This window comes from Brienomyrus brachyistius, chromosome 9 (assembly GCF_023856365.1).
Source record: "Brienomyrus brachyistius isolate T26 chromosome 9, BBRACH_0.4, whole genome shotgun sequence".
NCBI classification, from domain to species: Eukaryota; Metazoa; Chordata; class Actinopteri; order Osteoglossiformes; family Mormyridae; genus Brienomyrus; species Brienomyrus brachyistius.
In genome coordinates, this window is record NC_064541.1 from 28,706,801 (window position 1) to 28,778,889 (window position 72,089).

The following is a 72,089-nucleotide window of genomic DNA, read 5'->3' on the forward strand; positions in this document are numbered from 1 at the left end:
TGTGCAGTCATTGTATGAAAATTGAAGAGCACATTAAATCACAATATTGGCAGCATTCACGTTAATTATGCAGAGGTTTAGCTGATCTCAATTGGCTGCCAAGGTGTGATGGCTTTTGGATAGAGCATTGGTTCAAGCTCCATAGACTGTGATTCTTCACCTCCTCATATTGTGACACTGCAAACAGGCTTATTAGGCAAGGGGCAAAAGCAATTGAACGCCATGGGCAACACTGGCATTGAGCACCACTCTGACTCATACAAATCAATACTTCTCATTGATAATCAAAAGCCATTATAAACCCCAGTGGGCATCATGGGAAATCACTGGGGCTAAAGAGAGAGCATTTTACAAACACGGACACTGTGGCTCATTAAGTGATTTAGTTCAACCCATCCGTTTATTCTGAAATAAATGTTGACAGCTCTGCAGACAAAAGAGGAACGACTGGGTGGCGGAACAACCAATGAAGGGACGTTTGTGTAAACTCTGTGTGTGTTTGTGTGTGCAAAGCGCTGGATATTTCATAATTTATGGCTATGAAAGATGTTCCTCTGCCACAGACCTCAATGTAAAAAAAAGAAAAGCAAAGCTTCCTTAATGGGATTGCTTTCATTGGCCCTGCAATAGACCAGCATGTGTCAAGGACCAAGGCAGGCCATGTAAGGCTTAAGTGATTTGTATAATAGAAAGTACATTTTTGCACTGATGAAGAACTGCTTCATCAGCATGTATGCATTCTGAATGTACATTCATTGAATTAATACACATCCTAGTGTTCACGTTTGGTTGTCTAACTTCACATGACTGCCACCAAGAGTTGAGGGTTCTTAGCTGCCCTATTTTCACCGTGAGTATGATGTTGTTAGGAAGACTTAATGAAAGCCGTCGGTGATTGGTGGAGAGATGTAGGGGGGTAGGGGGAAGCGCACTCTATTCCCAGTCAGTTGTTCATCACACTCCCGAGATCGATCTTGCAGCCACAGCAACACATTATTACCTCACTGATCCTTGGATCCCATGAAACATTTGATCTGTGTCCACATGTAGCTTCTGTTAATACAATCTCTGTAAAGCACCAGTGCATGGGAAAGCTTGCTGGTTCAGTTGGGTCTGACTAACGCTCATCGTCCCCATTCGTGAAGAATGTCTTATGTTTCTTGGACAAGCTAAAATCACTCTGTCAGCCTTTTTTAAGTGAAATTATTGTATCTCCTATATACAATGCATGCATTCATATGGCTAAAATTCATGAATTGAAAACATCGATCCCTTTAATTTTAAAGGGAATTTTAAAGTCCCAAACTTTAATGAAAAAAAAATGAAGGTTCCAAAATTTCAATAACGACCACTATAAATACAATTAGTTCTTATATTAACCAACAATTCACTTTTCATTTATCACAGCAACATACTATGAACATTTATCTTTAATGACTAAACCTAACTATGTCTGTCTGCTTGTTTTCCTCTTTGATAACTGTACCTTCCCACAGTAACGTTACCATATTATACTCAGTTTAATCAGTTTGTAAATTTGATGCAAAAGGAAAACACATAAATGCAAAAGAAATAAATGAAAACAGCCTCATTGTTTCAGTCAGAACTTTCCTGTGATCCCACTGACCATGAGAAAATAGCAATTGCCACCATGGTCGCTAACCAAAAGCATGCTGTCGTACATAATAAATGTTTCTGTATTTCTTTCCTCTTACTGCTTAAATGTCTGTGAAACTTGTGGAAAATTCAAATAGGTTTCATTATTGAGTGGAGCCCATTATTGATTGGAAAATCGAAATGGCAGCACTAAATGAAACTTCGTTATACCAAGTGATGAGAGATCAATCATTTGTAAAGGAGACATGACTATACAGTATATATTTTAACTGGCAAATTTAAGGAAATCACCAACTAAATTGATTAGCTAGATTACCGATATAATGTATAACTGACAGTGAATGAGCCTGAAACTTTGTGTGGAGTGTTTCACGAAAATAAAAGTGCTAAAATTTACACGGGGCTGGTGTTTTACATCCTACTAAACAGACTGTTGCAGATAAATTAACTTTAGTGATTGAACCAGAAAAGCTGCTACTTAAAGAGACAATCAAGCTCACACCTGAGGTGGTCCTGTATCTCAGGAAGCACTAATGTCACGTCAAATTACTGATCCGTTTCAGTCCCGAGGTATCCAGGACTTTTTAAATACATCCTTTTTATCAACCCAAATTTAACTTATAATTGTTAAAAAAGCCAGATAGTTCATGCATTAGTCTTTCATAAAACAGATGGACTTATAATTTCTTATATATATTTCTTGTTTTTTAATATATATTTTATATATTATATATTTTAAGTATAGTGATGATTATATTTCTATTATATTCCATAAAATAAGGCTTGAATAAATGAAAGTTACATTTATATAGTGCTTTTTCAAACGCCCAAAGCCACTTCAACCACCACTACTGTGTAGCACCCATCTGGATGATGTGATGGCAGCCATTCTGCCACATAGTATCTAAGGTAGGGAAGGGATAGGAGATAATTTGTCAATTACTATAGATATAGGGGATGATTAGGAGGCTAAATTGACAGCACCACAGTGGGCAGTTTTGTCCAGGACATCAGAATACCACCTGTACTCTTTCAGAAGACACCCAGATAAACGAGGGTCGGGACCTCAGTCTTATGCTTCATCCAAAGGACGGCATCGTTTTTACAGCACAGTGCCCACATCACTGCACTGCGATCCACACTGAACACAGGTTGGGCTAAAATGTTGGCCACACCAGTGCCTCTTCCAGCAGCAACCCAGCTTTCCTAGATGGTCTCATATCCAAGTACTGGCCAGGCCCAAACCTACTTAGCTTCAGGTGGATTACCTAGTCTGAACTGCAGGTGGCCTTTTTCAAAAGGTAACAGTCTAAGTAAGAGCCAAACTAGTGGATGGTAGCATTTCAGCAGCATTCCTCAATGCATATGAGTTACCTCTTGGCTTTTTGAGTTTGTATATTCTTCTTGAGTTTCCATGGTCCTTCTAGTCTGTTGGTGTCTTCCCATGGTCCAAAGACAAGACATTAAGATGGACCGATGTTCAGACTGGGAGAGCAAACAGCTGGTCTGCAATTTGGGGTTGCAGTATCAGGTGCGTAGCCAGGGTGGCCAGACTAAACCCAATGATTTTACTGGAGTGGCAACAGGGTAATCTGGGGCCCCCAGGTATATATTTTTTGCCAATCAAGGGTGGGGGGTTAGTACCCATTTGTCATCTCACAATCGAGTTGGAGACATATCACAATCGATAGATGGGTTGGTCAGCTCAAGGTTGCAGAGTTAAATGCTCTGTTTTCTGTTTTTGTTGAGGGACGGCAACTGGGGTAGCCACGTATTTACTTACCACATTGGCCTCTCTTTAGATCTGCTATATTCATACTTGAAGGACACATTTTAATTTTTTGAAGGGCTTACTGCTTTATTCATATGTCGAAACACTTAAAATCTTAGAAACCCATTACCTCCTTGATGTATGATCCTGAATGTAGAGTTTGTATGATCCTAAATTGCACAATGAAACAGGCAATTTGCAGCATGTGCAGTGCCCATGTTTCACAGGCATGTAGATCATAAGGTGAAGCTGAAGAAGAGGCATTTTAAACAGTTAAAGCCCCCATAGACTGCCCAGCTCCCCACCTCTTCTCAGCTTCTCCTCATTGTACTTCTTGAATGACATCATATTTATTCCACTTTGTTCTATCTCCTGCTTAAGTTCTTTGAAGACATTCCCTCCATAGGGCTGCTTGTTGCTTGACAGAGCGCTACATAATTCTGTGCTTGTCTTTCTTGGTAGGTGATAACCACACCACATATGCTTTCTCTCTGCCGTATCACCTGCATGTTAGTCCTGCAGGCTTTTCAGTGTCATAGCAAAAAAGGGTTTTTGGCACTTTGATTGATTCACTCACTGTCAAATAACAAGATGGAAATCTTAATTAGGCAAAGTTCGTTGAGACCCTTGAGCTTCTGCCCTAGTTAGGCTGTATAATAAACGGTGCCAGATAGTATGGTAAATTTACATTCTGATGTGAAATTGGGAGCAATGTTAAAAAGGTCTTTTAATGTGAATGCTTCTTACCAGCTAGGGACACATCACACCATCTAAGCCATGTATTCTCTTCCATGCCCTTTGCTGATTGCTGTCTACATTAGTGGACCACAAGGGGAGGAAGCTTCGTTAGCTTTGGAGATTGCATCTCTCACTCTCTCTTTCCCCTCCGCTCTTTCTCCTTGCTACTTGAGTAGATTATGATGGCAAATGGTTCTAGTTTTGTCAGGCCAGATATGGTTTTGTAATTTTGGGCTAAAACCAGCCAGGTGATGGTCAATAACTGACTTTCTAAATATAAACAATTCCAAAATATTTTCAATATAATTGTTGTCCAAAAGTACACCAACATAGCTCCGGAAAATATGTCTCATTCTGTCTGTGACAGAGAGATTTGCCTTGTTCAGTGTATGACAAGTAAATGTAAAAAGTATGATATATGACTATAAACAGGGCTGTTCATTTCAACATTTTATTAAGTTCACAAAAATGTATCTAAGGGGCTTCATTGTAACTGTATGCATGCATGCAAACATAAGAATCATATTGTCATGCCCGGCTCGTACAATCCTTGTGTTTGCCACGCCCCCCTGATTATCCACATGTGCTTCCCTGATCGTACCCAGCTGTACCCTGTTGTCTTGCCTATTTATGTCCATGTCTTGCCTTAGTCCTTTGTCCGTCATTGATGTTGGTCGATGTCAGTGCCATTGTTCCGTTCCGTTTTACCCGGTCCCATAATAAATCCCCAGTTTTCCCCGTACCTTGCCTGCTTCCTGCCTGCTTGCCTGCCCGAGCACATTACCTGCTCACCAGCGAGCCTGACACATATGCACCCTTCATGTAATAAATTCATATGGTCCACAGACTGTTTTATGCATTGCAGCTAAACGGGTACCGATAGCCTCTTCGAAATCGGGAACTGCTTCGTAATGAGTATAAACTTGAGTATTAATAAGGTCTGACATGGGAATATATGCAAACCGAAATTAATGTTATGCAATGTAGCTTGAGGACAGCGATTTCAGGAGTAGCTTCCCTTTGTCTAAAATCACAGACATTAAACTGAAGGGATATTTAATGAAGATGTACTTCAGCAGTCCTGTCAGCATGAGGCACATGTGCTACTCTCCGTCTCATGTTCAATGCAGAGTCGTGACAGAAAGTTAAGAGATCAGAATGGTGACTTCACTTCTCAAAACCTGACAATGGTTACAGTTGCTGCTACAAATGTAAGTCCTTACCAGTAACTGAAGAAATAAGTAATTTGTCCAAAAACCTGTCAATAGGTGTAAAATTACATGTTTAACTATCTGAGTTTGACTGCTTTACTGTACTTGCACCCTGACTCACATTTAAAAGTCTGCAATGGCAAGTTCAGTAGATAGAGTTCTATCGAATTATTAAAACTGTATTACATGAAAGCAAGTTGTTTGCAAAAAAATATTATTGTAGCCTACAATTAGAGAAGGGCAATATGCCTTTGATGTTATAAATGATATTACAATGTTTTCAGAGATTTTTGCAATATCAATATTCATCGCAATAGTCTAAAACTCACATACGATGAGAATGATTATTCAATAAATAACATGAGATATTCAAACACTTTATTATAAAAGAGGCTTTATGTTAATGAACATGCAGCACCACCGTGCTGCCCTCCTCTCGCAGTGTTAACATCGACATGGCATCTCATGGACATGCAATTGTCACATCACAAGGACCACAATAGTCTGCTGAGGTCAAACCAAACACAAGCTGCGCTAAAACATTCTTACTCAGAGAACATAAAACTTAGGAAACTTTGCCATTTTGATTGTTTCTTTTCAACATTATTCGATATAAAAATCAGTCTAAAATTTACTGCCGCTGCTTCTGCATGAGCTCTGCAGACGCTCTCCAACGCAATCATAATCGTTCTCGTCCTTGCCGGTGGACTCACTCATAGATCTTGTGGCGCGTTTGGGAGAATTATTATTAATATCTTATTGTTACTCCCCCGGTCTCCGTTCTTCTCAACACTGTTTTTTTCCATGTTTTTTAGCCCATCACCACCAAACTTTGCAGACTAGGTCCAGATTCAGAACCAAAATCGGAATTCACTTTATGGGCCAGTCACATACTGTGGACATGTTGCGGCAGCATTGGTGCATGCTGTACATTCACAGACAACACAGAGCATGAGAGCATGAGTAGAAATAAGATGCAAACAATGCAAAGCTGTACAATTACTATGAATAAACATAAGACTAAAGGGAAAGGAGATATACTGACTACAGAAATATGACAATCTATGATGCCCAGTAGGATAGACTGATGAAATGGATCCATTCTGCCACTCCTCCATTTCACCCCTCGTTTAATACGGTACCTAGACATTGCATAAAACATATAATTACATATAAATACCTAGTAAAAATAGATACAACAAAATACAAAAAGACCAGTTATATTTTTTAATGCTCTGATCTGTCATATTAGGACAATATTAATAACGTGCTGCCCTGATTGTGTAATCTTTCACCCAGATTAACTTGTTTGCCATTGGTGATATGCCATCTACAATATATTTTTCTTTTTGCCAAATCTGGTCTACATATGAGATTCCAGATGTGAGCCAGAATTGTTTTCCATGTTAGGAAACCTTTGGTGATGTGACATCAGGCAAAAAGACTCCTGTCTGAAAATGGCCCATATAAGGAATGCCAGAATTCTAAGCCCGGTTAGGAGCAGATATGGCCTAAAGTGTTTTTACATGGCCGGAACGCAGCCAGATGTGCTGCATCTCAGCCAGACTTGGCCCAGACTTGTGCTTGCTCTGTGGGGTGTTTTGTCATTACATACATGCACAGCATATCCACTGCCAATCATCCAACACGTTGCTCTCACACTGATTACCGACAGACCGTGCACATCTCGTGTGTTGTTTTTAACCCTTAGTACTGTGACACTTGTCCCAAGGTCCACTTTTTGCAGCCTTCAACCGGGTAATGAGAGACTGTAACACACTGCTGGCTAAAACAGTGGCTTTGCAGGGATGACCACATGTTATCAGAACCAGTCAGAACCAGTTTAAAAAGAGCAATTAAAAACAGACTGAGCAAAACATGTATAATCTTAATATTACATCCATACAACACTAATCTCAATGGTAACACAACAAGTGGCAAGATGCTATTTTCTATTTATTTTTCTTTTAATGGCGTAAATTAGTGCAAGTCCTAAAAACTAGAAATACTGATCAATATTCATTTTCTGTAATTTACAGGGAACCCTGACTATATAGAGTGCATTCTTACCATACTGCCTTGGGTTATAATCAGTTTCCTTTGGCAGTTCTTTCTATATTACAGAATTTCAATGTGATTCATAATTTAAAGATTTATATATTCCATCTCAGAGTTCCATCAGACTCGGGCTGTAATATAACATGGTCCCGTAAATGGTCTTTTAATGTTTAGCTTGTCGCCTGTGCCAAGATCCGGGAGTTTATTTGTCATCTACGCGGTAAACAGTCAGTACCACGGTGAAATGAAAGTCTTACTTCGCATGTCCACAACACACAAACTAACACAAAACTCGGATTCGAAGTAAGAAAGCAGCACCATTAATATTAAACCCATATTTATCATTTAAATGCTCATGAAATTCTTTCTCGGAATTTGCGTTAAATTTCTAATTGCCATGGTCTTTTAAAAATGCATTTTAGCATAATAATCCAATATAACAATCGTGATCAAATCCACCAATCAAATGCAGGTAGAATCTGCGTTAGAGTGCCCTGATTGGTACGTGGTGCTATGAAATTCCTGTAAAAGTTTTGCGTGGCATTACACAAACGTTCGGGACACTTAATATATATACTGTATATGACATGTATTTACATTGCAATTTATTATATGTAGTGTTATTTGACTGTCTGTAATATGTAGCTTGAAAATTACATATGAAAACGTGCAGGCATGTGCAGTGCCTTGAATATTTAACTAGGCAGATACACTCATTTCTCCATTTCCTTTTCTTCTAGAAATATTTTGTGTAATTTATCGGGAATTATGCTGATTAAAATTTTAGCTACTCATGAAGTCCATGAATCATGAAGTTTTTTTTTTTTTTTAATCTTTTAATTAAGATGTGCACGGTAAATAATTAAAAAAAAAGAAAATTCTGTAAGTTCTGCCCCATAAATGTTCTACTTTTACTCTGATTTCTCAGACTCTAATTTCATTGTATTTTTCTCTGAGAATGAGGTTGGATCTTAATTTTTGGGGGGGTGGGGTAATCATTGCTTGATGAATTTTGTATGCTACCCTGGTGAGCAAAGGCTTGGTCATGCTGTCCTGCACGGCAGCTACACCCTTGATCAAAGAGGAGGCACGCAGCAGTGCTTCATCTTTAACGCTGTGCTTCGACGCCGCAGGATGAGGATGCCTTCGCGGTGACCTCAGCTGACCTCTTGCGGGAGCCCATAGCATCGGAATGGGAGCCCAGGGCAGTGCAGGCAGTCGTCCAGCCCGCCCATGTCCCTGTGAGTGCACAGTATATTTTTTCATTTTAGTTGTGTTTGATTGAGGTGAAGTACAGTTGCTGACCTAGCTGGCACTGACCTACAGTTCAGTAGTGACTTTATTTCTGCAGCATACAGGTTAAAAAAACACTAGATGCTCTCATACTTTGCCCAGTGCGATGCATTAAAGCATGCATTCCCAACCTGGTCCTTGCGAACCCCAAAAACAGTTCATACAGGCTGTCTGGCAGGGAGCTGAGAGGGAGCAAAAAAGTGGACTGTCTGGGGGATCCCCGAGGACCAGATTGGGACACACTGCATTAAAATATCACAACAGGCATTCGATAGACTATGATAATTCTGTACTATTAGGCTGCATGCTAAACTTATTTAAGTTAATCTAGGCCAGATAATGTAATCATAAATCTAAACTTTCAATTGTGCTTCATTTTCCCATTGCTGGAGCAATAATTAAATCTAATTTTATTTTTCTATTCAATTCTATCAGCATTTTATCTACTCTAATAAGACTATTCTATTCTCTTTTACCTTCTAGTTAGTCAAGTGTTTTGTCAGTATGTGGGAATTGTAATACTGTATGAATGCTAATAAAGAGTCTTGCCTGCCCTCTCTTGATTTTAATGAGTCATTAAATTCATCATGGGAAATGTTACATTGGTTTCTGGCTCAAAGTTGCGGTATTGTGGTCAGCTACTTGTTTGCAGCCGTACCAGCAGTCGCCCGGCCATAATTCTGTCTGCTGATTCTTCCTGAAGTTGGTCTTTCTGCTCCTTGCCACCATGAGGATTCAATATGAAGTTTAGCCACATGATCAGCTTGTGTGCTTTTTTGCAGTTTAATGCATTGCACTAAAATGATTAACCAAAAAACTACAATAAAACGTATATGCATTGAGGCCAGACGATGATGCGTACACCGTAGCTTAATAAAGGCCAGTTTCCTCTAGCAGGGGAGGTGTGAACTCGATTGGGAGGCTGTTGGACGTGACGGATCGGGGGGCTACATGGCAGTATATATTATACTTCATATAGCCCTGACACTGCACTGAATAAGTGCTATGCAAGATGTATAGCTATGACATACAACATAAAATATTACATATTATATAGGAAGGAAATATCTGTATAGTACTTGAACTTGTGTGCAAGTATATAAACCTCCATGTCACTTGCCGTCTGTATTTTGTGCTGTGGTTAGGTGGGAACATTATTTTGTGGCATTGTATTGCATGTGCACTGTATAGCATACATCCATCCATCCATCCATTTTCCAAACCGCTTATCCTATCGGGTCGCGGGGGGTCCGGAGCCTATCCCGGAAGCAATGGGCACGAGGCTGGGAACAACCCAGGATGGGGGGCCAGCCCATCGCAGGGCACACTCACACACCATTCACTCTCACATGCATTCCTACGGGCAATTTAGCAAGTCCAATTAGCCTCAACATGTTTTTGGACTGTGGGGGGAAACCGGAGTACCCGGAGGAAACCCCACAACGACATGGGGAGAACATGCAAACTCCACACACATGTGACCCAGGCGGAGATTCGAACCCGGGTCCCAGAGGTGTGAGGCAACAGTGCTAACCACTGCACCACCATGCCGCCCCCTGTATAGCATACATCTTTTTTTAATTTAAAAAAGTACAATTTTAAAGCATTAAGTGGCAAATAATGGAATCTTTCATAGCAGAAAACTTTGGGTGCAGCTAAACAGTTTAGTGGAGGTTACTAAGTTCTATACTAACAATTTCCTAGTGAAGGTTTCATTTTTCAATACCGTTGCCATTTTGCCTCTTCCAGCTCCTTGCATGATTGCCCTTACGCACAAAAAGTGCATTAATAGTATATTGAACAAGAAACCTGAAATTACTCTTCAACAGCAATTTCTTGCGTATGTTCCTGTGTAAGATGTTGCATTATTTTCTCCATTATATTGAAAATGTCTATCCATTCCAGCTACCTCTTTCCCCGAACTGCTTATTGAATGCAGGGTCACAGTGGCAGGAGGTGGGAACTGTCCTGGCTGAGAAGGGTATTAGAAAGCTATTGATAATCCATCCATGTTCCATGTTTATCCAGGATCTTATCTCAGGAAACACAGGGGGCAAGGCAGGGGACACCCTGGACAAACTGCAGATCCATCACAGGGCACAAGGCAGGGGTCAGACTAGACTAAGTGCATATCTATCAGGGACATAAGCAGGGGACAGCCTTCGCAGAACGCAGGTCCATCACAGGACACGAGGTAGGGTGCAGCCCGAATGGGATGCCGGTCCACCACAGGCCATAAGGCCGGGGACACCCTGGATGATATTTAAGTCCATCAAAGGACACACACTCACATATAATACACAATTTAGGGTCATCCATTATTGATAACAGCTTTTCAATTTTTTAATTCTGCTCATAAAAGTAATTAATTTCCACCGGATTCACAGTCTCAGATGTCATTTAAAACAAGTGTTTTAAATTAAAGCACATGAAAAATCTGTATTGTTTGTATGGAATAGGTATGGCCATTTTAAGCCTCCCCCTATTTTAACAATCTCTGCCTCTTTGCTGTCTCTCTCTCTCTTTCACTCTCTCATCATACAATGTTGTGATTCCATTCATCTGACATCTGTGTTATATCTTCTTTGCTTGTTATCTGAATCATACCAGCTTCCTTCAGAGTGATTTCATCTATATGGACAAAGGTTTTGCAGATCTGGAAATAATCACGTTTAGGTCAAGAGAAGCAGAAAAAGTACAGGCATTTTTAAAGTACTGTGAAACACTAATCCGAGAAAATGGCTGGGCTAATGTTTAAGTGTCCGTTGTAATAATTCTGAGAAAAATGCTTTTCTCAGGCTCAAATATAATATTATCAGATACCGACCTTGTGGTGTTTAAAATGGCAACACAGGGGCAGCATAGCTTGGTGTAATAATAATGGAGTTAACAGAATCGATTTATCACTTACATTGGCAAATATGATTTGTGGACATTCCTGTAAGAGATCTAGCCTTTTTTTCTCTAAGGTGCAAAGCAATTCATCAAGCAGAATATCGTTGCTGCCCAAGTAAAACACATATATCCAAAAATCTGTTATTTATCTGCATGAACAAGAGCATTTTCTCAGAAAATACTTCACGAAATAAGCCTAAAACAACATAATGAGACACCTTCAGCGCCACTGATATACATAAATTGTTGTCATCAAGGAAAATATGACAGTATCAACAAGATACAAACTCCCGCCATTATATTCACAATTAATTATAATGTTCGTTAGCTAGCTGTCTAGCTATCAATATCAAGTTGGTAAATTTAGCAAGATAAAGAAATCCACAGAAACATCCCGCATTAATACAAATGTGAACTAGTAAAAAAATAAATACTAGTGAAGTAGAGGCCTTCATAATTTTTTTCATTGCTGAATTAGATGTCAGACAGGTGGGCGTATTTAATATAAAGTAAGTAATCACAGCCGTCGAAAAGGGAGCTGGGAGGGAGCAAAATAATAGTCTGACTGTGGGTCCCTGAAGACCAGGATCATAAAAATTGCTTTAGGCTCTTAAAATTAAGAGAATTTTATTGAAAAGGTGGAGACATGGATAGTGCTCAGATCAAACTCCATCATTTCAATATCACCTTTAATCATTTTTAGGGAGTAATACTGGGGGATTGAATTACCAAAAAAAATTTATAGTTAATGAAGGATTAATTTGGGATTTTTCATGGTGAAAATGGCATTATGTACATGATGCATGATGGTGTCATCAATTCAGGTATAACCAGATCTTTGGAGCAGGTTTTCTGGAGCATCTTCATAAAAACTGTTATTCAGTTCTCTACCTAATCTGCGACAACTGGACTCTGGCAGCTTATCCAATTGTACTTTATATTGATATTATTACTATACTTATCTTAGAGGGCTCCAAAAATGCTTCTAATCTCAGTTTATCACTTTTTGGTAAGCTCTGGCAATTGCCCTTGCCGCAATCTTGCCGTTCTCTACTCTGAGGTGGTTTTAGTAATGTTCGTGTCTTTTATGTTGTATTATGTGTCATGCATGGGCAAGGAAGGAGGTGAAGATGAGCGTAGAGGGGAACAAAGATGGCTTTTTTGGGGAAAACAAAAGTCGGGGTCGAAACGGAAAGATGTGAATTCGGTAGGGCCGAAATTTCGGGAAACGAGAGGTTAGGCAAAAGAAGCGACAGGTTCTCGTTGGATATAAAATGATGAAAGCTACCAGATTCATTAGAGCTTAAACTCAGGCACTCGTTGTACCTGTAAAAAAGAAAGTTATCAGTCCAGTTCCATATTCACTGCAGTTGGATCTTAGGGTGTTCCTCAATACGAAGATTCTACCTGTGCTCTTGCTAAGAGATAACCTGGGATACAATGAATCATGAGATTGTTCTCATTTAACGAGCATTCAACCGATGTACCCCTGCTAATTGGTGCAGGGCAGGAACAACATTCGAGGATTTTTACCGTCCTCTGTACTTCTGTTCATAGTATTGGCACTGATCTTTGGCAATGGAAGATGACGTAAAAGGCGAGAAGACAAGTACGGTGAAGTATTGCATGCTGAGGAACACTGTTGGTTTGTAGTTAACGTGGCACCTACTGCACGACCACCTGTAACATTATAGATATCTGCTGCAAATTTTACAGTTGGGGTAGGAAGTGCAAAGCTTTTGTAGTTCTTCCTTCTACATACATTCCTTTTTGCACATTGAAGATGAGATGACACTAGTAGGAAAGAAGCAGCAAACCTGTGGTAGTGACTAGCTGCACCACATTTGCTCACTTCTATTGAATTGGAGCAGGTGACTGACAGCAGACAGTAAATTCCTCCACGATGGGTTCAGAGGTTCAATACTCCCATCGCCGCCATAACATGTAGGTGATTCAGTTGTCGTCTAGTTCTGCAGTTGATGGAAACTGTAACGATGTCATTGTAACAGCTTTGATCATCCAGGCAAGACTTCATGCAGGTTTTCAGTAGAGAATATGAGCCAGTCTGATAAAAAATTACTAAGAGTGTCGCCTCAAAACGAATTCACTCGCCCCTCATTTCATAACCCAGGCCATCACTGACCCTATCAGTGTTTGTCGGGACACTTTTGTGTAGATGTGCCTCTTTGAGGCAGAACATCATTATTTATCACAATTATGTATCAACCCAATTTCAGGGTCATCCTACGAAGTCTATTCTTTGGTACATTATATAGTGCCAGTAGTACTTTAATTCTATGGCGTAGTCAAATACAATCATGAAATATAGAAAAGGGATAATAAATAATAGATCAGTACATTGAAATTCTATGATATTCGAACTGAAAGCACAGAATTGGAAATAACAGCCCAGTTATAATGGGGCTGTTGATTTATCACAGATAATTACATAGTATACTGCAAGACATAGTTCATAAATATACCTTTGTTAATTATACAATGTACGGAGTCTGCACATGTTTACATTTAGAGCTCGTTCTGATTGATGGGAGTAATTTTCTGCAGTTCACTCTAGAGAGCCCCGTGCAGTAAGCTGAAGCAGGAAGCTGAAGCCGCGCTCTTTATGGATAGCAGTGACGGCTCACTGCCATTTTCATAATGCTGTTTGTAAATTCTGAGACTGGAAGGACTCTTCAAAAAGGACAAAAGCATGTGATTAACATAAATTGTTTCTTTTGGCTTTTTAAAATACGGCATCCATTTTTGATTCTTATTTTCTTTCCACGGAATGCATGTTGCATGTTTAGACACAGCATTATCCGCCTTATGCATTCTGATCTCATTCTGGACTCATCTAAGGTCTGTGGGGTCCAACATTATAAAGAGCTCTTTTTCAGCATCTGATGTCAATCCATTACAGGGCAAACATTCACGCAAACACAATTACATATTTTTCAGCTTCTCCTAAAATGAACAATTGTTTTTCCCAGCATGGATTGTTTTATTTTATCACCAGTGAGGTTCAGGCTTGACCTTACAGAATTGCGAGCTCTGATGGATATGGGCACGTGTCTGGTTCAGCTAAGCAGCCAATGAGCGTTGCCAGCAGAGACATGTGGGCGAGGATTTTCGGCGATGGTGTCGCAGACAGAGTGGCCTGCGATCACATGTGGTTCAGGGTGCGAGGGAGGCGGCTTGGCTCAGCCGCCATCGCTGCCATAAAGAGCAGACGGCCGTAACGAACAGCAGGCCGGCTGCAAATCCAGAGTCTGTCTGCTCCATATGCTTATAATTAGCAGAGAGGCCGTCCTGTGCCACCTCGGGCCGGCTTGTTCCCGGACCGCTCTCCGGGCGGCTAAATCTCCGAGCCGTGATCTGATTTTTCGGCTGGGCTTGTGAGCACCACCCACGCTCCCAGTGCTGGGGGCTACTCCCCCTTTCTGAGCGGGCAATGCGGCTACACTTTCTCACTAGCCAGGCTTCATCAGAACAAACAATGAAAACAGCCTTGGATCATGAGACCTTTGTGATGCAGCTCCTGCAGATACTGTATGCGGAGACAGATTAAGAAACCGCCCGTCCTGCTGCGAAACGTGCCGGTTACTGATTAGCTACAGATTAGTGCCAGTTATTTTGAGGAAAACAAATGTGCTGTGAGTCCTGAATGGCCATCCTGCCGGCCCCTGGTGGAGCCGCCTAACGAGCGGGCCTCTGCCATCTCCACTGCCTCCATTCCAGCCGATTTAGCAGAACCAGTGTGACCGACTGGATGCTCTGCCAGTTCGGAGCAGATTCGCACAAAGACCCGCAGGTGCACAGACATCACGGTCGAATTGAGAGGTGGAGGTGGGGGGTGGAGGTAAAGCAGACGATTCCTATCAGGATATAACGCTGCCATGGAAATCCAGCCAGACCTGCTTCACCCATCAGCCAGTGAGAAGGTCAGGGTTTACCCTGTTGGTACAAAACGCAGCAACACAGTCCTTCGTGCTTCAAGGTGTGCCCCAGCCGACAGCTCTGCTATTAACTTATCCTGGGAAGGATCCCCTGAGTAATTTTGTCTAACACATTGGAGGTCATAGCTGGCAGCATTCTCGGATCAGGGGCAGGTAGCAGCCTGTCACATCCATTACTTTACACAAGTCTCATCTATTAGCTTCACAATTAGACAAGGCGGTAAGACTATTTTCAGGGTAAAGTGATAGGCCAGAAAAAAGCCCACCAAGGCCCAGCAATGTGATTTACTGGCACGAACCTACATGAAAAGCTGCTGTTTATGAGAACCTCCTGTTTCAAAGGTTGCCTCCTTCCATTCTTGCCAGCTGCCGTTCAGCAGTTGTCATTTAAGCTCAAGGTTAATATATCTGACACAGCTGCTGAGTCACATATAAAACATGTTAAACCAGCCCCAATAATGACATTATCAGGCATGTGAAATGGAGAGCTGACGCTGGCACTAGAGATGAAACGCTCACCGGTTTCGCGGTAATATTCCCGATGATATGGGCATTTCAAATTTAGATTTTCATTAAAACCGTGGTTGATTGCCAGACTTTGGAAAAACTCATGTTAAATACTGTCCAGCATCAACCAAAGTTAACAACAATCTCCCAAACGCAGGTATACAGGCACAAAACTAGACGACAACTGAATCACCTACATGTTATGACGGCGATGGGAGTATTGAACCTCTGAACCCATCGTGGAGGAATTTACTGTCTGCTGTCAGTCACCTGCTCCAATTCAATAGAAGTAAGCAAATGTGGTGCAGCTAGTCACTACCACAGATTTGCTGGAAACATCTCATCTTCAATGTGCAAAAAGGAATGTATGTAGAAGGAAGAACTACAAAAGCTTTGCACTTCCTACCCAAACTCTAAAATTTGCAGCAGATATCTATAATGTTACAGGGGGGTCAGTGAAAACTTGGATGGAAAGCAGTGACAGAACTCCAGAGATTTTTAATGCACATTTGATATGGTTTACATGTGTTTACATAAATTATTGGCTTATCTAACCACTATTTTATTTATGTTTTCAATATAAAACATGGTGAAATTATTTAAATTTGTGCATCAGTATTTTTTGAAAATGATCAGCATGTTTGAATAATACCCCGATAATGCTGATAACCGTGATAATTTTGGTCACTATAATCGTGATATTAAATTTTCATATTATTCCATCTTTATTTGGAACAATAGAAGAAATATGCAATTATTGACGATTCATAATCGGAATAATCACAGGTGCTGTATTTGTAGTTATATATTGGGAGAGAATAGTACTGTAAAAATGCCCTATGATTGCGATGGACTGATATCCCATCCAGGGTGTCCCCTGTTTTGTGACCTGTGATGGACTGGCATCCTGTCCAGGGTGTCCCCTGCCTTGTTCCCTGTGATGGACAGGCATTCCAAACACGGTGTCCCCTGTTTTCTGACCTGTGATGGACTGGCATCCGGTCCAGAGTGTCTCCTGCCTGGTGCCCTGTGATGGACTGGCATCCCGTCCAGAGTGTCCCCTGTTTTGTGACCTGTGATGGACTGGCATCCCGTCCAGGGTGTCTGACCACCCATGACATTATTTTAAAGAAGTGCTTCGAAGATGGATGGATTTATACACAGGAGGTAAAAACCATTCTCTGAAGCCTTTTAGCAGGATACATCCTCCTAATACAAAATCAGCTTATTAAGTCCTCAGCAAACAAAGTTAAATGTGATTTACAGAGTGCAATTTATTCAATCAACAGCTCAATTAAGTCAAATTAACAGAGATCTTGATGGGAACAGAATCCAGTACAGCACTGAAGCTGTGAGCCGCCAGCACTGAAGCTGGTTTGTAAGCAGGACGTCTGCAGCACTGGGCACGGAGCCTTTACCTTCACTGTGTGCTGCCTAGAAAACTGCCCTTCTGTCTCCCACAAAACATTTTTAAAGTAGTGTTTTATCCTCAGTTATATCCATTTATGCTACAGCTGCTCATTCTGGGTCGTGGGGTATTAAAAAAATATCTCATTCATTTCTGATCTGGATTGGATGTTTTTTTTTTTTTTGATGTTTTATGACAATTATTTAAAAATCAGACATCAGCAAGGGCATCAGCAAAAGCTTCATGTTTGTGAGCCAGGAAGCAGCTCATCCTAGCAAACCATGCGGAGAATAGAGTCAGTCTTCTGTGATATCACACAGTTGTGTGGATGCTTTGTTCTGGTGCCAGTCCATTTCCACACGCATCCAGCCAGACGAACAGGCTGTAGAGCTGCGATGCCTGTAGCGCAGTGACTATCGAACAAAGAGCTGTCCTTGCAGTGCCCGTCTTCATTAAGCACGCAGGGGAAAGACGCTTTCCCCTGTCCTCTTTGCGCTATCTGCCATCTGTGTGAAAAAGAGTTTGTTTCGGCTCTGATATTTTATTTTTTTCCATCGGGCAAGATATCAATAAAGTGGTGAACTGTTTTGATTAAAAGAATTCGAGTCTTAAAGGTACTGAAACTGGCCGAGTTTGTGAATCACTTGGAGATTAGGTCACAAGATAAAAAGCTCATACAACATGGTGTCTGACATTAAAAATAAAGAAATAAATAAATAAAATAAAATTAAATAAAATAATGGTTGCCTGCTGAAGGAAACTGGGAACAGATGCTGGTTTATGAATCTTGCTAAAAATGTGTCTTTAATATTTTGCTTATAACTTGTATTTAGTAGTCAAGGCAGGAGGAAAGGGTTAAATGACAGTACATTACTGATCTACCAGCTGTTCATTTGTCTATTTCTGTCACTGACCTGGAATATGGGTATTTTATGGGTAATATATTTTACTCAGGCCGGTGCAAGTGACATATGCTACAGTTGACTGATGAAATCATTGCATGAAAGTATCTGCATTTAAATATACGGTTTATGCAATGCTGTTTTAAATATACTGGAAGTTCAATTATGACAAACGAGAAGCTCGTGCGCAAGTGGAGATTGGAAGCTTGGTTTTCCCTGAAGAAACTCGGAGATGCAGTTTGACACGAAAGCCTCCGCGATGCACCATTCTGCACTGAAAGTGAAGCCAGCTCCTAGCCCCAGAAAAAAACTTAAAACAGAGACATATTTTGTGGTGATATAAGGAAGCCTAAGATAAAAAAGGAGCTCTGCTGCCGTCGGGTCTGTTGGAGAAGAACCCTACAGATAGAGATGCCGGCAGTCATTCAACTGCACATGGAAAACGCCCATCCGGGTTTCATGATGGAGCGCACTGCACTCTGCTGTCCTGCCAGGCATCCAGGGAGCTGCACTAAGGCACGGATACTGTTTGTTATTGTCTTGCCGATGGCGTATCGCACAGGGAAAAAAAAAATACATTTCAATTAATTTGACAAGTCATTATGTGTGACTGAATGGTGCGTGACTGTGTCCTGCGATGGGGTGGCCCCCCATCCTGGGTTGTCCCCTGCCTTGTGCCCGTAGCCTCCGGGATAGGCTCCAGTCCACCCACAACCCTGAATATGACATGCAGTCACAGAAAATGGATGGATGGCTGTTGATTAAAGATTATTTATTCAAAATCACAAGAAATAAGAATGATTCCCAGAATGTGCTCATATACAGAATAAACCTTAAATGTGTACAATGAATTACATATGCCTGTATATTTTTATAACCCACCTCTGTTCATTACTGGGGTCACGCTGGCTTCTATACGTAGCTTTGCTTAAAGTTTCCTGAAAGAAGGGCGAAGTCATCTCAGAACTGTGAGCAGAGGAGATCATCGAATATTTATGACAGGAAGGAATGAAAGCTGGCCAGGGTCCTGCATTGTGAAGCCTTGACTGAAACACGACTGGACAGCTGGAACTGAGGTCCATGCACTGCACGAATGATCAGAGGTTCATCTGCTCAAATCCTCAACAGTTTAAGTCATAATCTCTTCGAGGAATGTGCTTCACAACGCATCTGTGGGTATGATGAATCACGAAAATTCATGGCAGGGCACACGCTGAGGAACATTCTAATGATAGAACCCAGAAAGGGAGTGTGCAAAAACTAAAATTTTATTATTATTATTATTATTATTCAATTATGTGTTCAGTGGGCAATATCTAATTTTAAATTCCATTTCATGCCTTTTTGGACCAAATAGTTATGAAATTAAATGAAGCTCAGACCATTAAAGGCATTTTGTGAATAAAAGCATGACTGTACCTGTCACGTCCAGAACAGGAAAACGGGCGACGGGAGCCCTGGAGACGAATAAACGGTGGCTAACACACTCCAAAACACACAATAACATCAGTAACATCAATGACCGGACTGGGAAAACATACTTAAAACGCGGACTTAAATACATTGGACTAATGACAGCAACAAGAAACAGCTGGTAAACATGGGGAATCCACACGGGGTGGATGAGGGGGCGTGGCACACAGGAGGATCGGAAGAGTGGGGCATGACAGTACCTTCATACAACATGCTTATAGCAACTGATTACATTTCTCTAATATCTCTGGAGCACAACAGGGGAGCAGAATGAGGAGAAGACTTCACAGTGAGGCAACTTTAAAGGGGTCTTGTTCTGAACCCAAGCATATCTTTCAACTTAACTTTTAAATATTTAACTGAGTTTAAATCCCCCAAGATATTTTAAAAGTAGATATTACATTATGGCAATAACCAAAGAGAATAATTTCAGGTATCAGTCATTTGTTACCCAGGAAACTGCTACATAATTATACCTTGTGCTTGGAGGTGCGGAGGTGCAGTGAGCTTTGGCATCTCACTGGAAAACAAACATGTGATGATAACAGCATAACTAATAGTCTCAGTAAATTTACATAGATTACATAAGGACAGGTGGGAGAAAAAATCTGTTGGATAGCAAGGAAACTCGGAATGTAGTGTCGCTACCAGGCTATGATGGAGATAATCTATGTACTGTAAATCAGGTGCCAGCTGTGCCTATTTACTGAACATACTGTATACACTATATGGACAAGAGTATTGGGACATACCTCTTAATTCAATCCAGGTTTTCCATTCAGACATATTGCCACAGGTGTGTAAGATCAAGCACCTAGGCATGCAGTCAGGTTTACAAACGTGTGAAAGAATGGGTTGTTCTGAAGAGCTGAATTCAAGCATGGCACTGTCACCTTTGCAATAAGTCAGTATGTGAAATTTCATCCCGGCTAGATATCGCACAGTCAACTATATGTGGTATTATTGTAAAGTGGAAACATTTAGGAACGAAAGAAACTCAGCCGCCAAGTGGCAGATCACATAAAGCAACAGAGCTGGGTCACCAAGTGCTGAGGTACATATCATGGTGCATGAAAGTTGCCAACGCTCTGCTGACTCAGTAACTGCAGTGTCAAACTTCCTCTGGCATTAATCCCAGCACAAAACTGTATGCTGGGAGCTTCATGGAGTGGGCTTCCATGGTCGAACTGTGGTATGCAAGCCTCACGTCACGAAGCACAATGCCAGTGGTTGGACGGAGCGATGTAAAGAATGCCGCTACTGGACTCTGGAGCAGTGGAAATATGTTCTGTAGAGTGGCGATTCGCACTTCTCGGAGGATGCCACAGAAAGTTACCTCTCTGACTGTATTGTTCCCATTTGTAAAGTTTGGTGGAGGACGGATAATGGTATGGGATTGTTTTTTAGGAGTTGGGCTAGAACCCCTTAGTTCCAGTCAAGGGAACTCATCATACTTCAGCAAACTAGGACATTCTGGACAATTCTATGTTCCAACTTTGTGGGAACCATTTGGGGAAGGCCCTTTTCTGTTCCAGTGCACAAAAGAAAGTTCATGAAAGATATGGTTGGGTGAGTTTGGTGTGTAAGAACTTGACTGGCCCACACAGAGCCCTGACCTCCATCCCATCAAACAACTTTGGCATGAACTAGGTTAGAGATTGTGAGCCAGGCCTTCATGTCCAACATCTGTGCCTGACTACCCAAATGTTCTTTCAGATGAATGGACAAAAATTCCCACAGACACACTCCAAAATCTTGTGCAAAGCCTTTCCAGAAGAGTGGCAGCTGTTTTAGCTACAAAGGGGGAACCAACTCCATATTAATACCTATGGATATAGAATAGGATGTCATAAAAGTTCCTGTAGAAGTAATAGCCAAGTGTCCCCATACTTATATCCATTAAGTGTAGCACCTTTAGAATATGGCTAACTTGACCGTCAGGAAAATCCATAAATGTACTACAATTATCACCAATGCATAACTCCCCAGATTATTCCCTTTGTGAAAGTAGCTCTCGCTGTATGTAAGGTTACAGAGTTGTGATTTACTGGCAAGATGTCAGCAACAGTGTCAACGCACAAGGCAGTGATACTACAGGAATTCCTTGGTTCTGTAGTGTTGACAGTGGAGTTCCAGTGGCAGTACAGGTCAAGGCACTCAGCTCATAAAGAGAGAAGAAAACATGAATGTAATATACATTTTAAGACATTGGCTGGTGTACTGTCAGAATTCCAAATCAGTCCACACCAGGATCTGGGATCCAGTCTGGGTCATCGGCAGGACCTGCAACTCTTCTCCGGTAGTCTTCATCAGTTTATTAAAACAGTCCCTTGTTCTCTTTAGGTGCTTGTCAAGTATTTTATTGACGTCAGGCTGTTCTGAGCGTTTATCCATTTTCTTTTGATTGTCAGTTTACCTTCTGTTCACTGACCCACTGCCTGTTTCTCAACTCTGTGATTTTAGATTCAGATTCTGCTGTTATTCTGCTCTGTCCTGGATTTTTGGATGATTATCCAATGATGATTTAAGTTTTTGAGTTATGGTTTGACTATGATTAATAGATAGCCATAGAATGCTCCACACTTGGACGCCCACCTACTCCGTTACATGTACAGCCCGCACCTATTGTGTCTGGAAGCTAAAAGACTAGAGGGCAGGCATCAGGAAAAGAGAAAGGGGCTTTATTAAATAATACAAAAGCAGGGAAACAAAGCAGGACAGTGAGGGGTCAAAAATGGGAAGGTTCAGCACAGCGGAGTAGATGCTCCTCTACTTACGAACTTTCAACTTGCGAACTTTCAGACATAGGAACGAAGAGGACTGTAAGTCCAAATTGGGTTCATTTGGGCTCCCGTTTCCTGTCTGCAAGATCATTTTTTTTTCTGCGCGCCAATTTCACCTAGTACAACTTCTGGCCACTACTCCCGCCATGCAGCAGCGTAGCGTGCGTACTCCCAGCATCCTAGTTCTTAGTATTTGCGTATACCCTTAAAATGATGTTGAATGACAACTTACGAACATTTCGAACATTTCGGGCTTTTATGAACAAGTTACGAACGGCCTTTTGGAACGTATCTCATCCATAAGTAGAGGAGCCTCTGTATTTACATTTATAGCCTTGTGTACAAATGCTTGTTTTTTGTTTTAGTGGAAAAATCCAGATCCGAATATGATTCTGGAAACCTTTTGATTTCCATGGAGTGGGACAGTGATGAGGTCACTATATTTTTGGATATGTGGTTCTGCCAAAGCAGCGTTCTTTTACTGGGATTGTGTGACTTTAGTGATTAGGACTCTGTGCATGTGATCAGAAGGTCGCTGGTTCGTATCCCATGGCCAGCAGAGTGAGGGCCCTAATAGGACCTTGAGTATGGTCCTTCACGCCAGTTGTTGTAGGGATACTGGAAGTTGGCCAGTCCTGCGCTGTGACCCTGAAAAACTTGCTGTCACTTGTATAAATGTCTATTTGTTTCAGGAAGAGCAAGACAGCCATACTGAACCAGCTTCTGCTGGTAGCTGGTCTTAGATGGTCATGTCCCACCTCTTGCTGCTCTTTGATGGTTTTACTGGGCGGGTGTGACCATCTAAACCCTCAAAGCACCATGTGAAAATAAACTTTAAGCTGTTAAACTATCATAAATTGCTCAACCAGCAAAACTAGTTGTTTTTTTTCCAGTGTATTTCGGGGTGGATGAAAAGACAATTCCCTCATGTGGACGAATAAAGCATATCTATTCCATTCATTTTTTTTTGCTAGAATCTGCAGGAGATTAATTGCCATGGTGAAAATACATTTAATATTTTCGCTCCTGAAGAAGCATGTCTTCAGTAATTCAAAGTCTGTAAGACAGCTAGTGAGTAATCATTTGGTTACATGTGTCACTTATTCCTCTTATCTTTTTTCTTGTTATTTAGTTGTCACTCAATTATTAGGTACATACTGTAGGGACGCTGATTGCATATGTCACGTGACAGTGTTGCATCTAGTTTACTGCTTTCTTCCGTTTGTCGCATATAACTGAAACGTCATGGCATTCCTCAAAGAGATCTTCAAATAAACTCACTCTATTGTAATGTTACAAAAGTTTTGTAATTATTAATGGCTCGAACTCCCCTTTCATTAAGTTACTGCATTTCGCATTTCGGAATTAGATAATATAATCGGTACCCATAGCAGTGTCTAATCCGTATGTGTGGGAACATATCATTTATTTCTGCTCCGTCAATATTTTTGCGACCAAAGTGATACATCAAGCTGGCAACATTTAATGACTAAAATTATTCATTTTAATTTATGCAAAAAGTTATACTTTAATACACAAAACACTAGAGGGCGTGATGAAGACAAACCGGAACGCCAAAGAGGTGCGACGGAACGCGCCGTTTAACACCAGATTGCTTATCAGCTGCGTTGCATTTCCCCACTTGCCATTTTGCTTAAAGCGGTTCTGATGATAATCTGGTAGTGCCTGAAGAAGATTTTGATTCATATTACAATTGTCTTCAAATCCTGATTTGTTTTCAAACCACTGGACGCTTTCGGTGCCCTTTTGCGTAGCCTGTATATCGCCTGCGTACCATTTATCACTGATTTTATTGGTATTGCCTGAAGCTCTTTCTCTCCTGAAGTAGAAGCGAAATAAACACAAAAACAGAGAGAAAACTCATTTTAAATGAGAAAACTACTAGATGAACAATGCATACATTACTCTTACTCTGCACATCATTTAAAAATATTATTATTAATAACCTATGCATAGGCCTATATAACATTATGCTATCTCGATATTGTCTATAGAGAAACGTTAAAAACATAAACAGAAATAGATATATGATCCGCTAATAAACACTGATTTTATGTAAAATAAATAATCCTCATCATCATCATCATCAGTATTATTATTATTATTATTATTATTGTTGTTGTTTTTAAAATCGACGATGTAAAGAACACATTTGTGAAGATTAGTTGAATTCATAATTTCTTATGACTTGGGTTATCTGCATGGCAGTTCATCGTGCCAGAACTTAGATAATTTCGCGGAACACGACTGACATTAATATTTTGATATTCAGCCAACTGCGTGGCTTTGACGTCGATAGAGCTGCCGGGTTTTTATAAGAAATCAAAGGAGACGGAGAGCGGCAAAGCCTTTCTGCTCGGGCGGACGGTGGGCTTTACTGCGCACCAGTCGCACCACTACCTTCCTACATATCGGAGTATTTTACACGGATTCCCTGCTACAGCTGCGCCTTACGCTCGCAACACTAGATACATTTTGAGAAGGTTTGACTCAATTCCTCCTCCCTCCATTCAGGACTGGGAAAAAACACCCGGGACGATTTCATTTCAGCATGACTACTAGATGAGATCGGGCTTTTACCAGCGGACCGCTACTTAGAACAATCGGAACAGCCTCACTGTGAAGTTAGGAGATCGGGACTGCGCAGCGTTTGCTGGCCACTGCTCACTTTGGCTTAAAGTTACGGAGGAGAGGAGCGATGGAGCTCTCCACCGTGCCCGGTTCTGAATTCGCCGACCTTTACTCGGTGATCCCGTTCAACGTCACATTTCAGGAAGACCCGATGGGGTTCATGCCTAACGGGAGCAACTACACGGAGCAAAGCCCAGTAAAAAGCGCCACGAGTATAATAATCGCCATATCAATAACGGCTCTGTACTCCGTGATCTGTGTGGTGGGACTGCTCGGAAACATTCTGGTGATGTACGGAGTGGTGAGGTAAGAGATGCGGTATTTAACGTCTCCCTTTTTCCGACCCTAGGCTCCTCTGTCCGAATGGCGTTTAAGACGCCCACCCCCCCTCCCATTCTTTCAAATCTCACTCACCCGAAGTGTGATAGATTAAGGACAGGCTTACGTTAATACAATATAATTTATGGTGGCGGAATTTTATTTGCGGTAGGGGGAAATGTCATTTGCATCTGCACTTCAAGCAACTGCTCTGCACTTACAAACAGCAGAAACTTTTGTAAAGGGGTTTGCCTTTCCTTGGGCATAGTAGAATTAGATTTTTTTTCTTATTACAAAGATTAGCAAATATGATATAATGTTATAGTCGGTGATTTGTGATTCGAAACCTCGTTAAATATTGATAAGTGAAAATGACTCTCAGGGGACTTAGCAGGCGCAGAATCGGCTACATGCGGAATATTAATATTGGAGGCGGCTATAGTCCATAGGGGCTGTGGAGTGCTGCCGCCTATATCATTCAGATTAAATTATGAAACAATAACTACTCGTTACTAAAAATGTATCGTCGTAAAAAAATCACATATTCATTCTTCTTTGGAAAAATTAACCAATGGTTTGTAATTATTTATGTGAAAGACACTCCTAGCTGGCCGTAAAGCACGCAGAATCCACACAAGAGTCGTTTTCCCAAAAGATTTGACATTTTCTAGCTTGATTGTAAGCAGCACATGGCCATTTGTCCAGTGAATAAGCAAGAGAGGAATGTAAACGTCTGTATACGTGCTTCTCTTTTTGTTATTTTATGCATCGGAATTGGAGTCATGCAAAATTCTGAAAAGATAGTTGCAGCTTTCATAGCTGCTAGATGAAGCTTTCCTTTACATTGTATCAACTGAAAGTGACGTATTTATTTACCATCACTAAATATTCAGCTCTGCTGGCTGCCAGTGGGGTGCGTTCTCACAAGGTCTGGTATATACTATGAACGTTATTGATCGCACAAAAACATTGCTTAAATTCTCCTGGCTATTAATACTCCACTGGTTACATTTGACTTGATTCCATCACTTCGCTTACACTGAGCTCCCTTTCCTGGTATTCCGGTAATTCAGCGTGTGTGGCTGTCTGTTCCAGTGCTGAGAGGTCTGCATGTTCCCTGTTCTTGATGAGAGCACATCAAACTTTTAGTGATGTAAGTACAAATAGCAAACTGTCAGGACTGGCCTGACCGTTTACTCACCATTAACGTTCTCAGTTCAACACCAACAGTTAGTCTTCTTGTAATTTTTTCACTCATCAATTCAACTGAGTTGGAAAAAGAATAGTACGACTAGCAGCTGGTGGAGATTTAATAGTAGAATGTGACACCTCCTTTTACTGACATAACAGCAAAAATGAAACTGAGAAGAAAGCAATCAATGCCTCACTACCCTGTATAATTCCAAATTGATTGGAAAACTTAAAGATTCAATTGCAGACTGAAAGACACAATGCTGAGGGAATTGTCAGGCTGGCGTGAAGAATGAACTCCGTCGGGGGAACTTTGTCAGCATATTGACAACGGCAATAGGAACCAGCGTCTGACTCGCGTTTAATTAGACATCTGTGGTTAAAAGCTCAGAGGAAGTGACAGAGAGATGCCATATGCCAGCAAGCACCATTTCCCGCGCATCCATGAAAGCAGAAGCTGTGGAATTATCATGCAGATCTTGTCACCAGGAGCTGTCCCCGTGTCCCTGGCTTTATGGGGGGAGTGGTGATGAAGAGGGATTTGTGGCTGGGATAATTGCTCTGCTGGTCAAGGGGGTGTACATTTCCAAGCAGGAGTGCGGCTCTGCTTTGACTTAGCTCTGTGCACGTCTCCGTGTTGCGTCTCTCTCACTTTTGTCGCAGCCGGAGTCAGTCAGGTGGGAATTAGGGGAACGGAATTGCATTTCTGTCGCAGTTACATCCAGTACAATGTCACTCATATACCAAGAAGGAATGATATTTGTTTGGTTTTCAATTCAAAAACCCGAACATTTCCATTCACCTCCTTTATTTGTGATATTTTAACTTGAATGTCATTCAACTTTTCTAGTGTTAAGCCCCAGTGTCGAAGGTTGCTTAACTTGATTTAGTCATTTGCAGTGATCTTTAATACTTTGCAGTAATGTATCATGCTTATTGAGCTGTAAGTGGTTGTGAAAGCGAGCATTGGCAGATAACCTACCCATGCTATCTGTCAGTAGTGGCAGCCACCCACCGAGAACAAAGTCACAAACAAACCACATCTGAGCTAATTGGCTTTAAGAGAAAACACTGGAATCAGCCACAGTTATTTTTCTTACATCCATTAATGGATCCATTAAAGGCTTTGCTTTATTGTACAGGATGACATCATTCTGAAATTGATCAATCTTTTTTGTCCCAAAACCATTAATAAGGATATTTCCAAATACCGCATTATTCCATTATTACCACCAGAAAAACACTGATGCAAATAACCTGGGTGTATGATTAACCCTAGGAACCATTAAAGAATGTTTCATATTCCTCTAGCTAAAAGACCATTGAAAAATAAATGCCAAGTGACCACATAAAAGACGGATGCACTGGGCCCTGTTCAATAATCAGAGCAATGGGTTCATTATTCAACATTAATTACCTTGTTGGATTACCGAAAACGCATGTAACACAAACCAAAAGACTGCCCCATTGTTTTGTTTTTCATTCTCTCGTATAGAATAAAGAAGCAAATCATGTAAAGGAAATGGAAAATCAGCTTATAGGAAATGAACCTTTTTGAAAAACCAGCTGAAAAACAAACGCAGTGGAGGTGATGTGGGAAGGTAATAGAAGTGCGTTTGTTTTTCCTATTCGAGCGCAAAGGCACAGCCAGGTCAGATTAGCTGAGGTCCCTGGATAGTCTGTAGACATGTTAGACTAGACTAATAAAGTAATTCTCATATCAGCAAGGAGTAACCCCCCCCCAACACACACACACTCACACACTTTTGGAATGGCCTTTAAATTTAGGCTCATAGGCTGTTTATTTATGCTTTTCATCGTAACACTACTCACCAGGGAAATATACTCAATTTAGTTGCTAATATAAGGTATATTCCAATTGTAACATCTCTGTACAGAGCATAAGATCCCAAATCTGACCAAAACAACAAAGCAGTAACACAGATGAAACTGTAAAACACCCGTGTTACCTAGCAGGCAGGCACATTAGGGGAGCGTCCCTATGTTCTCGCCCTCTCATTTTCAAGAAGCGGAGGAAATCGATTGAAAGAACAAGTTCTAGAAAACTGAGGAAATATTGTAGAGGTGCGTGTAAACTGTGCCAGCCTACTTTGACTAATTTCTCCATGAGAGAACATAAACAACATATTTTAATTGAAGAATCACATAAAACCTTGTGAAATGAAGCTCAGACCAATTGTGAGATCATCCCTAATGCTTTTACCCACAAACGGGAAACCAGCCACATAAGCATCATTAAAAGTTTCTTATTGAACGTTTTCACTTGGCATCACTTTGATTCCATTTCACCCTGTTTGTTGTTACATTTGAAAAATGATTACATTTAGGATTGGGCTGTCATGCTATGAAGCTGCAAAGATCACAGCTAATCATTGCTACCAGATTGCAGCTTCTCTTTATACCACTGTAAAGGTTGTTTATAGCAATATACAGTAGCAAATCATAACAAGGAGGTGAGACACTGATACAGATAGATGTGTTTATGTGAATTGCCTAATTTAAGTTTCATTATTTTTCTATTGGGGAGAAAAAGTCATTTTGGTGTAATAAAGCATGTGTGCAGATTTGCGTTAAAAGGACAATGAAATTTGAACTTTATGGAGTTCCCAGTCGTGCTATTGCACTCCAGGAGATGGAGTGAAGCGTAGGATAATTATGGTGCTCTGTCTCTTGGGACAAATGCCAAACATTTTATCACAGAAGGACATGGAAGCAGTTTGCTGCCCGCTGCTGGTGTAGATCAGGGGGTGGATGATGCTCTCCTCGGAAGCCAGCCTCTCACAAAAGATCAACTCTACACCTTCATGGAGTAAAGCTTGGAGATGAAATATTTGGAGTAAAACTTGGTCTCAGTGTGCTGAGCAGACAGTGTCTATGTTCTGCAGCAGTCCAGGGCAACTCCACAGTGGAAGAAATGCTGTTATTATTATAATGCCAAAGAGTAACACAAGAGTGTCGCATCACCACCCTAGGTTATGTTAAACTTAAATTTAATTTTCAGGATGGTCTAAATGCCAGTTAATGAGTTTATATTAAGATATAAGATTCTTATGCATCTTATGATATTTTGTACATTAACCCCTTTCTTGATCCCTTGAAACCTAGAGGCAGTCAATCCCTATATGGTGGGATCCTGCCTTTAAACGCATGTGTAGGGCACTTGAAAGAAATTTGTTGACAAATTAGTACAAACACAAGTGCTTAACAATCCGACCTCAGATGTTTAAGGCCTTCTTAGCCCATAGATAAATAATGTTCTTTTGGAAAGTCCCTCTCATTTGTCTGGAGCTAAAAACAAAGTGATCGCTGGCCAGATGCTTTTCTATGCCTTTAACTGCATGGGTCTGACGTTCTGAGTGCTGCTTACGCTCCTTGCTCTTCAGAATACTGCCCTGAACTGTCATTTGAAACAATTAAAAGGTGGAGAGGGTGCAGGTGCTCCTAAGACTGAAGCAACGTTACATTACTGGTGGCAGTGTGTTTCTGGTGCCAGTCCGATCCTGTCATACCTTAATGGTGTGTAATGGTAACAGTGGGTTTGCACCACTACTGATTTACATACCTCAGTAGAATTCCTTAATATTGAAAAATATTACAAACCAGTACTCAAAGCTAGACTTAGCTATAATCCAGATATAAAAGAATATGAGGAAAGATGTCTATAATATACCTATGAGTATGAATATGAATTACTATAATGACATAATCATAACCAGAGGACTTTTAGAGAAACGTAGATCCTTTGAACCTTCCACTCTCCATCAAAGTTCAGCCATTAGCTACAATACTGAGTTTTCATGAACCAGAAGAATATGCAGTTCGCCCCTCGAGGTATTATGCAGCAATAATATGTCTTGGGTATAAAAGTCGTGCTCTGTTTTCACGGAGTACCATTGGGGGAAAGAAACTAGTAATACTTAAAACGAAGACCGAAAGGCTGAGGAAATTCCAAAATACGAAGATGAGCTCTTCACTACGAAGTAACAACACACTTTAAAAAAACATCAAAACAAAAAATATAATGCGGTCTGTGTAGACCTTCCTGATTAACAAAGAATATGACAGTTGTCACAAACTAAAATGGATCCAGTAAATGAATAAATGAAGGATTGTTATATTATCATCAGAGGCTGAATGCATGGATTTTTTCAGTATTAATTGCTTCACTCAGACCATTGTTTATGAGAATGTCTCGCCTCTGATTGGAGAAAAGCTCAAGGTTACCCAACCATGGCCATGCTTAGCCATTGATGGTAGGCATGGCGAGTTTAATACCTGTAATACCTGTACCATGGTCAGTTTGAATACCTTTAAAATTTACTTAATAATTTCAGCCACGGGTGAAATAGCAGGACAGATTCATTATGTGACTGAAATATCCATTATGACTTACAGACACAATTGAGTGGGACTGCAAAACCAAGTATAATAAAACCATAATCCAACACAAATACTTATCAGATAGATTCCAGCATGAAGTTACAATTCAAAGCTTTCTCAAGATAAGTCAACAAAGCTACATGAGTTGGAACAATTTGTGTGGTAAAACTCAAAACAACTTATTTTTATTCTACGGAGACCCTAAAGTCCAGTTGTCTAGAGAATAGCAGTATCTTTTATGTACTTATACATGCATTTACCACACTTGCAAAAGCCTTCTTTTAAGAATCTGTTTCTAGTGAACAGGCTCTATTTCCATGGTCCAACATGCTTCGACACGTACCGCGGTACACACATTATGATGAAGGCAGCTTCTAGCTTCATGCATGGTCTGACTCACTTCTCAGACCACAGAGAGCGAAGGATTTTGTGAGCAAACCCCTGTAAACAAACCCAGAATGTGCTTCTCCCTATACCAGACTGTGAAACATTAGCATTTTACAGCTCAAAGGATAAAGATTCACTTTGCAAACAGCGGAATTGCTCACAGCATGGAGATATCCTGATGATACACAGAGATCACAGAGAAGAACTTCAGGCAACAAAACCTGATATGAAAATACACATAGCTTCAATTGTGAGGGTTTGTAGGTTATGCAAGTCTAAAATTAATGGACTGCATTGCTATATACACTATATTAGGTACCCCTATATTCTACAACATAAAACCACTTAAGCGGTTAACAAGTTGTGTGCTCCAAGGTGCCTTTCTGGATGCTTTAACAAATCTGGCCATTCTCCTCTGACCTCCCTCATTAACAAGGGAGCATGATTGCCCTTGACCAGATATTTTTGTTCATTACACCGTTCTCTAGACACTTTGGTACATGAAAATCCCAAGCGGTGTCTGAGATGGTGGAAGCACCATGCGTGACACCAACAATCACAGCATGTTTAAAATCGCGTCCATCACACGACTCAGCCGTTATAATACTGAGCCTCATCGTAACTGAACGTCTTGACCCGCCTGCTTGTTTTACATATTCAGCTACAGCTGCATGATGCTGTATAGAGGAACAGGCTGTTTGCATTAATGGACAGATGTAATTAATAAAACGTCCACTGTGTGTGGCTTCCGTAGCTAATCAAAATAAAAACAGTTGTTTAAATTATTTACAATACTGATCAACATTATTGACACTCTACTGAAAATAGCGCACAGTGAAACAGCTTTGGCCTGTATACTCATTTGTTTGATACACAGCAGTGTAGGATCAAATAATAAGAATTACATAAAAAGTACTGTGGAAAAAAGCTTAGGCAGTCAAAGAAAATGATGGTTAAAATGATCTTCATAATAAGCGGTTTGGAAAATGGATAGATGGATGATCTTCATATTGATGCAAAACTATGATAATGTGTTTGTCAAAGAGTTTCAGCTTAGATATTTCAAAACCTCTCCTATCTACACACATGCGGACATTGTGACGGTCCTTTAGCAAGAAACACAAACAATCAAACTGTTTGCAGTGCAAATACACTCATTTACAGTCCAATAAGACTCACCTGTGATAGGTGAACTAACCAATGATTGGTGGCAAATTTGCCAGTTTTTTTTTTTCTAAATCCATTTTTAATAATTGTGCTGTGCAAAACAATCAGGAAAAATACTGTAATGACAAAATAAAAATTCTACACATTTTAGATTTTTCTAAATGCTGCATGGGTATCTCCTGAGACCTTGTGCTTTTACAGTTCTTAATAATATCATTAATCAAGTCTGCTGCTTATGGAACTATGAGGAGGTTTCCGGAATGTGGGGGAAAGAGAGAAAGGGAGCCTGTGCTGGAGGCTCTGTAATATGAGACTGCTTTGGTACTGGGGGTCCTGAATTTATTAAGGGGATCATAAAATGGGAGGGAGGGCAGTGAAGAATGAAATATGGTACCAGAACCAGGACACTCGGTGTGAATTGAAGGTCCTTTAGCAAGAAACACAAACAAAAGGATCAACAAGAAACCGACCAGCAACGAGTCCAGATCTCAAATGAAAACCTTTGGAGAGACCTGAACTTTGCTATTGGTGCTAGGAGTCCTGAAAAAAGAGTTGCAACACATTTCAGTTTAAGACTGAGAGATACTAGCAGAGGAAAAGTGTCAGTAGCATTTAGAAATGTCTGGAGACTGTCATCAAGGGCCGTGCAACCGAGTATTACAGGAGGGTAACTTTGATCCTGCCCGGGCATATTTTATTTTTCTTATGAAAGAAAAACATGTGATTTGAAACAGACTTCTTTTTAATGTAAATTTGGACATCCATTATAGCTCTTTTGATTAAAAGTTTGTGAATATGCAATAATGTCGGTGGACATTGTGCGTGACGTGCATAATGCATAATATGCGGCATACCGATGATAATCTCCTGCACTGTACAGTAAAACAAATTCAGCTTCCTAAATCAATTTGGCAAAACAAAGCTTTTAGCAAAATTACATTTCAGTCATGTTAAGCATTTGATATTTTTAATGTGCTCAAAGTAATCTCTTAGCTGCATTGTCGTGGATTCAATGGTTATGTAGCTACTACAGAAAATCCTTTCTTTACATGATTGCAGAATCAAATAAACAAACATTCGATGTATTATGTAAATACAAATGATCAGTATAGATCCAAATAAACACATTATCATATCTATTTCCAGTTAATGCTCTTGCTAATATAAGGTATACTTTTTAATTTACCTCTTAAATTATCAATTGTTATATCAGACCTGCTATGACCAGTCTCCCTAATAGGCTGTACAAAATACAAAATTATATATAGACTTATAATAGCCAGTAATGCAGTTTGCACACACATGAATTTTACACAGATGGTACTGGGAGACACATTCTAGTAAGAAAAGGTGATAGGAAACAGTCCGTAAAGGTGGCACTGTGCCAGTCAGCACATGCCTACCTAATATTTTTTTTAAATGTGACTTATAAATGAAGTATTCAGTCCAGTAATAACGTGCTTACATTGATTGTGAATAACACATGGTTAAACTTGCAGTTAGGGTAATCTGGCCAATGAGAGAGCTTCCCCTGTCAATTCACATCTCTTACTGTAATCCCATCCCCAATCCCTCATCATTCCCAGGGTAATCTGGCCAATGAGAGGGCTTCCTCCGTCAGTTCACATCTCTTACTGTAATCCCATCCCCCATCCCTCATCATTCCCAGGGTAATCTGGCCAATGATTGGGCTTCCTCTGTCAGATCACATCTCTTAATCCCATCCCCCATCCCAACTTCTACTGACAACCCTCACATCATCAACAAGTTGTCATGTCGTGACATTAACAACTCACATCTCACAGCAGTAAATAAGGTTTACTAGACATTTTTGACGGCGGCATGGTACAGTGGTTAGCACTGTTGCCTCACGCCTCTGGGACCCGGGTTCGAGTCTCTGCCTGGGTTACATGTGTGTGGAGTTTGCATGTTCTCCCCATGTCGTCATGGGGTTTCCTCCGGGTACTCCGGTTTCCCCCCACAGTCCAAAAACATGCTGAGGCTAATTGGACTTGCTAAATTGCCCGTAGGTGTGCATGTGTGAGTGAATGGTGTGTGAGTGTGCTCTGCGATGGGCTGGCCCCCCATCCTGGGTTGTTTCCTGCCTCCTGCCCATTGCTTCCGGGATAGGCTCCGGACCCCCCGCGACCCAGTAGGATAAGCGGTTTGGAAAATGGATGGATGGACATGTTTGAATGTGTAATAGTTACATAAAGTTTCAAGTGCATTAGTTTGTGTGTGTGCATGTGTATTTTGTCTGTTTTGAGTGTGGTTTTGAAATAGTGCCTAACCACAAAATTGCTTTGCGCAGCGCCCCGGGTCTTAACACAGGCTTCAGAAAGGCCGACTGTAATGGGCAATATTGGCCGTACTTCTGCAGATCAAAACAGGCCTGTCATTTGTTCCTTCTCAAAGCGCATTGATTTTTCTGCCAGTACTAGTTTAATTTTAATATTGATTTCCATGACAGTCATTACATTGCAATTCTTTTTGTTCCTCATGATATAATAAATTAGTAAATGAAAGTAATCATTTTATGACTTTTAGGATTTATCATTGGTCAGTCCGGTGTTTTAAATACCATTACAACATATTTATTTTAATCGATGGCTATTTATATACATTTTATTTAAGAAAAACTTTTCTGCAGTGCATTAATTACAGGTATTATCAGCATATTCTAATAGTGATTCCAAGCGGCTCCATGCAAGCAAAATAAAATGCTAAAATAATAATGATAAAAATATAACAAGCTTTAACAGGCCTGGCCAAAGCCATGATGTGTAAATGGAGGTCCGTGTGTAACACTGTCCTGTGGATGTCGTCACTTTAGGTCATGATGGATGTCAGTCATGCCCACACAGATGCAGTACACCTGCTGACCTTTTCATCCAGTGGCAGCTTGCTATCCTTACATGTACAGTCAGGAACTGGGAGAATGTTTCATTTACATTAGTCCAATGCATCTTTGAATTATTGTCTTTTCTGTGTAACATGGCTGCAACGGGCACCCCCATTGTAATGGGTTCCCAGTGATTTCAGTCAATGAACATGGATCGCAGTTTTTCCAAATGTATGTATGTGAAATAACTAATTTTTGGTGGTTCCCAGAACTGTGTCAATGTATACGCAAAATCACAGCCATAACTGTTGTGTGATTTTTGAAAATATGGTGATGTGCACTTAATGGAAAAAAACCAGTGACAACCTAAATTTTTTCTCATCATAACCCCACCCACTTACTGTTGCCCCACCCTCGAGCCCCTCCCAACAAAATAATCTGGAACCGCCACTGTTTTGTAATTTTTTTTGTAATTTCATGCAGTGAAATGCTTCATACGACATTCTGTCTGTGCATCTGGTCGTCTGATTCGTGGGAGTAGCTCGAGATTCATTTGGCAAAGATAGAATGACCTGCAACGGTGTGGAGATAATCGAGGGTGTACATTCTGTCCAGACCGGAGAAAGGGGGGAGACACAACCCTCCCCACCTCTGGCATCACCGCACGGCCGTTGGGGACACTCAGCGGAGGTCGGCTCTTTCTGTTTTTGCTCCATCGTTCCTGGTTCCTGAAAGGCAAAGCACGGATCCCTACCAGGTACAATCTGTACACCAGCCTGGTAGCACCTGGAAAAGAGCCACCTCTCTGTGTGGCATAAAAATGACATTGTATCCTGTTTGTGTAATAAATAGTCCAAAACAGGATATATATGGATCTTACTGTACGAAATGGCCATTTAGGAAATTAATGATAAATACTATATATAAATATATAAGGATTATTATATACACTTCAGTTGACCCCCTCAAATAGGATGACCAGTAACACTGTACTACACGGGGCACAGATACTTAGTAATTCATTTGCTGCTGAAGTACAAATTATGAACAAATCATGAACAAAAAGTTGCTACTTGATGAATCACCATTCGTTAATGATGAACAAACATGAGATCAGTCTTTCACTTGTTGTTCATTACTTGTTCCTTCAGTAGTTCCTTCAGTAGTTCACAAAGGTTTACACGATTAACAGACATAGTAACAAACACAGTAACTACTTGAGATAAAATGTCACGTTTCATTAATGATGAATTAACATGAGATCCCTACGTAACTAAGACTTAGTTTGTGGTTAATTAATGCAGAAGTAATTGTATACTATATTATCAGCTCCGTCAAGTGAAGTGTTACCGGATGGCATTTTTTCAGGGCAGTGACCTTCATGTGAGCTGTGTCACAGGACCGTGATTCTACATTAAGGGATTTTCACTATGAGTCTGTACTTTTGGTGATGAAAGGCGCTCCGCCAGCACGTGTGACACTGTCAGAAGCTGAGTGAGGCGAGCCGGAGAGCCTCTTCCAGAATATGAGCAGGGGTGGGGGCTGATCCTGAGATATATGGAGGGAGTCTGGGAGCTGAAGGCGTGGTCTGTTTTTAGTCCCCTTACCAAAATGTAAAACTGTGCTTCTAGCTACTTGGAATAACCCAGCATGGCACGATAATGAAAAGCCAATGTGAACCACCAACCAGCTAGTGAAGTTCCAGACGTCCTTTCAGCTCTTGACTTTCAGAGTTTAAATGTATCTCGAATATTCCATTGTAATAAATTGTTACTGTTTCAACTGCAAAAATATTCCCATGCAGGCTGTACCCCAGCCTCGTGTGCCCTGTGCCAGGCCCCTCCTCAACCCTGAGCAGGATCAGTGTGAGCATACACCCCTCCCAACGAAAGATCCAAAGGTATCCTTTCTGTGACAGTCCACCTAGCAGGAACTTGCTGCTCCTTGCTGGAACTGGTTCCATTAGAGACGGTGGTAACATGGAACATTTGCCCAATCAGAAACATAGCTCTACATGGGCAGCATTGGAATGCCTGGCTGCTTGAAAGCCATCATTTTACACATAAACATTTGGGTTACTGGTCAGATTTAGAATCTGTCTGTCCAGGTCAATCACAAATTCCCACTGCCGCCATGCTGATGTGCTATTAGAAAAAGCTGATGTTATCCATATTTCCTTAATCCCCAGAAAGTCCTACTGCTGGTCTTCTACCTTGACCATCTATATTTCAAAGTATTTTAGGGTTAATCCCAGTTCATTCAGCATGATTTTTCCTTTTATTGAATTCCTGAATAATTCATAAACCCATTTGTGCTCAATGCAGGAAAGATCTCAGCATTCTGCTTCTGGTCACACCAAGGACAGAGGTATAATGATAGGTTTAACCTCAAGCTAGTTCAAAATGATAAAGCCCTTCTCCAATTTGCATATCAAAACAAAATGATACACTGGCACAGAGTTACTGGACTGCACCCCCCCCCTTCCCGCCCTACATGTACAGTATAAGCAAAAGTATCTTTCCTCCAGAAAGAATTCACACAGAATGCATAAATAATAGAGGAATATAATTTCATCACCATCTTACGAGAGAATAGAGGCATGGATCAGTCACATGAAAATGAGCCAAAGCTAGACGGATGTCGTGGGCAGGTTTTCATCAATGATGCAGAACGGTGGAAATGTACTGCCGTGGCCGTTCCCATGCAGGCTCCTCTCGTTGCAGAAGTCACGCGCGCTGCCATCCACCTACTGCAAATTGTAGTGAACGTAAACTTAGTTATTCTGCTTGTTTATGAGCTTCAGTGACCCTCAAAGACATGGCGTCGTGTGATGAGTCACTACCCAAGGGTTGCAGCCAACTCATTAAAGGTGTTTCAGTCTTCATCTTAAGAGTCCTTTACCTGTCATCTTTTTGTCGAATATATGATGGCCTAGCCTATTACATTTTGATGAACAGCAAGGGAATCAGAATAATTTAACATCCACAGTGTAGCACTTGGTATAAAGTCTAGAGACAGTGATTGTACCTGGGACGAACAAATTAGGGACATACGGACAGTATATATTGTAATCGTGCATGGTTTTGTGAAGATAACACTTGTAATGGAGCCAGTGTATAAGGTTTTGTTTGGGGCTAACAGAATTATTAAGGAGGATTACTCAGAAATGTAGGTAGATCCTTCTAATGTCATTACATGTGATAGACAAGTAAAGTATTCATTTAAAGATCCGATTCTTTATTGTCATTGTACACAACAGTACAACAGTACTAGGCTAGCAACGCCCCAAGTAGTGAAAACAAGACACAAAACAAACTATGTGTTATAAATATACAAAATAGCTGATTATTATTGTCTGGGGTGCAACACCAATGCATGTAAACTGTTCAGAAGGCAGAACAAGTGATTTATGATATATCCCAATACCAAACACATCCATTGTGGTGGTTACTTCTATTTTATTGGTAAGTGAACAGTATTGAAACGGGGCAGCAAAATCAATATTTGAAATGTTTGAAACGCAGATCTGTACAACATCAATGCATTGAAAGAGGAAAAGCTCTGGAGGTGATGCAGTGGACAGTAGTTAACACAGGACCATTACCGTACTATTAAAGAACCTACAAAGTCATTTGTCAATAAAAACATTCATAAAATGTATATTAAAATATTCACCCAGCTGAAAAACTGTATCTCTGCAGGGGTGTTTGCTGGGTTGTGATTTTTCCTTACTGGGGTTTTGTGTTCTTTTAATAAGCCGCTAATATTCGTCTCTTTCATGGACTTCACTTGATCCCGTGGGTCACCGTCTTGCACCCTTTTATTGCTATGAATGCCCTTGATAATTAGCCAGCTTCACTGCAAAAGTGTTTGCCTTGGTAAAACAAAAAGTTCTCTCATGACTTCCACATATTACTTGAAGTGAAGGCAAATTTTATTGCTTAAGTGTTCTGTTTGGAGCGGGGTTATCCACACTATGGAGAGCCACTGAATTCAGGGTAGGTGTTGACATAGCCGTAAGACCACAGGAAGCACTCTGCACTAAGCAGATTGCGCTCCATGCAATTAATTACTCCTCAGGTTGTCTAATCTACTATGAAACGTTTGGCGCTTAAAGTTCAAGAATACATGCTGTTGCGTTTTAAGCGATCAGCCTCTCCTTTCAGGATAATCGATATCATACTGAGCTTTTGACCTCATGACCCTTTTGAGCTTTTTGACCTTTGACCTCTGCCACTCCTCCTGTGTTTCACAACGACCTAAAGCACTCTTTCGCATTACAGACACGTTTGTTCTTTTAGTGGTTTAATTTAAAATGTTTATGATGTTAACTGGACTTTTTGACACCCTGAAATTACCTTGAAATTAAAATGTTAACTGAACTTTCCTTGCACTTGCACTACCACTGGGTCCACTGGAAAATTCTGTACTCCGGAATGATTAGTATTCTTAGTACCTTACTGATCATCGTCATTATTATTATACTTAAAAATGTCTGTTTTGTCAGTCATCATACTTTATTATTCCGGTTTTTCTTTTGCATTGTGGTGTTTTATATATGTAAGCTATTGGATGCTTAAATTTGGGATCAAAAAATATCTATCTATCTATCTATCTATCCAAACTTTTCAGAGCAGTAATTGTGTTCGTTATTAATAACAAGCGTAGAGATTTATGTATATTTGCCCTGATTAATATGACTATCATGAGGTAAGAGTTAATGAAATATTCATACTCCTGTAGTGACAATAGTAAGGACATAAAATGAAACTTACATGGAATAGCCAATAACAATCGAAACCTTGTAAATTTTTCTGATAGAAATCTATCTTGTAGATTGAACAAGCAATCAGTAAATTTTTCAGATACTGTAAATAAGGAATCCTATCACTGTTATCTCAACCTAAACAGGTACACAAAAATGAAAACTGCCACCAACATCTACATCTTCAACTTGGCCCTGGCAGATGCCTTGGCCACCAGTACGCTGCCCTTCCAGAGTGCCAAGTACCTGATGAACACCTGGCCCTTTGGAAAGTTCCTCTGCAAGGTGGTCATCGCCATCGACTACTATAACATGTTCACCAGCATCTTCACTCTAACCATGATGAGCGTGGATCGCTACATCGCTGTCTGCCACCCCGTGAGGGCTCTCGACTTCCGCACACCCATCAAGGCAAAGATCATCAACGTCTGTGTCTGGATACTGTCCTCTGCCGTTGGCGTCCCCGTTATGATAATGGCAGTCACCAAAGTAACTGACAAAGGTATGTCCAGACATGATTCAGAACAGCTGTCACAGCTGCAGAAATTTGGAATCTTTAAATACCTCAGTTGTCTCATTTCCATAGATTTAGTAAAGTGAGATTGCACAAGAGGGATCTTGCTGTTGATCTGTTTGAAACCAGAAATATCCTGCCACACGTGATAAATTTCTGCATGCTTCTTTTTCAGGTAAAACTGTCTGTATGTTGAAGTTCCCATATCCAGACTGGTACTGGGACACGGTGACCAAGATTTGTGTGTTCATCTTCGCCTTCTTGGTGCCTGTGCTAGTCATCACCATCTGCTACGGGCTGATGATCCTGCGTTTGAAAAGTGTGCGACTGCTCTCGGGGTCTAAGGAGAAGGACAAGAACCTACGTCGCATTACCCGCATGGTGCTGGTGGTCGTGGCTGCCTTCATTATTTGCTGGACACCCATCCACATTTTCATCATTGTCAAGACCCTAGTGGAGATCGACTCGAAGAACCCCTTCGTGGTCGCCAGCTGGCACCTCTGCATTGCCTTGGGCTACACTAACAGTAGCCTCAACCCAGTTCTATATGCCTTCCTGGATGAGAACTTCAAGAGGTGCTTCCGGGACTTCTGTCTGCCCTTCCGCTCCCGCATTGAGCAGAACAGCTTCTCCAGGGCCCGGAACACCACCCGCGAACCTGTTTCCGTCTGCGCCCCGTCGGAGGCTGGGAAGAAGCCAGTATGACTAGACATGGACCAGATGCCCCATGGTTCCCGCTCTAGGAGGGTTCAGCAAGACCTGCAGTCTGAGATTACCCAGATCTCAACCACAGAGTTCTGATTCTCCTTAATGGAGTGTCAAAGCACTTGACAGGACTTTGCTGAAAGATGATTTACCCCCACCTTCTGCCTGTGACTCTCATCTCTGCCTTTGACAACAGGGCAGGTTGCAAAGTACAGTAGCATGTAGCATTTCCGCAAGTGTGAGAAAACAATGAGAAGCACACCGCACAAAGAATATGCTAAATAAGCCTGCTTTGAGATCAACATTCTTTGCAGACATGGTGGTGGGGGTTGGAGCGGGATATCAGAGGTAAATGGTCCAAGCATAAATGGACAGTTGCGACGCTAATATGGGTACCTTGCAGGAAATGTGCCCATACATACAGATTTCACTCCAAGATAAGTAAGAGCTAGACTGACATTCGGTAATAACTCGCTAAGGTTAACAGGGTATAAATGAATTCAGATATAGCTATAAACAAGCAAGAGTATACACATTATGATAGCACACCATATATCCACAATATTTATGTCTGGAAAAAAACATTATTTGTGGTTTTAATAATTAGCTCCGATCCTTTTTCATTGGCTCAATAATTGCTTATAGCTTTTTTACTTCAGATTTTAATTAGCGTCAAAGAGAGTCTTGACCCGATGCAAGACACTCCCAAGGCTGAGTGTTGCATCGTCTGTGTTTCTTAGGCTTAGTATTTGGTATGAATGTAAAACTCTTTCCAAGACTTTAAGACCAACATGTTTAAAAGTGTTGCTGTACCATTTGGATGATGTATGTGAAGTGACATGAAGGTCATGAAGAAGCCAGACTAGCCCTAGACACCAGCCACTGCCAGTTTAACGCTGCAGTAATTTGGCATGGGATTCTTCATCAGGATTTCTAGAACGTACTTAATTTCTGAATGACACTACATGACAGTGCGAACACTTTTACTCAACAACCAGATCAACAGCAAAGAATTAAAGAAGACCTTTTATGTGGAACTATGGAAGCTAAAAAGTAAACCATGATGTCCAGAAGGTCTGAAACACGCATGACTGAGGACTTAAGATCTTACATGACAAGTTAACTTGCTTCAAGAAGCATCATCTGATCTGATACAATCCGAAGTACATCTTTACTTCATCTTCAAGATAAATTTCTGGCAGTCAGACATAGATTGCTTTCCTTTCGAAGCCGATGGTGAGGGAATGTGCGCTGTCCAGGGCAGGAGAAGACAATCCAATCTTACCGTAGTGGATATTGGAGCCCTATTTTACATTTGCAAGATGTGCGTTTTTAAATGCGCCGGAGATTTTTCAACTGCTTTTCTTATTGGTGTTTTTGCAAGCTGAATAATGCCATGCACTGTGAACATTACCCAGTTCTGTTGTCAAGCAGAACAAAATGCCTCAAAGACCTCATGCTCAGATCATGCTGTTTATAGGATACAACAAAGCATGCTATTACTGTCTTATTTCAAGGGAGTGGTTGGACCATTGACTAAAACTGTTATCATTATAAAAAGATATATGACGCAGGTTCCATAGTCTAAAGTGAATTTCTGAATCCCGTTAGGAAGAATATGAAAAACAAGCAGCTAATAAATGCTGAGATTACAGCAATAGAGAGGCGAGGAGATGCGTGACTGATACTGCTGTTAACTGATGGCATTTAGTCTTGAGCCCATTGAGAGTATTGAGAGTCATTGGGGAAGCTGATAGGTTGATGTGAATCAACAGGGATTCTCAGTAATGCAGGAATATAACAGTGAGCATTCAGCCCCTGACCTCACGCTTGTTGTACAGCTGCCCCGATACCTTGCAATACAACACTGGTCACATTTTAGCAGCGGTTCAGTAGGAAACTTTAGTACCACATAAATAGTCTTTTATTTGACATGATGTAATCTGCCCACTTAAGTGACAAAGGGAGTTTAACATACTTTAAAAAGTGAAATGGAATAATAGAGGGCAAATTATCAAGAAGTCACAAGAAGTCAACTTGTATTCTTTTGTTGAGAATAATACAAAAATGGGTGGCAAAAATAATGTAGTACTGCAATCAGTGTTATATTCAACGAAAGTGGGTAGAAAATGCTGGGAATATTACAGGGAATATTATTAGATATATTACTCATTGTTTTTATTAAGAATTACTGTCATTAGATAAAAAAAATCTTTCTGCTTTTTAATGGGAATTGAGGCATTTTAACAGGCATTTTAAGAGTTTCTCTTGGACAGATAGCAAACAATCAAAGGAATAGGGATGGGAGAGGACATGGGATTTAGAGAGGATTTGCTATGGGGAGCAATGCTTAGACTGAAGTAGGATACAGACCACAATGGGGCACAGACTACAATGGGGCACAGACTACAATGGGATTCAGACTTGACTTACATGTCATCTCTGCACATATGATTGATAATTTCTGTGCTTAGGAACCATTCAGTTGTTTATCTGGCAAGATAACATTGTCCTTGATTAATAAATTCAAATAAACAATAATAATCTGGAAAATACCACCCCGTACCAACCCTTAACTTATATACTACTACATATACATGTCGAGTCATGAATGGGTGTCAGGATGTTATTTTCACATGAAATCATAATTGTTGTTAGCAATATACCCTGAAAGGTTATGCTTTGCTTCATGCTTTTATCTGTGTGGAAAAAAAACACTGTATAAATACTTTAATTGCCATTATGTTTACAGTGTGGAGGATCACAAACAGAGACATTCTAGGTAAAATGCTCTTGAAATTACTGGCAAAAGAAAAACAACAACAAAAAGAACGAACGAAAAGGATGAACGAAAAGGACAGAGCCACTTACTGCGACTGAACAGGAAGTCGGCTCCTGCTGCAAACACGGTGCTTCAGAGGCGGAGAAGGGGAACAGCCCTCGTCTCTGGTGCATCCTGGCTTTTTCTGCTTAACGACAAGACCTTAAGATGTTTGCTGGGACTGGAATTTGCCAGATATGCGCTTTGGCCTCAGCAGGCACAGTGAACCAAGCATATGCTGGTTTGAAGCAGAGAGCCTCAAGTCTTCTTTTTTCGTAGCTACAGTCTTTTTTGCCTGCTAATTGTTTTAAATAGACACTTTATCTAAATCTATTTCCGGCAAGGAAATACTGTCTGCTTTTGCCTTGCCCTCTTTTTATTTTTATTTTTGCCAGTTGCTCAGTGTGTTAGCAGTTAAGGTGCTTTTGTGAACCTCTCTATTTGACATTTGTAGACATTTAATAATCAATTTATTCATTTCCTGCAGCAATGCAACAGTAGTGTAGTTTTGTATCAACATCTTGCTTAGATTTGTTAATGAAAATAACCGTTTTGTCATCAAAGAAAGACCTAAAAATGTACGGGAGAAAAATAATGATTGAACACTCTCATTGGTTCCTGTAAAATATCTATATTATGTACGTTTTTATAGAAAAAATAAGTTGTTACCTATGTTACATGCCCGGTGGTCTTGCTGTATATTAATGCACCGTGATTGTGCTGCGGTGAATTTATGCAGTAGTCCCCTGTTGCTTTCGCTACAGAATCTCTATAAACATAGTAATTTCTTGAAGGGGAACTCCAATGGAAAGCTGTAATTTTATAGGTCATACGGTAGCGATCTGTACTTACATCTGTGATGCCTGACTAGATTTGAAAACTGCCCTGGATTCAGATTAGACATCAGTACGTGGCCCTGTTCCTAATGATCGTAAACCATGTATTTATTGATGGATGGACTAGTTTCTTGATGTTTGTTTGACTGTAAGGTCATATGAAGAAATATTGCAATCAGTTTTTTTTCCCCAGCATTTGTGTCAATGTGTGTGAATGTGTATACAAAACAAATCGAGCAAAAATAAAATTACATTTTCTGGAGTCCTCCTTAAATAACAGTACATGATTTAGGCATAAGTAGGAATATATCATGTTGGTTAACAATAAAATGAAACTGAAACACAAGGCTTCTCTGTGGTCTCTTTCTCAGTAATGCCCAATGTAATTTAGACTGAAGATAAGACAGTCTCTCTAGGCAGTGAATTAGCTGGTAGACTTCCGTGGAACATAAAAGTGGTAAAACAAACCTTAAAAGGTTGGTGGGATATTCCCAGGGGTCATAAGAGGGATGTCGCTTGATTTTTGTTGGGTTTTTTTTGAATAACAAATCGGTTGCCTAGATTCCTAGTAGTTTTTATGCCTGACTTTTGACCTCAATCACATTTATATTTTTCAAATTCATTAATGAAGCATGAATAATCAGTAATCTACATGGCTCAATTCATCTGTAGAGACATTTCTATGCCAAAGAAGATAATAATGGAGAAAACTGTAGCATTTTTGTTATCAAGCACTAATCTTTGCAACCAAATCAGTAATCGCTATTTAAGAATAGTAAGCCTAATTGCCTTAGATAGAAGATTAAGCCTAATTCCCATCTCTTATTATCATAAATAATTGATTGTTATCATTACTATCTGCACTAGATAGAGAATAAATGGATGCAGTTTCATACTATGCCTTTCAATTCTTAACGGTTTTGTTCAGTTGTCCCTTGCATCTCAATAACAATATTCTTGCAGTTTTTAAATACTGCTCATTATAAATCGATTATATGTTGCCTATTCATTTTAAAGGCGTTCGCTTGGGATTGGTCAGTGTGTTTCAGACCGGGCCGCACGATGCAGTGCAGCGGCCGAGGACTCTGTGTGTCGTTACCGTGACAGCATGGTCTGGCTACTCTGGCTCCTTCCCAGTGCCACTGGAGTCCTGTGCAGTACAGTGCAGTACAGTGGAGCTGCAGGAAGACTAACTGTGGGATCGCATGGCCTGCGTGCCGTTCCTCCCCAACACTGATTCTGAGTGGGCGTCACCTTGTGCTCTGTAATAATATCAAATATCTCTTTGAAATATCAAAAAACACAAAAAAACCCACCAGGGTAAAAAAAAATAAAAAATCTCGCAGCTATGCTGAATGCTGTGTGGGACATGATGACGGCGAGCCAGGCCAGTGTGGGAACTCTGCCCAGACCCAGCCCGCTTCCTCATTGGCTGTCCTGCAACATGCATGTACAGGGCGCTACTGCGTCACTCTGTCTTTCCTGACACGAGATCCCAGCAGCAGCAATAGCTTCCTGCTAGATGGCCCATCGGAAACACATTTAATCTCTGCCAGCGTATGATGGGAGAACAGAAAGGAGCTGCTCGGAATTTAAACAGGGAATGAAGATAACGATAGTGCTAGCATTTTGCGCTAATTATAACTGTTTTTCTTCATTTTAATTTTGTTTTTTAGCTGTTAAAACGGTTACAGCATCTTATTCTTTTTTATTACTTAACAGGCGGGAAACATGAACATATGTATGTAATACATAACATTATAGCTGCATGCAGTATTTTGGAGTACTTTGTAATTTAGTACCAGGTGCATTAAACTGATTACAGTTAATTATCCATACATGTATCCAGTCTGTTAATTATGGTCAGGATCTCAGGGTTAAGTTATTTATCACGTATTTATTTAATTATTCCATATGCCTTTGCTGTAGTAAAAATCAATCTTGCTTGTCATTTAGTTTTTATTAATACAAAGAATGTTCTGCTCTTGATTTATCACCTAGTGTCAGGCATAAAATGTTTAGTTGCACCATATTGCTAATTAATTAGAAAGTGTATAACTATTATACAACACCAGCTGCTCTGGTTAAAAGACGACATTTATTTATCCTGTCAAAATCTGATTATGAATATGCTTGATATTAATTAAACACAAGTATAAGGGGGAAAGGTGTTTTGGCATCTCACATTATAAGAAGTAACGTGGTTCTGCATTTATTGGATGTGTAATTTTAACGTACTTCTCAGGGGGTACAGACTGTAGCAGAAAATGTTGATAGTTCACTACAGAAAGATGGAGCCTAACAGCATGTCCTGCTGCTAATAATCAAAGATCTTTCTGGTCACAGTTTCCAGTAAACTTCATTTGCCAATATTAAAAACGGTTACTGCTGGTGAATAATCGACATTCAGCGTTCTGGGACAAAAATTGCTGGGGGGTAGTCTACAATTTGATGGGATACCATACTAACTTTGTTAGCATAGTGATAAATATTTCTGGTAGAAGATATACGTCAAAGAAGTACAGTACAGTGTCTTTTTTAAGTCTGTTAGCTTTAAATTTTGTGCTTTTCACAGGTGCGTCCCTATCGTCACCTTACTCCACACTCTCAAGTCAGTGACCAGGGTCATCAGTCAGTCTGTAATCAGTCACAGGAGCTTTGCTATCATCACCTTACTCCACACTCTTAAATCAGTGACAAGAGTCATCAGTCACACTCTCGAGTCAGTGACCAGAGTCATCAGTCAGCCTGGAATCAGTCACAGGAGCTTCCTATCGCCACCTTACTCCACACTCTTAAATCAGTAACTAGAGTCATCGGTCAGCTGGTAATCAGTCACAGGTGCTTAACCGTCACTGTCCTACTAAAGTATACTGAACAAAAATATAAACGCAACACTCTTGTTTCTGCTCCCATTTTTCATGAGATGGACTTAAAGACCTACAATTCATTCCAGATACACAATATTACCATTTCTCTCAAACATTTCTCACAAATCAGTCTAAATGTGTGATAGTGAGCACTTCTGCTTTGCTGAGATAATCCATCCCACCTCACAGGTGTGCCACATCAAGATGCTGATCTGACATCATGGGTAGTGCACAGGTGTACCTTATACTGCCCACAATAAAAGGCCACCCTGGAATGTGCAGTTTTTTGCTTTATTGGGGGTCTGGGGACTCAGAACCGGTCAGTATCTGGTGTGACCACCATTTGCCTCATGCAATGCAACACATCTTCTTCGCATAGAGTTTATCAGATTGTCAATTGTGGCCTGTGGAATGTTGGTCCACTCCTCTTCAATGGCTGTGCGAAGTTGTTGGATATTAGTGGGAACTGGTACACGCTGTCGTATACGCCGGTCAAGCACATCCCAAACATGCTCAACGGGTGACATGTCCGGTGAGTATGCTGGCCATGCAAGAACTGGGACATTTTCAGCTTCCAAGAACTGTGTACAGATCCTTGCAACATGGGGCCGTGCATTATCTGTCTGAGTGGCTGGTCTCAGACGATCTTGGAGGTGAACCTGCTGGATGTGGAGGTCCTGGGCTGGTGTGGTTACACGTGGTCTGCGGTTGTGAGGCCGGTTGGATGTACTGCCATATTCTCTGAAACGCCTTTGGAGATGGCTTATGGTTGAGAAATGAACATTCAATGCACGAGCAACAGATCTGGTTGACATTCCTGCTGTCAGCATGCCAATTGCACGCTCCCTCAATGCTTGTGGCATCTGTGGCATTTTGCTGTGAGACAAAACTGCACATTCCAGGGTGGCCTTTTATTGTGGGCAGTATAAGGTACACCTGTGCACTACCCATGATGTCAGATCAGCATCTTGATGTGGCACACCTGTGAGGTGGGATGGATTATCTCAGCAAAGCAGAAGTGCTCACTATCACACATTTAGACTGATTTGTGAGAAATGTTTGAGAGAAATGGTAATATTGTGTATCTGGAATGAATTGTAGATCTTTAAGTCCATCTCGTGAAAAATGGGAGCAAAAACAAAAGTGTTGCGTTTATATTTTTGTTCAGTGTAAATGGAAGACAGTTGTTTGGCAATACATTACAGGTTTATATGTATTGAGGCACAATAACCTCATAATGCCAAACAGTACATACTCTGTAAACAGGTACAGCTTTTTCATTGCCTCGATCTGTGTGTTTACTGGATGCAAAATACTGCTTTAGGGACATGTGTCTTCTGTATAAAGTATAGTATAAATTCTTTGTACTTTTGAGTCCCAAAATAAGAATCTCTTGCAGTTACAGCTCATTTTTCTTCCCAGTGAAGGTTAACTTCAAGAGCAATTTCTCCTGGTGGGTACAGTCTGTGAGTAAGGTATGGATCCCATCACTGCAATGACCGTCTAGTCTGGCAGGTTCTTCAAACTACCAGCACACACTTCGCATATCCGGGTCATTCCAAACCAAGCTGAGGAGGAACCTTCAGGGAGAGAAGCTTTCTGTGGTTTGATCCCAGCCCAAAGTGGGGCAGTCTGCTTAGTGCACTAAACCCTGATTTGGCTGTCATGGACTCCCCTTCCTTTGGTTTTGCCCAGTGACAGTAGAGCACAGAGATGCCACAGCAGCCCAGATGGTCCAAACACACTAGTAAGGTGTTTTTTTTCTACAAGATACCATGAAAAATATCATATTCAGGGACAGAAATGATTTTTGGATAATTTGCCCTATATGTGTCCTCACATATATCCGTTTTTATTTTTTATTCAACCAACAGCTATTTTCAGCCTTGTTTTAATTATGCAAGGATGTGGTGTCAGGAAGCAGGGGCTGGTTCAGCTGCCTCGCTCTCATGTGGGAGGGGCTTCCAGAAAAACTGACACCTCAAGGTTACCGCAGCCCTTTTGGTCACGGCTCACCCCAGGGTCCCGAGCAGAGGGTTACTTGTCATCAATTCTGAAATTTGCAGTTTGTGAAGGAAGGAGAGAGCGACACAAATGCCTGAAGCAGCTATAGGTGGAGAAAGGGGAAAACATTATTTCAGCAACTGTATATTTTAAGCTTATTTCATCTTGATTTATTTGGACCGACGGAGAGCTGCCCAAGGTGGTCAAAGAGCAGCCCTGACAGTTGCCACAAACAGGGGGCAGCTCACACCATCATGCCAATGAAAGGAAAACCAGGAAAGCAGTAAAACAGAACTGAGCTCACATGTGAGCAAAAAAACAACATTAGCTTCAAGAGGTCTGACTCATCCAGACATGTCTCTATTTAGCTTGCTAACTGCCTCTTCAAAGCCTGACGTGGAATGTCAGTGCATCTCAATAGAAATACTGGTAACGGGTCCTTATTTGTAATTATTAGTTTCTATAGTATTCTTCTGTCATTGTTATAGTGTGTCTTGAACCATTACTGGATAAACGTCCTTCATGACTTTTAAATAAATCGCCTAAATAACAGGTTTGGGGAAATTGTTTATTTAATCATTGTAATATAGTTTTCTACATAATAGACGGAATTATTTTGTTTTTCCAAGAAGCTTCACTAAATTCAGACGCTCACTGAAGTATCGGCTACAGAGCAGTAGCTTACATAAACAGCCGGTCTAAAGTCCAAATCCGAAGCTGCTGCTGTACCTCCTGCCTGGTCACAGATTGTATCCAGTTCACAAGCACATTGTACCAAATTATGTTTAAGACCTTGCTGAAGTCTCTGTGCATTGCAGGTATTCGACATCAGAACATGCGTTTTGAACCAAATGTGAGTGATCTGTGACTTTATTGGATTAATAAGGCCTCGGAAATGGATTAGATTGTCTCTGTTGATTCCAGTTTAATCACGGCCCCTATCACATTTTCCTCATTATTTTCACAAAACACTTTCACTACATAATTTCTTCACCTAGCCTGCTGTCGTACACTGCTCCATGCACCCTGCAAACTCCTCAATTTAGACATTCACAAAGGTTCACAATCAGACAGTCTATAGGTGTATTTTGGCTCAGATCAAAGAACAGGGAGGTGAAAAATACCTCAAAGGGTTTGTTACTCTGTGTCACAAAACTTGCATGAAATATGTTCTAACCCGCAATGTGAGTGCCTGCCGTGTATAATTGCTACATTGAGATTCATGTCTAGATGCTGGAAGAACTTAATGAGCAAATATAAGTAACTGCAACTCTTGCTTAAATAAGCTTGACAAAAATGATTAAGCAGGAACTGAAGTGTAACAAAAATCAAATGGGAAGGACCACTGCATCATATTGCCAAAGAGCAAACGCTTGGCTGACTGCTTGTCCTTGCGTTTAACTGCAATTACATTTTAAGAAATGGGTCCTGTTTTTCTTCATGTCACACTTAACAACTATTTGCACCAGTTATCCAATCTCAGGCAGGGTCAGGGCTGGACCAGCCATCTGGCAAACGGACTATTTTCACAGTGAGCTGGCAAAATTTATCATGGGTGACCCCACCCCAGGCCTGCATAATTAACCATGGTGGGGGTCCCATAAACCTGGCTGATAAATTGTTTTGCTCGGCATATTAAAAATGGTGACCCCACCCTCCCCTGATTTGACAAAATGAATCATGACACCCCTACGCCCCTGTGATATGTACCATGGGGCCTGTCAGAACCCCAATGTTCAGGGACGAATTTTGATGCCAGTCCAGCCCTGGACAGGGTAAGGAAGCATCTGGGGTTATACAGCAGACTGAAAGCTCCAGAACAAAAAGCCTGAACCCAGAGACACATGGCATGGAGAAGATGGATGAGGATGGCCTGCTGTAAGACAAGGGAAGCGGCACAGGAAGCCAGGGTCGTGGAGAATCCAGAATCCAGCCTCCTCACCACAGCTGGGGGGGCAGCTGTGGTACGTGTTTAGGGGAGGTGGGGGCACAGAAATGATGGTGCTGGTAAATGGTACTAAGAGCATCGGAGCATGCCCCCCCCCCCAATCCATCTGATAGCAATTTAAACAAGCAACACCAGACTATATTTTTCGTCAACAAAATTAACACTGGTGGGACTACTGTCCGTGATTCAGTTGATTTCATACAAAAAATAATGCATAAAAATATAAAAAAAATCATTTATTATGCATTGTACATCAATGTAGAACTTATATGCTTGACGTGTAAGTCAATTGCACATAAGTTGCACATGTTTTTTATATGAATAAAGAACATAAATGACTAATACACATGCATTTAATATGGATTGTACATGAATTGTTGGACATATGTTTGGTGGTACAATAATTTCACAAGTATTTACATCATTGAAGGACATATATGTCTAATGACAAATTAAGGTAATGTGGATTGTATATTTGTTTTGAGTGTCATATAAAGAGCTTACATGGCTTGAGTAAAACCCTTTAGAGTAAAGAACTTTTTCATATGGCTCTAGGTTCGTTCTGATGTGCTCACATGTTGCGTGTTATGAACACTCTGCAATTAAATCAGACACACAAACATTAGGCCACAATTTCGCTTTAGATGCCCTCACACATGACCGGGGTCTTAAAGCGCCATCCGAGTGTGGGAACAGGATAAACGACTCCTGAATTAGCGGAAGTGCTGCTGATCCAAACAAAATGTACTAACGATATAAACGATGTGTGAAGTACAGGGTGGCCCTCAGAAGTGCCTTTAAGCAGCTATTTTGAGCCTTTTTGCCCCTCAGAGGAGCCTTTTAAGCAGCGATTTTAACAGAATGTATCCACCTCTTTCTAAATATATATTTTTTTATTTAAATATCCAGTTGTTTCGCCTAGGTTGTTAAATTTCATTCCAGGTGAGAGGTAGCTATTGGTAGTAAGTTAGCTTTGCTTTGCACCACATTAGGCCAGCAGTTTACCTATGCCAGCGGGTGACAGTTTTACATGTACTTATTTAATTTAGTTCCTTAGCAGAAACGATTTGCATAAATGCCATTTTTTTGCTGTCAGTACTACTGTAAGATTCCAGTTCAATTCAATTTTGGTCACCTTGCAGCAGCAACTCAGCAGCAGCCAGGAGAAAATTAGTGACAGTGTATGAATACAGCCTGTATTTAATCTTCAGCCCTTGGAGATGATTTAATTGAGTCAACGTAACTGTCAGATATCATTTACCTCTATCTGGCTGAACCTGGTAAATGTTCCACTCTGCAAGGACATTCAGATATGCAAGACCTACCTCCATACTGTATTATTATGCAGTAATAATGTTTATTTTATGCTCCGCAGTTCTATATGTTCCCAGTTGTCCTATGCAGGGTTGCAGACCATATCCAAGAAGGTGAGTGGCTCAGCATGCAATCATGCACCAGCAATTGGAAAATCTTCAGTTTGCGCCCCAGCTTCAGCAAAACAGTCACATGTCTGTGGGTCCTTGAGTAAAGCCCTTTAATCCCATCTCCAGTGGGTGCCACACGGCGCCTGGCCCTCTGCTATTACCCCAAGCTATGGAAAACGCAATGGGGTAGGAAAATCATGCCGGTGCACTTGAAGCAATAGGGACAGGACAGCGCACTAATCCAGTCTCAGGGCAGGCACACACCTGCAGACAACTTAGGAAAATCAACCCTGCTCCCAGAGTTATAAGGTAACAGCATTAGCCACTGCACCACTGTGACATCCACCAATTACAATCACAAATCCATTTTTAATTCTGGATTTTACTAAAGCAGTTTTATGTACGTTTGCGACGACACAACAAAAAGTCCCATCTATAGACTGGAACTTGGTTGTGCATGCATGCTTTACCAGTTAAAATGTTTTATTGAACAGTATAAACACAATATGAGTTAATTTAGATGATGGTAGTCCTGGGCGAAATGAGCATTCAAAATTAAATGTGCTGCAGTAACCTGTTAGGTCCTGGTTTAACTCAACGCTGTTTTCTTTGTTGGGTTAAAATCAGGGGTTGAGGTCATCCACACCAAGAGCTTCAAAGCCTGCTTAGTCTCTTCAGTACTTCAATGCTTATACGTATAGACTTCTACTGTGAAACTGTCACTGCACCACCTGCTTCCCAGCTGCCGACATTCACACTGGTTTTGGCAGTGGAGACAGACATGAGGGCAGAAGAAGATCCTGCCACTGGGGGCCAATGAAAGGAGGAGTGCCTTGAAAATCATTCAGATTGCATGAAATTGAACAGAGGGCCCTGACAATCTCCGGGTCTACAGACAGACTGTCAAAGTGGTTGTGAGTCAGCTTTCTTAAGCCATCGGTATCCTGCCGAACATTCAGTAGCCACCTCTTACATTCCATGATTCTTACTCTGCTGGGCAGATGCCTGCATCTATCCCATGTCATAATCACTAATGAATTCCCCAGCTAGGCTCCTAAGCATCGTACAGTATGTGCCAAGTTTATCTTTATCCTAACCGGTGTGTTACCTTCAGTTATCCTAATTGTCTACTTTGCCCGATAATACATCTTTTAATGGGAAACCCTTTAATTGCTCACCGTTAAATGCCTTTTGTGCTGCCTCCACACTATGCCGCTGTGACAGGGGCTGCACTAGACGATGCATGACTGACTGACTGACGCAAAGACGGCAGTAAGAAGCATTCAGCTCACAGAAAACGCTTGTCATTATTCCTTGTGCAGTTACAGTATGATTACTCTCAGCACTATTCAGTCACAGTGCAAATGGCTGAGATGCTGTCAGAGCTGAATATTTTTGGAATAAGTTAGGTTTCAGTTCTTTTAAAGGTCTTATCTCCTCCTTCTGGTGTTGAATAAATAAATAATACAACTGAAAAAAACACTCAATAGAAGGAATATACAGGTACGGATGAAGATTTTAGCTCATTATTATACTTCTGTAAAGTATGTCTTTTTCATCATCAGTACTAAATGTGTCTGATTACGAAGCTAACATGATCTTTATCTTACACACAAATGTATGAAAAAAAGATGTCAAACAATTCAAAGTTTAAAAAAATGTAATATTATGAAAAAGAATAGGTGAAACTCTGAGGAAAGAAGTTTTCAAATGCACTTATATGATGGGGTTTATGACCTCGTCCATTATACCTAAATATTAATATTAATATTATTTTCACTTGTCAGTTTAATGTAAAAGTCCCCCCCCCACAAAGGTAAACAGTATTAGTAGATCAGGTTTCTCTCTAATTATGTTTTCATAAGATTCAGTGTAGCTTTCAAGCAAGAAAAGTATAAAACTTGGAATGCTTTTCTTTAAAGGGAGAGCATTTCTCTGTAGGATCTATGATGAATCAACCCTCTTTTCATGTCTTCTGATAATTCTACGTGGGGGAAGTGAGTGCTAATGACATCGCCTACAACTCAGTGGTGGAGATGGTGTTGCCTCTGGCAACAGATAAACCCAGGGGATGCTCAACTAGCCATTGCTGTTTAATGACAAAATTCACTGGCACAAAGCTTGTTGGACAGAACAGAGACCTGCAGTTACAGAGCCTATAGCGGCTATGGTTCGATTAGCATTGAAGAGGCAGTACACTATCATCGTCCCTATAGTGAAGAAGTACTTTATCATCCTCCCTAGAGAAAGGCAGTACCCTATCATCCTCCCTAAAATGAGGCAGTGCCCTATCGTCCTCCCTAGAGAGAGGCAGTGCCCTATCATCCTCCCTAGAATGAGGCAGTACCCTATCATCCTTCCTAGAGTGAGGCAGTGCCCTATCATCCCCTCTAGAGTGAAGCAGTACCCTATCATCCTCCCTAGAATGAGGCAGTACCCTATCATCCTCCCTAGAATGAGGCAGTGCCCTATCATCCCCTCTAGAGTGAGGCAGTACCCTATCATCCTCCCTAGAATGAGGCAGTGCCCTATTATTCTCCCTCGTACACAAATCCCTGGTTACAGGTCATGCTTAGCCCAAACCAGCTAACCCACTTGTCACATGCTGGAAAGAAAGCATTAAAGCCACAGTAGTCCTACTTTTCAGTCAGAGAACATATATACATAATCCTGCCCAATCTGGATTTGTGGGTTTCTGTTGATCTGAATGCTCTTTCTGGGTAAAATCCTTCTGTATGTTTTGAAAACGTCAAAATCTGACGGGCTGCTTGTACACCCCAGCTTTGGGTTTTCTGTGATTCCATTTCATGTACCTCTACCGAATGCCCCAGAACATGAATATTCCATGGCTCCACTGCACAGTTCACCAAAGAAAAACTTTGATTTACTTACTGTTGACTTCCTTTTCTAACAAATAGCTAATGCTGTCACTTTGGTGCCAGGACATCAGCTTCCTCCTCAATCTAAACAAGAACACAGTGTTTAGGACCTGCACACCGATGTTCTCCACAAGCCTACTAACCCCACACATCTACATTTGTAAATATTTGTTTATTCCTGGAATTCAGCACTACCTTCACTTACTGCCAGCTTTGCACCATGGATATGTATGATAATTATTCAATGTTTATAATACATCATATCTCGTCTCTTAAACTTTCTGTCCTCTCTCCACAGTCTGGGGCTCGGCAACCTTGTTTTTCACTGTACATAATTGTGCATATTATAAATAAAACTTTTAAACTTGAAAGGCTTGAAAGTGTCATATTTTTCCTACTCAATCCAGTTGATGAGGTGATCACTTAAATTATTCATCAGCAGCACTGAAATGTTAATTGAATCCAAGCAAGACACGTTGAAATCAGTGGTTCACTTAAACCGAATGACCTCATATGAGTCACATATTCATACACAACATTGCAGCTCCCAGTGCTAGAATTCACATGCCAGCTCGCAGCTGGACCGCACACTGCCGGGGATGTTTTCTCCCTTGAAGCAACACCATTAAAAAATAAAGAGAATGAAACAGAGATGGTTGTGCAATGGAAATGAGAGCAGAAACCTGTGGTGTAGCTGTGGAGGTTTTGAAATTCAGGCGAGGGCTGTGTACCTTTGAGCGATGAGCGGGACCTGGCTGGTTTCAGTGAAATATGTTGCTCTTCTTATTTGCTTTGTTTAAAAACTTCAGCTCCGTAATGCATTGATACCTGACTGACCAGATGGAAATTTAGGAACTCTAAACCCGATGGTTATGTCTGCTGACTGTGGTCTAGCCGGACAGTCAAAGCGTGAACGTCCCCAAGGACCAGGCTGGGAAACATTGGTGTAGGTTTAGTACTGGAAACATAGTGGTCCATCACAATGTCATGGAATCAAATCCTGTTTCAGCTCAAAATGCCCCAAAGGGTCAAGAACAAATATTGGGCAGGTGTCCAAATCTCTAGCCTTATAGAAATCTGTGGGTCACACATGTTTACTGATGATCAACATCACTCCGCAGGAAGGCATGTGCCTCCATCGTATAATTATTTTTGGCACGAAAGACACTAGCAGCAGGCAGCTGTTTACAGACGATTGAAAAGCTGTTTACGCAAACATAGAATCGTAAATGCATGCACTGGGCATCAGGAAATTAACCAACAATGCAAACGAGACGAGGCCACTCTGCCCATCTTGTTGCTTTGCATATTTATGAGCATGTTCAGATTGTATCTGGTACAGATCGGAATTGGCCAAAGGATTGCCTCTCTACTTCACTATCAGAATGTTTAAACGGAAAACCTCAATGCATTGTGAAAAAATGTTCTGTAGCGTTTTCCATCTAGATTCCGTTAAAGACCTTTCTGAATTCAGGTTTAATAGTACACTGAACAATGAAATTCATACACTAAATGAATAGCTGACAATAATCCTGAGAGATGCCATTGTTGATTTACATCAAAATTGTTCTTTCATTGTATGCACACTCCATCACCTGTCGGGCGCCTGACATTTTTAAGTACACAATGACTGAAATATAGGTGAAAGGGCCGCTGAACTTTGCTGAATTTAATAATGCTTTACTGTGATTTGATCAGGAACATATCATACATCTGTTAGATTAATAATGACTTTCATCTACATAATGAACTGACACCAATTTAAATGTTAACCTAACTGCAAAGATATGAATTCTAATAAGGCTGAGATGTGGAAACGAATCATTTGAAAATCTGGCATGTTATGGAACAAAAGAATATTAGTGTAATTTAACTACTACTCTGATGTGTCTCTGACATTGACCCCCATCAATAATGGCTGCAGTCCACAGTATGATCCCAATTAGACTTGGATAGAGGAAACTTATCATCATCATTAAAGTTAGAGATCAAAGTCAAATGCTACGATTTAACATCAGTAAATCATATCAGAGGCATGAGGCCAAATGTGACTATACTCAAATTGCAAACATATACATGGTAACACTTCATTTGACGGGGCACAAATACTTAGTAATAACTCGGTTACTGCTGAAACACAGATTTTGAACAAATCAGTAACAAATATAGTCGCTATTTGTGATAAAAGATATCATAATTCATTAACGATGAACAAACATGAGATCAGTATTTGTTGTGTTATTCAGTACTTGGTCCCTCTGCAGTTCCTTCAGTAGTTCACAAAGGTTTACAGCATTGATAGATATAGTAACAAATAAAGTAACTGCTTGAAATAAAATGAGAACACAATGTATTGATGATGAACTAACATGAGATTAGTATTAACTAAGACGAAGTTTGTGGTTAATTAATGCATAAATCTCCACCAGGGTTCCATGTGTGTGGAGTTTGCATGTTCTCCCCATGTCATTGTGGGGTTTCCTCTGGATACTCTGCCCCCCCCCCCCCCCCCCCCCCCACTCGCAGCCCAGGGACATGCTGAGGCTAATTGGAGTTACCAAATTGCCCATAGGTGTCCATGTGTGAGTGAATGGTGTGTGAGTGTGCCCTGTGATGGATTGGCCCCCCATCCTGGGTTGTTCGCTGTCTTACACCTGTAAGCTGCAGACCCCCCCACACAAGCAGTTTCAGAAAATAGAATAGATAGATGGGTAATACCATAATGCTGTAATATTTATGGCTTGTAAAGTACAGTGTTATCACATACATTTAATATATACATATACACATGCTAAAGATTGAGAAGACCTTCGACATGGTCCAGTTCAATGCAGTAACGTTTATAAGTGGATTAGACTGAGTGTAGTCTCAGAGAGCTGTTTCCATGTTTAACTTTCCCCACTTTTATCCTCAACATTGGGAGTCGGATGCAATTGTCTGATGTGTTGTAAATGAAAATAAACATAATGACCATCCAAATTTGCATGGGTTGCAAAGGTCAATTTCATTGTGCAGACACGTTCACAGTCACGTTCATGAACACGGTCAATGGCTGTTCCCACTTGTACCTATCTACTCCTCCCAGCTTGTTTTACCACACCTTCTTAAATACACTTCATTTCCATTTTTCCCGTAGAGCAGTGTGTCCCAATCCATTCCTCATAGACCTGCAGACAATCCACGTTTTTGCTCTGCTGTGGGTCCCTGAGGACCGGATTGGGACACACTGCTGTAGAGAGACATAATCGAGCATGCCGAATTCCATTATAGGTTCTACTTAACTGTACAGTAGAATAAATTAATTTCAAAACACTTTAAAAATTGAATATAAGTTAACATAAATGATTATAAGCCAAAATGAATTAATGGCTCCTACCAATACGCTTGTGCTGATTTTTCATAGACCTCTGAATGACCACTTAGGGCATGTCACGAGTTATTAAAAGGCGAGAAGCAGCCAACATGATGGCTGGGTTTCAGCTGTCTGTGGTCAGGTGATCAGTTCCGTTTCCTCTGTGGGACTTCTGTGATGTGGGAGTCAGCGTGAGCCGGAGCACACTGAATTTCCAAGGATTTGCCTTTGAAGTGTTTAACCGACTTTCGACACACAAAAAGAGATATTGCACACTCAGCATTGCCTGACAAGTACAGTGCTCCTCATGGGCCTTTGGAATGAGGTGAAAAGACCAGATCATAGCCTCTCTGTCTGATCCGCCTGCAGTCTTCATCGGTAAGCTGACTCACGTGAACCTCCAGATGCCTCCATCTCTGTATATTCTGCACTTAATCAGAATTATAATTACAATGTGAAATTCGGTTGTACGCAAATATAGGATTATACAGTATGTTTATGTTATTTTTTGTTCCTACAGTTCTTGTATTTGTATATTGATTAATCCTATTTGAATTTCTTATAGCATGTGATCTACTGTTAATCATGGCACTACAGTATGTTTCCCACAAGTGATTATCAACCAGGATCAAGAGATATATATTTCTGCAAGGATTATGGATTCATTTATTACTAATTCATATTCACTGAATATATTAATCATGCGTTGCCATACTGGCACTATCAGTTCTCCTGCTTTTAAATCTACTGAGAAATCGAATCTGTAAATGCTTTGCAATAAGCAGATAATGAAAATGTACCATATTAAATACAATTATCCTGATTAATTGAATCTCCTGGTCTGCCTACCCATTAGTCACTGCCACTGCATTTCTTATACAGTGGCAGATTGACAGTATTAGGGACTTATACATTAAAGCTTACTTAAAATAATTAAAACACATTAAACTTACCGTACTTAAAAGTTGGGCTTATTCATATTCATGAATCACCTGTGCATATGCTACTTAAACAGCTTCGTAGCCTTTGCTAAAAAACGGAGGCTATGTTGTTAATGAAAGCTCTCTTTGGCTTGTTTAATGGCCGGTAAATATTTTAATAGGATCCAGCTTGTGTTTGGAATACAGGAGGTTCACCGTTATGCTAGACAACGCAGTTTTGAGAAACTCATAAAGTGACTGCATCATCAGAATGATTCTCTAGCACAGCGAATGATGCTCTTACACACAGAATGATGCACTATCACACAGAACACACACAAAATGATGCTCTAACACACAGAATGATGCTCTAACACACAGAATGATGCTCTAGCATACAGGATGCACAGAAGATGATGCTCTAGCAAACAGAATGATGCTCTAGCACAGAGAATGATGCTCTAGCACACAGGATGCACAGAAGATGATGCTCTAGCACAGAGAATGATGCTCTAGCACAGAGAATGATGCTCTAGCACACAGGATGCACAGAAGATGATGCTCTAGCACACAGAATGATGCTCTAGCACAGAGAATGATGCTCTAGCACACAGGATGCACAGAAGATGATGCTCTAGCACACAGAATGATGCTCTAGCACAGAGAATGATGCTCTAGCAGAGAGAATGATGCTCTAGCACACAGGATGCACAGAAAATGATGCTCTAGCACACAGAATGATGCTCTAGCACAGAGAATGCACCCAAAATGATGCTCTAGCTTTTTGAACATTTTGGTTCCTTTCAAAATTGCTATGAATCCAGTAATTATCTAGTGCATTTAATGGGAAAACAAGCCTGATTTTTTATAACGTTTTTAAAGGAACAAACAATTCTCTATGATGGGTTTTGCTAGTTGAAAAGCATGCCCACCCTAGTCATGTGAGATGTACAGCCAGCAATCATTAAATCTGCAGCAGAACAGGCTGTCCAGAGCAGAGCAGTTTTTATAATAGTACTTTCACTAACAGCCATGCTTCATAGGAACCAGTCTGTTGTGCAAAAAAATTCCTCAGGAACATGTACATTATGAAATGAACCACGTCAATAAAATAATACTGTAAACTTTTTATACACTTATACCATGGTACTGTTGAATTTTCAAGTCTGATTGGTGAGCAGGATGTTGATTAATGTTCCGTAAGCACAGAGGTAGTGCCAGCGGCTGTATCACAGTGTAAATCAATACGCTTGTATAATCTTTAATTCTGACTTACTGTAATAAGAGCTGTGAATTATGTTTGCAAACACATGGCTATGAAGGTAGGAAATCTTGTCACAGTGACGGTTCTCTCTCTCTCTCCCTCTCTCTCTCTCTCTCTCTCTCTCTCTCTCTCTCTCTCTCTCTCTCTTTCTTCCTCTCCCTCCCCCTCCCCTGCGCTTCAGCCGCATTACACGTCTGACAGATTCATGGAATCCATTTCTGGGCCTGGAACCTTCTTGTCATAAAACAAAAGAAAGTAAAATAACTTGGTCCCTGACCTTTGTGGCTTTTGTAAAGTGGACACCATCCATCCATCCATCTTCTGTTCCTACTGTACTTGTCCAGTTCAGGGTCGCAGGTGTCCAGAGCCTATCCTGGTAGCTATAGACGTCAGGCAGGGAATCACGTTAACACACAAAGGCAAACCTATTTGGTAACTCCAACTAACCTCAGCACCAACACAGGGAGAACATGCAAACTCCATACTCATGGGAACATGAACCCTGTCACCTAGATGTGTCACACAAGAGTGCTAACCACTGTGCCACTGCACCACTGTACCACTCAAAAGAGCACCATCCATAACAGAGGATAATTCCCCCACCGGTCCTTTTAATCACAGGTTATATTATACCTGCCATTCTCATTTCCACTGCTGATGCATTATGACTGACTTAATCCAAATGACTAATAAAACCTGGCCAAGCAAGCCTCAGTTGGCCTTTAATTCAATTGGCGTTCAACTGAAACAATTAATTTGGGGACATGTTTGTTTTTGATTTTTTTTTTAATTGTTAACTTATATATTTCATGTGTACAACCATGCACCATTTGTAAAAGTATTTTTCTAAGATTTGCAGTTGCTTGCTTGGGTGAAACAAATATTTCATTGTGACATTTAAATAGGATCATTTTAGGACAACACCTTATGAATTAGTATTTCAGAAGATGCCTTTTAAAAATCGTGTGTCAAATGAGAAGAGCTGGAAGCCCGTCGTCGTGATTCAGTTCATCCGTCTGGTTAAGGAAGCATCTTTCAAAAACACTCCAAGGTTTGGTGCCAAAATGATATTCCACAAGGATTTCCAAGGTCAGGGTTACATAATGCATTACACAACATGCCAGGCTACATTACTGATGCCTTTGTTCACAATGTGCTAAACTGTTTCTGCGAAATAATTCATTCTGCTAAGGAAATTACAGTCTTCTGTTGCAGAATTATAACTAATAAGTAAATACCCATATGAGGATGAGCATAACGTGCTCATGAGTGATTTTTGTCATCTTGTGTCTTCATTAACTCCCTGGTAATGTTCAGTTTACATCCAACCATCCATCTTCCATAACTGCTTACCCAGTGTAGGGTCTGGCTGAGCCTGGAGTTTGCCACTGGGGGCACGAGGCAGGGGGTGCCCTGGACATGCTATTTGGAGATTTCACATTTCTTAACCACACGTGAGAGGAAATCTGCAGAAACGCACGAAGAACATGCAGACCATGAGTCTGATCATTCGTTCATGTGATCAACACGTTATTTCGTGTGAGCTGTATTCCGGTAGCTGCTGGTGGACCCTTGTAATACAATGTGATATGTCAGAATGCACTAGCTCTCTCTATAGATGCATTTTCAGGGAACTTTGAAGTAGAGCAGTGATTGTTCGGTTAGTGGTGGGGAGCTGGTAATCACTGCAGAAGATTCTGTGCCTGGTGCAGAAATACTTAATATGCATGCATTCCTAATATGAGGAGCAGGTCAAAGAAGATTGTACTTGATTTGATGAGTCCCTTCTTTGGTGGACAGCAGGTTCTCTAAGGTGAAGGCATCGTATGACTGTGGAACGTTAGTTTAATTGGACAAACCCTAGAGAGAAAAGGCTGGATGAGAAACTCCCACTTCATCGGTATTGAAGACATTTGCAAACCAGCTTTGCAAAATTAAGAGGTCTCTATTGAAATGCATATTGTAAATCTGATATTCACTGGTGGCTTCTCAGAGCTGTTTGGGAATGAGGTGAGGTCTGAATATAGACCTCAAATGACTGTCTTCATCTATAATATCTGGACTTTTTGCCCCTCAGCTGCCCTGTGAGAGAGTCCAGTTGGCAGTTGATCTGTTCTACACCTTCACTGGCTAAAAATGCAGTGAGAAATGGAGTGTATGGATTGTTTTAAGAGTAAAAGGTCAAATTCAGCAGAGTTTATTAAAATAGAGATATTATCATTCTGTAGCAGGAGAAGGAAACGAGGTGTGTGCCTAATTAAGTTTTGGAGGGGAGTGGCCAATCGGAGAGGGCGCTCAGACTATAAGGGTTACCCTGGCACCAATGTTCTAGGCTCCTTGTCGGCGGTCACCTTAATTGCCGGATCTCCTGTTCGTCTGCGGACATCTTACCTTGGTGTGTTCAGCCCGGTACGGTGAATATTACAAGCTGCAGTAGAACGGTTGGGGCTAATACAGCTGGGTTTTGAGTCCTTACCTTTTATTATTACAGGGTCCCGTGTGTTGTGGCGTGGGGTTGACAGCTGCTTCATCTCGCGTGGAACTACTGCTGCTCTGCCTAGCGGCGACTGCACCCTGCTCTGCCTAGCGGTGGCTCAGCTTTACCTTGCCTTATTGCTGCTGTCTAGTGACGTTTGCACCCTTTTGCGCTTTGCGCTTCCGGTTTGTCTCTACTCTGTCTAGCCTATAGCAGGCTGAGTCGTTAGCGGGTCCATAGCTGGGGGCACGGGGGTGTGCGTGCCTACATGCGTGTGAGCGGGTGTTGGGGAAACTGACTGGTCCTCCGCTTCCTAAGGGTTTGTGTTTTGTTTTGATTGTATTATGTTTGTTTTGTTGATACATTTGTTCTGTTTTAAATGGGATTTTTATTGTGTATTAATGTAATGGTTTTGTATTTTATTTGTTTCTTTTAGACTGCAGTGTTTTCTTTGGGTTTTGCGTGATTTTGTTTGGTTTGCGGTTACGTCTTGTTTTTCCCTCCTCGCTTGTGCCCGCCCGACTCTGGCTGTTCTAGGTCCCGGCACCCAGCCTTAGATCGGCAGGAAGTGGCTGCTGGTACGCGGCGGTGCTCCAAGCTTACGGTGCTGGGATCGACTGATTACTCTTTTTATGGTTTTATTGTGTAATAAAAGTGTGTGTGTTTGGAACAACGTCTCTCCGCTGTTTCTGGTGAACGGACCAGTGTGCCTTTGCCCGGGGATAGGGCGATTTTAACTTTCTCTGGGTGTAATACCTGGGGTGGCGTAGTCGGACTAACGTGTGGCTATTGGTACCATTGTTTGGTACTATTTGGCAGTATTTCTCTCACCACCACTCGCCACATCTTGGCGTAGTCGGCAGGATCATCTTTCAGCGGAGACGTGTGTTCCTTTTAATTGAGTTTCTGTAATTTTTGTTTTTTTTAGGGTGTCGTCAGTTTGGAGAGGCAGAGCAGCAGTTTGTTCCTTGTGGATCCTTTTGGGTGGCTTGGTGAAGGTTTGCCCAAGGTACGGGTTCGCGCAGCTGTAATAATTTGAGCGCTACCATCATACTGGATTAAGTCCAGCCTTGGTTAAATTATAGGTATGGCGGAGGAGTTACAGGAATTGAGGGAGCTTGTTTTACAACTGCAAGCTGAGAATGAGAGGCTGCGCCAGGAGCCGGTTTCTGTTGCCCCAGGGCCTAGTGCTAGTGTTAACCCCAGTCACTTTACTGTACCCAGTAGAGGTACCCCTGTAGTCGAACGTTTGGTTCTTGTCCCTAGGGATAGGAAATGCCCCATTTTTAGAGGGAGAACAGGAATAGGGTTAATGGAGTGGCTGGAGGAAGTGGAGGCCAGTATGAGGGCACGTCATTTGTCCAGGGCAGATCAGGCATTCTTCTTGTTTGACCATTTGGAGGGTGAGGCAAAGGAGGAGATAAAGTACCGTCCTCAGGACAGAACAGACCCAGTAAAGATAATAGCAGTTCTAAAGGAACTGTACGGGTGTACTGAATCCTATGTGTCTTTACAGCAAGCTTTCTTTGCTAGAAGGCAAGAGGACGGGGAGTCTCTTCAGGAGTTTTCCTTGGCTTTAATGGGCCTTATGGAGGCTGTAAAACAGCGTGCACCGGCCGATATGGAGAATGCAGATTTGTTGCTGCGGGATCAATTTATTGAACACGTACTAGATGGTGCTTTGCGCCGTGAATTGAAACAATTAGTGCGCCGGCAGCCTATGGCTACGTTGTTGGATGTCCGAGGGGAGGCTATCAGGTGGGAGCGTGAGGGTTTGCCCCGTGCTGCACGCGGACGGAGTAGTTCCGTGCCAGCAGTGCTTGGTGTTCAGTATGGGGTTCATGGTGGTCCCCAGGGTGCTGGTAATTCATCCCATTTGACTGCAATGGAGGAAGTGAGAGCGTTACTGATGTGTCAGCAGAAGCAGTTGTCTCACCTCACCCAGAGTGTGGCTCGGTTGCAGAATTCCAGTCAGCGTGATCGTGCACCCCAGAAGGATCCAGTAATATGTCGGCGTTGTCAGCAGCCCGGTCACTTCGCTAGGGAGTGTGATGGTTTGCGCATTCGCTCTGGTAACTTGCCCCGGCAGAGGATATTCTCACAGCCCAATAGTCAGCCCTATCCGGTGCAGCCGTCGGAAAACTAGTGCCCACTGAACTGGGGGGCCAAAGTTCTGTGGGGATTGTTTCTGGCTCAAGTAATTTGGGGAATGCCTCCCGGTTAATGTCATCCTGCCCCCACTTGGAGGTAGACATGAGTGGCGTAAGGGTGCCCTGTTTGGTTGACACTGGATCAATGGTGTCTACTATCACTCAGAGCTTCTTTCAGCAATATTTTGTGCCTTTGGGTCATGAGCGACTACAGGATTGCCGTTGGTTGGAGCTTCGAGCTGCCAATGGACTAGCTATTCCATATATTGGTTATCTGGAGCTAGATGTTAACCTGTGTGGAAAGTGGATGCTGGGCTGTGGGATACTTGTGGTCAGGGATCCCCCTGGCAGTTTACCATCTCAATTTCCAGGTATACTGGGCATGAATGTGATTAGGAGGTGTTATCGAGAGTTGTTTTCCCAGCATGGTGCGTTGTTGTTTGAACAACCTGGCTCGTTTCAGGTCCCTGAACCAGTGGTGCAGGCGTTATGTCAGTGTCATGCTCAGGAGTTGGCTCCTCCGGTTTCTGGTAGGGCCAAGGTCCGGGGTGGGAGGGCCTGTCGCGTTCCAGGTGGGACCATGAAGTTGGTGGCCGCAACATGCTCGGAGCAGCTTTCTGGTAGCACTGTAATGTTTGAACCTCCAGAGGCTGGTTTGCCTGCTGGGCTTCTTGCTTCCCCGGCATTGGTTCAGGTGCTGCGGGGCACAGTGTACATTTCTGTCATCAATGTAGGGGCTACTGAAGTGCTTCTCTACCCTCGTACCTTTTTAGGTACCTTAGGTGCAGTTAGCGTGGTGAGTCTCCCTGCTGGAGTCACGGAGGTGCCTCCGGGGGTACCCACTACGGCATTTCAGGCTGCGACCACAGCCACTATGGATCCAGTGGAGGCTCTGGACCTGTCCTCGCTCCCGGTTGAGACACAGATCCTAGTAAAAACCCTGCTAAGAAAATTCGCGTCAGTGTTTTCAGTTGACGAGGGGGATTTGGGTTGTACAGATCTGATTATGCATGAGATTCCACTACTGGATGAGGTCCCAGTTAGGCAGCGCTATAGGCGCATACCACCTTCAGAGTACGAGCTGGTGAAAGGGCATATTAATCAGCTTTTGGAAGCTCAGGTGATTACGGAAAGCAGTAGTCCCTATGCTTCCCCTATTGTTCTGGTCCGGAAAAAGGATGGCAGTTTGCGCTTGTGCGTAGACTATAGGCAGTTGAATAGTAAGACCAGAAAGGATGCTTTTCCCCTGCCTCGGATTGAGGAGTCTCTTGATGCCCTTACTGGGGCCCGCTGGTTTTCTACTTTAGATCTGGCTAGTGGCTATAATCAAGTAATGGTGGCAGAGCAGGATCGTCCAAAGACGGCATTCTGTACGCCCTTTGGGCTATTTGAATTCAATCGTATGCCGTTTGGTTTATGTAATGCTCCGAGCACGTTTCAGCGGTTGATGCAGAGGATGTTTGGTGATCAACAGGGCCAGTCTTTATTGCTATATCTGGACGATATCGTGGTGTTTTCCTCCACCGTAGAGCAGCATCTGGAGAGGTTGGAGGTAGTGTTGAACCGTCTCCAGCTGGAGGGTCTCAAGGTCAAACTGAGCAAATGTGCTTTCCTTCAGTCTGAGGTACGCTACCTTGGCCATGTGATCTCGAAGGAGGGGGTCTCTACGGATCCAGCCAAGGTAGAAGTAGTGGCTAAGTGGCCGCTTCCCAGTACTGTATCAGGGCTGCGCTCTTTCCTGGGTTTTGCTAGTTACTATAGGCGTTTTGTAGAGGGTTTTGCCAAGTTGGCTGCCCCCCTACATAGGCTGGTTGGAGAGCTTAGTGGCTCAAAGACCAAGGGGAAGGGAGGACAGGGTCTGATTGAGAGCTGGACTGCAGAATGTCAGGATAGCTTTGAAGCTCTTAAGACCAAGCTCACTACCGCGCCGGTGCTTGCTTATGCCGATTTTTCACAGCCATTTATTCTGGAGGTTGACGCCAGTTATGGCGGCCTGGGAGCAGTACTTTCACAGGAACAGGACAATAGGGTCAGACCTATAGCTTTTGCCAGTCGAGGGTTGAGGCCGACTGAGCGTAACATGCAAAACTACAGTTCTATGAAACTGGAGTTTTTGGCATTGAAATGGGCTATGACCGAAAAGTTTCGGGAGTACCTATTGGGGCAGAAGTGTGTTGTCTACACCGATAACAACCCATTGAGTCATTTGTCCACTGCAAAACTTGGAGCGACGGAGCAACGGTGGGCTGCTCAGCTTGCGGTTTTTGACTTCGAGATCAAGTATCGGTCAGGGAAGAGTAATAAAAATGCAGATGCTTTGTCACGTCAGCATCCATCCAGTGTCCAGGGAATGGAAGGTATGGTCCCTGGCACTTTACTCCCTGGGCCCTTACGGCACGCTTTGCAGTCCCATCAGGTTCCAGGGACTCAAGCGGCAATTACAGTCTTGCCAGGGCATTCTCCGGCTGACATCCGTGCTCTTCAGCAAGCTGACCCCACTTTGAAGGAGGTCTTGGTGTTTTGGAGGCGGAAGCAGCGCCCCAATTTTGAGGAGCGGAAACGGCTTTCCCAGCCTGTATTGGTGGTGTTGCGGCAATGGGGTCGGTTGGTGGAGAGGGACGGAATTTTGTATCGGCAGATCTTTCACCCTGATGGGGGAGAGGTTGAATTTCAGCTGCTGCTACCAGCTGCATTGAAGGAGGAGGTCTTGACACAGCTCCATCAGGAGCATGGCCACCAGGGGGTAGAGCGGACCTTGGGGCTTTTGCGTTCACGGTGTTACTGGCCCAGTATGTCTGCAGAGGTGGCTGGTTGGTGTCAGATGTGTGAGAGATGCCAAGTTGCGAAGGACAATCAGCCGGTGGCTCATAGCTACATGGGGCATCTTTTGGCATCAAAGCCTAACGAAATCTTGGCAATAGATTATACCGTATTGGAGCCTGCTTGTAATGGCCTAGAAAATGTTTTGGTGATGACAGACATCTTTAGTAAGTACACCCTGGCCATTCCCACTCGAGATCAACGTGCCTCGACCGTAGCGCAGGTTTTGGTTTCGGAATGGTTTTACAAGTTTGGGGTTCCAGCTCGGATTCATTCCGACCAAGGCCGAAATTTTGAGAGCTTGTTGATCCGCCAGCTTTGTGATCTTTATGGCATTGAACGTTCTCGCACTACCCCATACCACCCGGCGGGGAATGGACAGTGTGAAAGGTTCAATAGGACGCTTCATAATTTACTTCGCGCGCTGCCGGTGTCTCGCAAGCGGGACTGGCATTCCTGTTGCCGCAGTTAGTGTACTGCTATAATACAACTCCCCATCAGGCCACCGGTGAGTCCCCCTTTTTCTTGATGTTTGGCCAGGAGCCTCGGCTCCCAGTGGATTTTCTGCTTGGTAGAGTTCAGGATCCCGGTAGGGGATGTGTTCATGAGTGGGTCAAGGAACATCAGGCCCGATTGCAGGTTGCGGTTGACGGTGCGAGAGAACGGTTAAGGGTGGCTGCAGCCCGTCGGAGGGGGAATTGCGATCAGCATGTCCGGGATGTTCCTCTGGCTGAGGGTCAGTGCGTGCTGTTGCGGGAGACCAGTGCCAAGGGTCGGCATAAAATTCAGGATTTGTGGGGTTCGGTAATGTACAAAATCTTACAGGTACCTGATTCTGGCGGCTCCGTGTATACTGTGGCCCCCCTGCATGGTCAGTCTAAGGTAAGGCGAGTTCATCGCAATCTACTGAAGGCGGTGGTTGGAAGGGACCTTCCTACGGGTGTGGTGGTTAGTTTTCCACCACCAATGGACTCGCCACAGTCAGAGGAGGAGGATTCAGTGGCTGGTGATCTGTTGTGTTTAGGGCTGGAAGATCACAGTCCAACTGTGATCTCGTCAGTTCCAGCTTTGGGTTCGGTAGCTACTCCACAGGTGACTCGGATACCGGGTGAGGTGGAGCCTGTTCACGCTTGTCCAGTGGACTTGACCCTAACCAGGCAACCATCCGCTTCCTCAGTGGACCCACTAGCTGGTAATGTAGATCTTGGTGGGGTGGCCCTTCGGCGGACAGTACGATCTACTGCTGGCCGGCATTCTAATATCCATCACTTGCCTAGGTCTTTGGGGGAGGTACACGGGGCTGTGCGCTCTGCCGATACTGCATCTAATGCCATGATTGCTTTGTTTAGGCCCTGGATGTAGTGGGTTCTTTTGTTGACTTGTGTTATCGTCGGGGCGATGATAAAGAGATGGGGGGTAGACTGTAGCAGGAGAAGGAAACGAGGTGTGTGCCTAATTAAGTTTTGGAGGGGAGTGGCCAATCGGAGAGGGCGCTCAGACTATAAGGGTTACCCTGGCACCAATGTTCTAGGCTCCTTGTCGGCGGTCACCTTAATTGCCGGATCTCCTGTTCGTCTGCGGACATCTTACCTTGGTGTGTTCAGCCCGGTACGGTGAATATTACAAGCTGCAGTAGAACGGTTGGGGCTAATACAGCTGGGTTTTGAGTCCTTACCTTTTATTATTACAGGGTCCCGTGTGTTGTGGCGTGGGGTTGACAGCTGCTTCATCTCGCGTGGAACTACTGCTGCTCTGCCTAGCGGCGACTGCGCCCTGCTCTGCCTAGCGGCGACTGCGCCCTGCTCTGCCTAGCGGCGACTGCGCCCTGCTCTGCCTAGCGGTGGCTCAGCTTTACCTTGCCTTATTGCTGCTGTCTAGTGACGTTTGCACCCTTTTGCGCTTTGCGCTTCCGGTTTGTCTCTACTCTGTCTAGCCTATAGCAGGCTGAGTCGTTAGCGGGTCCATAGCTGGGGGCACGGGGGTGTGCGTGCCTACATGCGTGTGAGCGGGTGTTGGGGAAACTGACTGGTCCTCCGCTTCCTAAGGGTTTGTGTTTTGTTTTGATTGTATTATGTTTGTTTTGTTGATACATTTGTTCTGTTTTAAATGGGATTTTTATTGTGTATTAATGTAATGGTTTTGTATTTTATTTGTTTCTTTTAGACTGCAGTGTTTTCTTTGGGTTTTGCGTGATTTTGTTTGGTTTGCGGTTACGTCTTGTTTTTCCCTCCTCGCTTGTGCCCGCCCGACTCTGGCTGTTCTAGGTCCCGGCACCCAGCCTTAGATCGGCAGGAAGTGGCTGCTGGTACGCGGCGGTGCTCCAAGCTTACGGTGCTGGGATCGACTGATTACTCTTTTTATGGTTTTATTGTGTAATAAAAGTGTGTGTGTTTGGAACAACGTCTCTCCGCTGTTTCTGGTGAACGGACCAGTGTGCCTTTGCCCGGGGATAGGGCGATTTTAACTTTCTCTGGGTGTAATACCTGGGGTGGCGTAGTCGGACTAACGTGTGGCTATTGGTACCATTGTTTGGTACTATTTGGCAGTATTTCTCTCACCACCACTCGCCACAATTCAATCAAAACAGTTTTGAGACTAGAATATGGCTTCTAGATAGTGTTGACAGAATGATTTTGGTGTCCTTAGCTTGGATTTAAAAACACTTCAATGGAATGCATGCAAAAAAGCAGCCAAGTTTTAGTTCAACGACTAGACAAAAATGGAAGTATTTCAGCTACGGAGAATGCTACTCTCCATCTTCTAAAGCTTCA

The 72,089-nt window shown here is 41.9% G+C and overlaps 1 protein-coding gene across 1 annotated transcript; it reads left to right on the forward strand.

Annotated features, from left to right (window-relative positions):
- The first annotated feature begins 24,966 nt into the window (after positions 1–24,966).
- oprd1b (opioid receptor, delta 1b) lies at positions 24,967–43,706 on the forward strand. Its single transcript, XM_049025259.1, has 3 exons — positions 24,967–25,570; positions 40,482–40,837; positions 41,025–43,706. Exons 1-3 carry the CDS (start codon positions 25,332–25,334, stop codon positions 41,552–41,554), a joined length of 1,125 nt encoding a protein of 374 aa, XP_048881216.1. The 5' UTR covers positions 24,967–25,331; the 3' UTR covers positions 41,555–43,706.
- The last annotated feature ends 28,383 nt before the right edge of the window (positions 43,707–72,089 follow it).

Excerpts from the sequence above, each read along its gene's own strand:
- oprd1b (XM_049025259.1), top strand. The coding sequence starts at position 25,332 with ATGGAGCTCTCCACCGTGCCCGGTTCTGAATTCGCCGACCTTTACTCG. Across the intron at positions 25,571-40,481 it reads GTGATGTACGGAGTGGTGAG|GTACACAAAAATGAAAACTG; the intron begins GTAAGAGATGCG and ends CAACCTAAACAG. Across the intron at positions 40,838-41,024 it reads CACCAAAGTAACTGACAAAG|GTAAAACTGTCTGTATGTTG; the intron begins GTATGTCCAGAC and ends CTTCTTTTTCAG.